Below are 72,089 nucleotides of genomic sequence, written 5' to 3'. Positions count from 1 at the left end.
CCTGCAGTATTATTGAAGAACATCTTAGCACAGGATTCAGGGTTGGCGTTTTAAGCCAAAGACCAGTACTACCTGCTATAATAAATTATCATTCCTGTTTGCTCCTTACTGTTCACATTTCTAGAAAATGTGCTCTTCATTTTTCTCTTCTGAAATCTGACACAAAACTGAAAAATAGAAAATAATTGATATCAAAATATTTTTCTCTAGATAGGCTATTTCATCAGCAAAGAGACTGAGGTGTAATTTAATCCAAATTAATATGTCAGACCATGGAAAGTTATTTCTCTTTTGTGTGTATCTTTAAAGTTAAGTAACCTTATATTTAAGTTACTTATATCCATTTACAAAGAAATGAAAATTTTCCTTACTTATTGTTATAGTAATGTTAGGAGAAGAAAATAGATAATACTGAAGAGACTGGACAGTCTATTGTTGTGTTGTAAGAAATGCTGACTTGAATGTGCTTTTGAAAAATAAATGAAACTAAGAGAAGTAACTCAGTAGTGTTTCTTTAGTAACTCTCCTTGTTCTCAATAACATGTTTCTGTTTTTTCTTTATTGATAAGGCCCTAGTTGTTCCTACTTTAAAGACAGAAGACAGTACTTCTCTATAACACTGTGACCACAGACCCCACTAACTCTGACTAATGGTTACTTTGAAGTGCTGGTGGCTAGCTGGGAGTTTATAATTTGTTACCAAATTACTATTATCTTTATTTTCATCCTGTGTTTTGCCTGTCAAGCAGTCATATTCTCCAAAATTGAAGAGCCAGAACCTTCAACTAAAGAGTTTGTTTAACGAGAGGCAGGAAGGGCCTGTTTTCCCTTGAAACACATGGGACATTCATTCATTTTCATTTGTTTTAAACTTAAAAATCTGGAAGTTATTAAGGGTTGCTTACAGGGTTTTTATTTGTTTGTTTGCATGATTGGTTGGTTGGTTAGAGATTTTGGTTATGGGTTATCTAATGACCCTCCCTGGTTTTAAAGTCTAACTGGTGCTTTTTCTTTGGTTCATGTATAATGTTCCTTTGGAGTAAGGATTTGTTTCTCCCTAAGATTTTAAGATCTCCCAATAATTTTGGACCATAGCTCGCATAGCCATGAATTTTTCTTGTAATGTTGCCTTAATTTACATATTATTGCTGTTTATTCTAGAAAATAACAATTTTCTAGAGAAGAAGGAAGTTTTTTATGTTTTAATATTTTATTGAGGCATAATTGATATACAACATATTAGTTTCAGGTGTACAACATAACGATTCTATATTTGTATATATGGTGAAACAATTACCACAATAAGTTTGGTTAACATCTGTTCCCATAACACAGTTAAAACAATTTTTTTTATTATAGAGAGAAACTTTTAAGACTATTGTCTTAGCTGCTTTCAAATATGCAATGTAATACTATTAACTGTAGTCACTATGGTGTACCTTATATCCCCATGACTTATTTTATAACCAAAAATGTGTATTTTTTGAGCCCTCTAGTACATTTCACCCACCCCACACACTACCTCCTGCTGCTGGCAGCTACAGCTACCCATCTTTTATCAGTATCTGTGAGCTTGATTTTTTCTTACTGTTTTAAATTCCTCTTATAAGTGAAATCATACAGTATTTGTCTTTCTCTAACTTACTTCACTTAGCATAATGCCCTCAAATCCATCCATGTTGTTGCAAATAGCATTTCATTATTTTATGTTTTATTTTATATTTGAGAGAGAGAGAGCCCCAGCAGGGTAGAGGCAGAGAGATGGAGACAGAATCTGAAGCAGGCTCCAGGCTCCAAGCTGTCAGCACAGAGTCTAATGCTGGGCTCAAAGTCAACAAGCAGTGAGATGACATGAGCCAAAGTTGGACGCATAACCAATGCTTAGCCACCCAGGCAACCCACATTTCATTCCTTTTTATGGCTGAAAAATATTCTATTTATATATCACATTGTGTGTGTGTGTGTGTGTGTGTGTGTGTGTGTGTGAGACATTTTCTTTATTCATTCTTCCATTGATGGATAGAACTTAGGTTGTTTCCATATCTTGGTTATTATAAATAATAGTGCAGTGAACATGCAGTGCATGTATCTTTTTTAGTTAGTGTTTTTGTTTTCTTTGGATAAATACCCAGAAATAATATTACTGAACCATATGGTAATTCCATATTTTAATTTTTTTGAGGAACACTTACACTGTTTTCCATAGTGGTTGCACCAATTTACATTCCTACCAACAATGCACAGGGGTTACCTTTCTCCACATCCTTGCTAACACTTGTTATTTCTTGACTTTTTGATAATAGCCATTCTAACATGAGTGAGGTGATAGCTCATTGTGGGTTTTTTTTTGTTTTTTTTTTTTAATTTTTAAATTTATTTTGAAAGAGAGAGGGAGCAAGTAGGGGAGAGGAAGAGAGAGAATCCCAAGCAGGTTCCTCACTGTCAGGATAGAGCCTGATGTGGAGCTTGACCCCATGAACTGTGAGATCTGGACCTGATCCGAAATCAAGAATTGGATGCCTAACCTAGTAAAGCACCCAGATGCCCCCATTGTGGTTTTCATTTTCATTTACCTGATGATTGATGATGTTGAGCATCTTTTCATGTACTTGTTGGATATCTGTATGTCTTATTTGGAAAAATGCCTGTTCAGATCATCTGCCACCTTTTTAATCTGATTGTATTTTTGCTATTGAGTTTTATGAGTTCTTTATATATTTTGGATGTCAATCCTTTATTAGATATATGATTTACAGATGTTTTCTCTTATGCAGTAGGTTGCCTTTTCATTTTGTTCGTGGTTTCCTTTGCTTTGCAGAAGCTTTTTAGTTTGAGCTAGTCCCACTTGTTAATTTTTGTTTTCGTTACCTTTGTTTCTGGAGTCAGATCCAAAATATTAATCTGTAAGAGCAATGTCATATTTTCTTCCAGGAGTTTTATGGCTTCAGGTCTTCCATTCAAGTTTTTAATCCATTTTGAAGGTTTGTTTTGTATAGTATAAAATATTTAGAGTTATTTTTTAATCCATTTTGAGGTTTTGGGTTTTTTTTTTTTTTTTGTCGTTGTTACAGTATAAAATATTCTTTTGCATGTGGCTGTTTTCCCAACACCATTTATGGAAGAGACTATCCTTTCCCCATTGTATATTCTTGTCTCCTTTGTTATAAATTAATTGACCACATATGCATTGGTTCTGTTCTGGGCTCTCTGTCCTTTTCCATTGATCCATATGTCTGTTTTTATTCCAGTACTATACTGTTCTGATTACTGTAGCTTTGTAATATAGTTTGAAATCAGGAGCATGTCTTCAGCTTTGTTCTTCTTTCTCAAGATTGCTCTATTTGAGGTCTTTTTTGATTTCAGACAAGTTTTAGGATTGTTTGTTCTATTTCTGTGAAAAATGCCATTGAAATTTTGATAGGGATTGCATTGAATTAGTAGATCGTTTTGGGTGGTATGGTTGTTTAAACAATATTCTTCCAATTCATGAACATAGAATATCTTTCCATCTATTTGTGTCTTTCATTTTTTTAAATCAGTGTCTTATAGTTTTCAGTATACAGATATTCTACCTCCTTGGTTAAATTTATTCTTAGGTATTTTATTCCTTTTGACACAGTTATAAATGGGATTGTTTTCTTAATTTCTATTATTGATAGTTCATTATAGGAGGGATCTTATTGATATTGTTATTATCTATATATATGTCTTATCTATAAGGACCTTTGAAAAGGAGCTTTATAAATTTTAAAGTTCTGTACAGTTTTTTATTGAATGAGAAAGTTGTTTTAGGTAGTTATAAAATATAAAAATTGATAATTTTCAGAATTTAAGTTGCTTATAAAGTTGTTTGCTGGCAGTTGCCTATGTCAGCCCATTTAAAAGGTAGGAAAATATTTTCTTCTTCCCCTTTTTCTTTATGCTATCTGATTTGTATTTGTCCTAGTACATAAATGTTCATTCGTATGTTTTTACTTACATTAACAAGATAGGATAGATAATGAAAATGTTATCTGAAATTCATTCATTAGTTGAGACATTTCCTTTCTCTTTTCATTTCTAGTGATTTGTAAAATTAACTTGATTCTTTATTTCTCTGCTGTGTACAAACCAGGCAAGTTTTCTTTTTTTTCCTGAAAGGTTTGGCTTTACAGTTTTAGTATTTTCAACTGAAACTTTTCCCCTGTAGATAAATAATATTAAATGAGGACATTCTTACTTGTTTCTCTCTGGTTTTTCATATGGGAATGAAATTCCATATAAGGTTAGGTAAGTAAAATATATTTACAGAAAAGCTTTTTTCTGATTGTTTTTGTCTTTATTATATCAGAATTGTTCGTTATTAGTAAGTGTATTTATTCTAAGGTACACAAAGAAGAATTAGAAAACAATGCTTTCTATTGCTGAACAAATCTGGGTCCAATCAAGAGAGAGCGGAATGATATGGTCATTTGAACAGAGAAGTTTAATAAAGAAGACTATAAATATGGCAGGGAATATGAAGTGAGAGATTGATAAGAGGTAAAGAGAACTCTGTGGAATATAGGAATAGCAGATATAACATGATCTTAACAGCCACTACCCTAAAACTGAGATTGAGTATCCAGAGAAAAGGCTGCATGAGACAGAGATTTCTGCATTTGCTGCAGAGGCCCTGGCTGGGCTGTGGCTCCCTGCAGAGAAGTCATTGTGGTGCCTTGTTGATAGAACTTACCCAGAATCTACCCCCTGGAACTTGCTGAGGATGCATCTTACCACAGGCACTCCACTATAAAATCACAGAAAACCTTTGCTGGGAAAGCTGCTGGTTCTGCTGACCTCTCTACACTTGCAGGATCTGGGCACTGAGGGAGCTACCAGAGAACAAAACCCTTTCCTCTTGCCCTCTCTAGTGTGTCTCTCCAGTGCCCTCTCTTGACAAAATTCCACATGGTGCAGTTGTCCAAGAAAACCCAGATCCATTTTCAGGGTGGGCCAAAGGGATGAATTTAGAGATGAGGAACAATAATTTAATAACCCAACACAACCTGCAAGATCATGACAAAAAATATTTTCCCTTTCCCATGTCTGTGAGATAGCCTGATTTCATTTCTACCAAAATGTAAGAGGCATGTGAATTGTTAGGCATATCAGTTTAACTTCTAATGAAAGGTACTAATACTCTGTAATTAGTGCATATCTGCTTTCTTGAGGATGGATCCTTAAGAATTTGTCACTATAAAAGCTAATTTTTTATTTTTAAAACATTGCTTCATTTCATCATGATTCTGACCCATATCCATTAGACTATAAACATCCATATAAATGTTAAGGGATTGGCAGCCACCTGGGAAGAATTTATTCTTGATTAAAAGTATTTTTGAAATAGCTCTAGCAGCTTGTTATTTGCTTAATAAATCCATTTTTTAATTTTAAAATTCTTGACATTATATAACTAGATTGAAATTTTACAACATTCTGCTTTATTATTTTTTTTAAATTTTTTATAGTTTATTTTTGAAACAGAGAGAGACAGAACATGAGCTGGGGAGGGGGCATAGAGAGAGGGAGACAGAATCTGAAACAGGGTCCAGGTTCCGAGCTGCCAGCACAGAACCCGATGTGGGGCTCAAACCCACGAACCGTGAGATCATGACCTGAGCCGAAGTCGGACGCTTAACCGACTGAGCCACCCAGGTGCCCCTGCTTTATTATTTCTTATTGACAAACAAAATTCGCGAGCTAAGAAAACAAAACAAAACAAAAACTAGATCAAAAACAAAAAAAGAGAGCACCTGGCTGGCTCATTTGAAGGAGCATGTGATTATCAGGGTTGGGAATTCGAGCCCCACGTGGGGTGTAGAAATTACTAAAAAAAAAATTTAAAAAAGACTTAAAAAGAATAAGAAAAATTTATAAAACCAAATGTGGATCCCAGCATCAGTAGCAAAACACAGAACATGATTTTAATTTCTTAGGGGATATTAGGGATGTATGGAAACTAAGCACTTAAAATTATTTGAAACTTGAAATCACTGACCAGGAATTATGTAGGTCCCATGGGAGAACTCGCAGAAAGTATCTATAGGTAAACCTGTGTTGCCCTGCCCATGCCACTTTCAGAGGAGAAGTGATATTGAATGGATACGGGCTAAATCAAGGATATTGATCTACCTATCAGAAGAGCCTTTCACTGCATTTGGAAAATTCAATCTGGCCCCAGACCTGATGACTAATGGTGGCCCTTTTGTTGTCAGTTACATAGAAGAATAACTAGTTCATGTGTGACTTAAGTAGGTGTGTCCAAATTTGCTCAATAAGCCTTCTCAAGAGTTGAATTCAACTCTGGTGAACGTGAGACTGTCTACATTGCGGGAGAGACCATTGTCTTCTACCTGGCTTGGTTTGGCCATAGGGTTAGTGTGCTGTCCTTGAAACATTTGTAGGAGAGGGTTTGGGGGTAGACTGCACAAAGGGGACTGGAAGGCTGGACTGTGGTGGTCCATTGGTAAATGTCTCCAGTATGAGCCACATGTCTGTCTGTTTATCAAAATTGATTACAGATTACAGTGTACCACATTATTCTTTTAAAATAATCTTAATATAATTTAATATATATTTACACAATTAAACATAATAAGATTACATAATTAAAATAATCTTAATAATAGCAAAAACATGCCGTATGGACATTATCTTATTTTAAAAAGGTAATTATCTCACTTTCAGTGAATAATAATTATGAGTGAGTTTAGGAATACTAAACTGATATTTTCAAAGAAAATATGGCTGTTAAAAATAAGACTTTTTGGTGTATAATAAACTGATACAGAAGAAATTTTTAAAAGAATTACAAATACCGCTTGAGAAGTCGCAAATTATAACTTTCCCAAATGCCTACCCTAATGGGTACAGCACCTGTCAGCACATGAAGTATGAAATACTATATTAAAGAAAAATGTGGTCTAATTACTTTGTACTCATAACTCTTAGTAATAGCTTTGGTGCCCCAAAATCCAAACTTTTTATGTCCTCGAGTAGACTAAATAATGTAAATGTTCTTCATTCATAGGCTTATGTAGAAGACTGTATGTGAGTGTGTATTTCTAATTTGAGTTTATAAGATATTTTGAATGTAAAAACATTCCTGAATGTAGGAAAAGATCATTTTGCAGAAAGGCAGTCAGTTATTGTTCTTTTAAAGGAATGTTTGGATGAAGTAAAAATCTACTGATTATTTTAATACCACATTTTTAACTTTGATGTTTTAGAGAATTCTCTTATAAGAGGGAATTTAATTTTCTAAATATCCATTGTTTGATAATGTTTTTAAAATTGTATCTCTGAAAGTGCTTCAGGGCTGTAAGCTTAAAATTTTCAGCTTTATGGCATTTGTCTAAGACATAATGGGAAGAAAATGAACATAAGAATCTCATTTGTCACCTTACATGGTAAGACTGGGTATTCCCTTAAATGACAAAAGAAATAAGTATTTTAAGCCTTTATCCTGGATTATCTGGGAGGGCCTTAATGCAGTAATATTGAGAGAGAGCAGAGGGAGTTTTTGAGACTGAAGATGATGAAGCAGTGGAACCATGGAGGCAGAGATGGGAGTGATGTGTTCACAAGCCAAGGAATGCCTGGAGCCACCAGAGGCTTGAAGAAGCAAAGAAAGGATTCTGTACTAGAACCAGTGATGTATGCATGGCCCTACTGGTACTTTGATTTTGGTGCAAAATCAAAACTGAGTTTTGGACTTCTGGCCCCCAGAACTATGAGAGAACAGTTTTTGTTCTTTTATATCAAGCAGTTTGTGGTAATATATTATAGCAGTTCCAGGAAACTAATTCACTTTTGAATTGCATGGACTGAATCTTTGTTTCTCCCTAAAATTCATATGTTGAGTTAATTACTAACTCCAGTGTGATGATGATTTCTGGAGGTGGAACCTTTGGGAGATAATTAGATTGGGATGAAGTCAGGAGCCTATGTGATAGGATTTGTTTACTCATAAGAGATCAGGTGGCTATCTACAAACCAGGAAGTGGGTCTTCATTAGACACCAGATCTGCTGTCAACTTGATCTTGGACCTCCCAGACTCCAGAACTGGGAGAAATAAATGTTTTTTAAACTATCTAATCTGTGCTATTTTCTTATAACAGCCCAAACTGACTAAGACACTTAGTAATGAAGCAAATATAAAAATAAAATACAAATATAAGATAAATCAGCCATATGAGAAAATATTTTAGAGATTGATAGCTATTTTTTAAAACAGTATACTGTATTTAGTGATGGTCACTAGATAAGACAGACACTCATACACTGCTGTGAAAGTGATGGAAATTTGGCAATGTGGAGCAAAATTATGGTGCCATTGGAAACTATTTTCAAAGAATATTTAAGGTAAAAATATGATTACCATATAATGCTGAGTAAAAATAGGATTTAAAATTTTAAATTATGAACTAAATTTTAAGTATCTATCTATTTACAGGAAAAGAAAAGTGAAATTAAAAAATACAGCCTGCAGAGCAAATTTAAATTTCTTTAATCCCTGCTTTTCCACTTCTTAACTGTGTGACCTTGGGCAAATCACTGAAGCTTTTTGGGCCTCTGTTCACGTTAATAAATACAATAATAAAATGAGGATACTAAAACAAACTATGTACCTTATAGAGGACTAAATGTGTATTATTTTTAATCAAAAGAACACCTAGCATATTTTTAAAGTGTGCAATGTATATTATTTACTTTTTTTGTCTTTTTAAAACATACTGCAATAAAAATTTTAAAATCAAAGTTGTTCACCTGATTACTTCAAAAGCTATTTCATTCTTCCTTCACTTAAGGTATAGACACTGAAGAGAGGCTCCATTTCCAGAAGCTCTGTGATCTGCTCCACAGCAAAACAAGCATAACTAGTGGAAACTATTTTAAAAAATTAAAGTCACTGGATATTGTTCTATAGGTTTGCACCAACTGAAGAAATATTTATCCAGGAAAATCTGCTAGTACTTGATAGGGGCAGCCAGTAAGGCAATTAGGTAATGACGAGTTCCTACCATATGCCCCTTCCAACAGCTCAGTGTTAAAGTAGCTGGACTTTCAACAGGTATGGCTAAGAAGATAGGTATTCTCTCTTTCATCTCCCAGTGAAAGGATACCATGCCTTCTGAGGAAGGCAGGTTACCAGCATTTCTCAGCCCCTCCAACTTGAAGTTATAAAGGCTAAATTCCTGGTGAGTGCAGCCAAAGTGTCATAGGTTTCCTTCCTCCACCCAGTCCCTACTGATAGAATGGAGACTTAGTCCAGATGTAGCAGACCGAGAATACTGGGGCACAATTGCCCTCACTCTACCTTGCTTGAAAAACAAGTTTCACCCTGAGAGAGGCAAGCCCAAGAAGACCAGAGGCTACTGCCCCCACTCAGCCCCTGGACTAGTGACTCCATCATTTTGCCTAGGGGAAGAGGTAGTCCATATGAACAGAGAGTAGTACCTAAGGTCTCCCAAAAGGAACTAATTTTACTTGAAATAGAGTATGGGGAAACTCAAGCCTAATCATGCTCCAAAAACAACGGAGATCTCTTAAGCAAATAAGACCAGCTAACCCGTAGGCCATCTAGTTCACAACAGAGAACCAGGCAAAGAGCAAAGAGGTCAGAACAAACCTCAAAGACTAGCCAGAAAAACTACCAATGCCCACATTTAACTGGATCAGACTGTGAAACAACTTATGCCCCAAAGCATTGTTTAAAACAATAGAACAATTATCCAGCAATTAGTTGAGCCAGAGATCTGGGCAGATATCTTACCAGAGAAAAGAAAAAGAAACAGAGTTTTGCTAACATGACACTGGCATTCCCTGATGACTTTATGAACATAATGTCTTCCAGGATGATCCACATTGTAGCATGACACAATTTTTTTTTCTTTTTTATGGCAGTATAATAGTTGCATGTATATACTACATTTTCTTTATACATTCATCCATTCCTAGACATTTTAAGTTTCCAAGTATTGTCTGTTGTGCCTAATGCTGCAATGGACATGGAAGTACAGATGTCTTTTTGGGATCCTGAGTTTAGTTATTTTGGGTAAATACTAAAAAAATGGGATTGCTGGATCATATGGTAGTTCTATTTTTCATTTTTGGAGGAAACTCCATACTGTTTTAATTACGATAGTATACCCACCAACAGTGCACAAGGGCTCGTGTTTCTCCAAACTCACTAGCACTTATTTTCTGTTGTTTGTTTTATGCAATGGCCATCCTAACAGACGTGAGGTGATACCTCATTATAGTTTTGATATTTGTTTCCCTGTTGACCAGTGATGTTGAGCATTATTCATATATCAGTTGGCCATTTATATATCATCTTTAGAAAAACATCTATTTAAGTCTTTTGTCCATTTATTTAAATTGGGTTATTTGTTTTTGTTTTTTTCTTTGCTTTTTTTGGCCTTTTTGTTTTTTTGTTTTTTTCTGAGTTCTGAAGGTTTCTTATATGCTTTGGATATTAATCCTTTGTATGAGGTTTGCAAATATTTTCTCCTATTCTGTAGGCTGTTTTTCACCCTCTTGACATTTTCCTTTATTATGCAGAAGATTTTTAGTTTAATGTGCTCATGTGTGTCTGTTTGCTTTTGTTGCCTGTAATTTTGATGTCCTATCCAAGAATATATTGCCAAGCCTAATGTCAGACTTTGTCCTTAAGTTATCTTCTAGAAGTTTTAACAGTTTTAGGTCTTAAATTTGAGTCTTTAATAGTTTGACTTTGTTCTTTTCTTTTATTTTACTTTTTTAATGTTTATTCTTGAGAGACAGAATGTGAGCAGGGGAGGGGCAGAGAGAGATCAGAGGAAGACACAGAATCTGAAAGCAGGCTCCAGGCTCTGACCTGCCAGCACAGAGCCCAACACAGGGCTCAAACTCACGAATCCTGAGACCATGATCTGAGCTGAAGTTGGACGCTTAACTGACTGAGCCACCCAGGTGCCTCTGTTCTTCTTTCTTAAGATTCTTTTTGCTCTCTGTGGTCATTTGTGGTTCCACGTGAATTTTAGGATTGTTTCCTCTGTTTTTATAAAAACTGTCAGGATGTTGATAGAGAATGCATTGAATTTGTGGATCGCTTTTGATAGTTTAGACATTTTAACGATACTAAGCTTGACAGTACATGAATATGAGCTCTCTTTTCATTAGTTTGTATATTCTTTAATTTCTTTCATCAGTGTTTTGTTGTTCTCAATATACAAGTCTTTCACTTCCTTGTTTAGCTTATTCCTAAGTATTTTATTCATTTTAATGCTACTGTAAATGAATTTATTTTCTTAATTTCTTTTTCAAACAGTTTATTAGTATGTAGAGATACAACTGATTTTTGTGTTGCAGTTTTATGTCCTGAAATTTTATGAATTCATTTGTTCTAACAATACATATGTGTATATGTGTGGATTCTTTAGGATTTTCAACATAGAAGATCATATCATCTGCAAACATAATTTTCCTTCTCTTCCCAATTTGGATTTCTTTCTTTTTTTTTTTTTTTTTGCTTTTCAACATGAGTGTAATGTGATGGATTTGATGGTTTAAAGACCGGTCTTTGGGTGCCTGGGTGTCTCAGTCAGTTAAGCATCTGACTCTTGATTTCGCTCAGGTCATGATTTTAGAGTTATGAGTTCAAGCCCCTCATCAGGCTCTGCTGACAGCATGAAACCTGCTTGGGATTCCCTCTCTCTCTCTCTCTCTCTCTCCCTCTCCCCTTTCCTTCCACCCCCAACTCTGTCTCAAAATAAGTTAATAAATAAATAAATAATAAATAAACTTAAAAAAAAGATACTATGATTTCAATTTAAAATTTGCTAACATTTTTGTGACTTCACATGATGTATCCTGGAGAATGTTTCATATGCACTTGAGTAGAATACATTTTGTACTGCTGTTGGGTAGAATGTTCTGGATTTGTCTTTTAGATCCATTTGGTGAATAGTGTTGTTCAAATTTTGTTTTTTGTTTTTTTTTAATCTGCTCTGGATGAGCCATCCATTGTTGGGAGTGGTTTTTGAAGTCACATATTATTATATTGCTATTTCTCCCTTCGTTTCTGTCAATGTTTGCTTCATATATTTGGATGCCATGATTTGCGTATAATTATTATGTCTTCTTAGTGAATGGACCTATTATTATATACTGACCTTGACTCTAAAAATATTGGCAAATGATTGGACATTTATTTGATTAAAGTCAAATGTGTTTTTATGATTCACTGTCTAATCCACTTTGACAGTTCGTCAGCCAATTGCTGTTCTAGCTGTAGTGGATAAGAGACTTCTGCTGGGTGCTTCTGGTCTTGGAGCTAAGAATTTCTTGGAGATTAGATTAGAAAGTCATTAAGTCATTAATAAAAATTAAACATTGAGCATCTGTTGTGTATTATTGCCTATCAACATGTAGCTAGTAATTGATACCATGAGAATGACTTTGCTCACTTGGGGAAAAGGTGTAAATAAGTAGCATAGAGGACAGAGCCAGGAAACCAGTAGTTAATGTTAACATGAAAAAGAATAGCTCACAATGATGACTACTAGAGAATGGCCAGATGAATGGGGAAAGCCATGGAGAGTGGGATGTAAGAAATCAGGTCAGCAGTGTTCGCAAAGGAATGGCCTGTAGTGCCAGTGCTATAGAACATCAAAAAAGGTATAAACAGAGTATAAAGATATGGCCCTCCAAATACGAGATTCTTGATGAACTTGTTGGAAGTATTTCATTGGTAAAGGGAGGACATATTACAGTGGAGTTTGTTAGGTGAATGGAGATGAATTATAAGAATTTGAAACTATGTGTACATTTTTTTATGTCTTAAAAATATGTTCCACTCAGAATTTTATTCTTTTTTCCCATATTCTTTGGAATTATAGTTGATTTTATTTTCCTAGAGCCATTGTCCATTTACTGGAATATTCTATAATGAACATTATTTTTACCTTTGTAGTTGGAAAAGAAAGTTGTATCTAAAAGATGTAATGATGTGCAATAGCCTTATTTGCTAATATGTTGAAACACAAAGTTTTCTAAACAAGTATTTTACAAACTGCTAAGGACTTTTACTGGCCTACTAAGTATCCTTTGCTTTGGGATTTCCTTTGGTGCTACTTTAACAATAAGAAAGATTGTGTTTTAGAAGGCCCTAAATCATAATCTAATCACAGGGTTCTGTGCTGAACTGTCTCTTGGCTCCTTTAATCTACGTACATGAAATAACCTGCTTTAACCCTTAAATTTTACTTCTACCCGTGGCTTACAGTAAATGGATAGAATTGGGCCCTGCCTTACCTAATGGAATTGAAACAAAAGAGACTGAAACTTTGGCTTGTCTTCTTCTTCTTGTATTGTATGAGAGATGGGATGAGTGGGCAAGAGTTTTAATGATCACATATTTTGTGCAAGACACTAAGATAAATTAAGGGTCTCTTTAATTGTAAATATATATGTTGAACCCTGAAGGAGCCATGGCTAATTTACTTTCTCCTTAAAGCCAGATTTGGTACACAAAACTTAATTTTGACATGCAAAACTAATTTTAAAAGGAGTATAAATCTTTACTGGAGTTTTTAGCTGAAAAATGTCCAGGAATGGTTAGATTTATAATAGAGTAGACAGTAAAAATTCTTGAAACTGAAATTTCATCCAGTTTCCTCCATTATCTCTCACTGGCATGGTACCTGTTCACAAATCTCTCTTCTCTCAAGAAACTGCCTTTCCTATTCCCCTTCAACCACCTCTCTCTCACTGCTTGACTCAACTGTTACATTGATCATTTTAGCCTCTCAGGCTGTGTTCAGTTTTCCTGTTCTCCATTACCTATATGTCAACATTAAGGGTAAAGATCGGTGGAGGGGTTCGCTCCTCAGTTTGGGTGGGGAGATAATATTGCAAATGCACGTATTGTTTGTTTTTGTTTTTTATATCCTTATAACAAATACACTAAGTGATAAGTGCTTCACAAACCCTGCTTTTCATCTCTCTGGGGAAGGGTGACCTCTGGTGGCTAAAACAAAAAGCCCCAAATTCAAGAGACAGCTTTAATTATCTCATCTCTGCTCTGTGTGCATATATGTTCAAGTTTTGCCACTTTTTGTAATGTTCCATGTACTCATTCTAAGTAAATCAGTATCTTTTGCCACCATGTTTAAATCATGCATCTTTTGTTACTCATGAGCTGTGCTCTCTGGATTCATAATTGGCCTTAATTCAGGATCTAAAATATTTCTTAATAAAATATGTTCATTTAATTATTAATGTAACTCTAAAAATTATACATTTATATAATATGAGTAATAAAGTATTAATAATTTCTTAATTATGTTACATAGCATAATATGTTAGTTACAATAGCTTATTAACAATTAAAATTAATTAATATATTAATGTAAATAATTATATTTTCTTAACAAGACTGTCTCCTTGGTACTAAAACTTAAAACTTTTCTATTAGTTTAAGTTATTATTATCATTTTTAGTGATTATTGTAATTAGAAAAACAGTTTTACCAACTGGTTAAAGAACCTGTCAATCTTAAACTATACTGTCTGATTCATACTCCAGGCTAGTGTTTATCTTTTAACCAACCCTCTAGCCAGTATTTAACTGGGTTGCTTCCTCAGAGATATTTGTTCTTCACTTGTTGAGTTTCTCACTAAATGGCAGCTGAATTGTCAATTTTGTTTTCATATCAGACTTTTCTGATTTGGTTATTTGTGTCTCACTTTGTTTAAAAAGGATTTAGGGCAACTTACAAAGATGCATACTATAAAAATGGTAAAAGTTAATTTTAAAATAAAAATGAAGCAAAGAAAATATCTTGGTCACAGTTTATACTATAGAATGTCTAAATTTTCTCAAAATAGATTAAAATTTTTTCATGTTTATTTACTTTTTGAGAAACACAGAAAGACAGAATGTGAGTAAGGGAGGAGCAGAGAGAGAGGGAGACACAGAATCTGAAGCAGGCTGCAGGCTCTGAGCTGTCAGCACAGAGCCGTACACAGGGCTCAAACTCATGAACTGTGAGATCATGACCTGTGCTGAAGTCAGACACTCAACGGACTGAGCCACCCAGGTTCACCCATCAAAATTGATTTTAATCCATTGGCTTTCTAACATGTAACTGATAAATGCTATCGTGATTAATATGATTAGACTTAATAATAAAATAATTCTTAGTAATTTTTTTCCATGACCAAAAGAATGCTTTATTGAGGAGAAAAGAAGAAAATTGTTTCTGTGATAGTTTAAGTCTACATTCTCATGCTTTATAATCCTGAGTAGGGAGAATATAAGAAAAAGAAATTAATCTATTCCACAAAATTCTGTTGTTTTCAAAGAACTTTCTGTGCAGTTGAATAGGATGACTTTTTAAAAACACGTATCTGGATAAAATGGATTCTGTTCTTTTGTAATCCAGTATTGAGTTTGTGTCTATCATACACAGAATTGTTCTTACAGGCTATGATGCTCTGAAGGGCTATTACTAATGCCACAGGCATTTTTGCTGAGGTGTTTGGTATGAAACAAAAATTCCCATGTTATCTAAAGGTAGTAGAAAAGTACTACTGGTCTGTACAGTATGCGTGAAAAAACATGCTTTTTGCATGTCACAAAATATATCCGAACTATAACATAAAGAAAACAATACTATCAAAGACCAGACTACACTTAATTATTCTTGTACCACTAACCACTATTCTGTTGATAACCTGAGACATCTTAATTTCACAAACATGATTTTGGTATATTTCCTGTCGGAACCTAGTATTTCAGTGTCCTGTAGTAATAAAACAATACAGATATTCTATAATTGGCTATAGGAAGAACATACTAATACTCAAAAATCACAAATATGTTTTTGCAAAATATCAGTACCATAGAAATGATCATGTAAAATACAAATATTCTCTATAATAATAAGGGCTTTGAACTATTGCCAATGAAAATGGCAGTCAGTTGACTGAGATATTTTAAAATAGAGGACTGGAAAACGAGTGTCTGCTTCTGAAAGTGGCTTGTTAAGTGGAGTCTGAGTGATCAGAGCAGGGTTGGAGAGCTTGAGAGAAGAGGGTTTCATAGAGATTTAAATATCAACTATACATGTAAAGCCACAGCTATTCCCATCATTATTGAAAATACTTCTTATTCAGGGAAATTCAGGAAGTCTGAAAAGATTCTTCAGTGGTTTGATTTGACCTGTATGTTTTCCATATAAATGGATTCCAAATAAATTTACCAAAATATCTTGTTTCTCATTGTCACGTGCTATTGTAATGAAATGTTCATTTCTGTGTGTTTAGTTCAAACGTATGTGCTGATATCAGCAGCATGCAGCATAGGAAGGAAACTTCCCATATCCTAGCAGAGCTAGTGACAAACATATGGTTTGGGGAAGTTTGGAAATTTTATGGCTGGAAATCTTCTGGATTTAGGAATTTTTCCATTGAGTGTGTTTCCCCTTGAGAATATCCTTCCTCTTAAGATAGTCACCCAGCTCATCTATTTTTGTGATGATTGACTCATTTATTTTCACATATAAAACTTTAAAATGTGGTGCACGTGGGTGGCTCAGTCGATTAAGTGTCCGACTTCGGCTCAGTTCATGATCTCATAGTTTGTGAGTTTGAGCCCTGCATCAGGTTCTGTGCCAACAGCTCAGAGCCTGGGCCCTTCAGATTCTGTGTCTCCCTTTCTCTCTGCCGCTCCCTTGCTCTCTCTTCTCTCTCTCTGTCTCTCTCTCTCTCTCAAAAATAAATGAACAAAAAGCTTTTAAATGTCTTTTTGGAAAATTTGTGGAAATATGTATATTGTTGCTTAATTTTTCCTAAAAAGGAGTAGGAGAAATTTCAGTCATTAAATATAAAAACCGTTCTACTATGTCTATATGCTGTTAGATTTTCAGCAGGTTTCTAAAATCATCTAAGTGAGGAACTTTGGAATATTCATTCAAAACAAACTTCTAACACTGTTTGGTGTAGAAAAGTAAACCCCAAAGTCAAGTTCTAGGACTCATGGGAAACTTTCATGGCTTACTCGAAGGGGATTTTTAGAAGGGAGGACAATAACAAAAAAGGATTTGGAAATCACTACACTTGTGTGCAGCAAAGAAGTTTGAAGAAGATATTTCCTGGCAATTTTTGTATCTTATTTACCTGTTCTTTATAGCCTAAGATATTTTTTAACCTGTAAAACCTCCAAATCTATTAAAAGTCAAAGGCGTTAGATAGACTTCATTAACATGTGAATTGCCCAGTTTTCTTTACCTCTCTTTAGTTATTTAAAGCAGGATTAGTAATGGGAATATCAACTGAGAAATTCTGTTGATATTTGAAATGCCTGCGGTGCCAACATAATTAAACAGCATATGTGCACACTTTGGCCCTGTTCCAAAACCAGTGATTATGTGTCTGACATTAATCTCATGTGTCTACAGAAGCTGTTAGGGTAAACATCTGGGGTCTTTTACTACCTAAAGTATTACATAATCAGTTAAAGGAGCTTCCTACCCACAGATATACTACAGAGAGCAATTTATGGGTGTGAATTTATTTTAAACCACACATGTGTTAGGAACTAAATACATATATCACATACTTCAGCCATCCTTGAATTGTGACTTTTCCTCTCAGGCAAAAAGTAAGGACAGTGTTGTGCTCACTTTGGCAGCACATACACTGCAAAAAAAGTAAGGACAATGTAAATGTTGCTAATGAGTTCAGTTTGACCCCAGATACTCTATAATGAGACTTAGGATCAATTGGAGATCAAATTCTTACCAACATTATGTGGTTCAGCTTTCAAGCCATTATAGAATTTGTTGGAGCTCCTTTGATCAAAAGAATTTGATATCTGCTCATACAAGTATTGAAACTCTAAGTAAAACTTGTGATCTTTTAAGTCACAACAGATACCAAATTGTTTGTAGCATTTTTATTTTTACAGTAGAAAATTACTATTGCATATCTTTTTATACTTTTCTACTATATTCCTCCTTCATGCATAGTAAGGTTATTATCTCACTCTTTTCATCCTAAAGCACATTAAAATTTTCAAGAGCATAAATGATTTATCTATAAAAATGACATTAATATAATTAGGTTTTTATTTTAGAGAGAAAATTAATATGAAGGGCTATTGATTTTTTTTATGATAGATATAAGATTAAATTGAATAAAATCTTCATAGAAAGAAACCTATGGTCATGTGTTTTTTTTTTAAACATGTTTCTTTGTGGATGGAAAATTGTTTCTTTGCATTGAATATGCAAACTTCCCTGGTCCCCTCGGGCTTTCCCACCTTCTGGGTAAAGATTAAAAGCAAGGACTAGAGTTGGACTCAGTTCAAATCCCTGCCTCATGTTATACTAGTTTTATTTAGTTAATTAACCTTTCAAAGCCTCTACATCCTCATTTGTAAAATGGGGATGATATTAACATTTTGCAGTATATTGAGTTAGTATATGTGCCTGGCATAGAGGAAGCTCTTCGCATCTGCTGATGTGTCTTTTCCACCACAATCTCATCAAACTAAGACCAGTGGATACCTGGGGACAGCTGTGAATATAGGGACTACCTTTCGTTATACCGTAGAGCTTAATTATACAAGAGTAAAACTAGATAGATAGTAATGCTCACAGAAGAGGGGTCAGTGCCTTAGTACAGCCTAGAGAAGGAGTTTTGGATTTTTTTAATGTTTTATTTATTTTTGAGAGAGAGAGACAGCGTGAGCAGGGGAGGGTCAGAGAGAGAGGGAGATACAGAATCCAAAGACAGGCTCCAGGCTCTGAGCTAGCTGTCAGCAGAGAGCCTGACATGGGGTTCAAACCGTGAGATCATGACCTGAGCCAAAGTCGGATGCTTAACCGACTGAGCCACCCAGGTTCCCCGAGAAGAAGTTTATTAACCTTGCCACTAGAAGTTAGTAATTTTTATCAGTGGTATTGGACAATCAGGAAAATGCCCATTAAAGTTTATAGGGAAATACTAGAGTAATCTTCATAAGTCTCGATAATAAGATATATTTCATAGCAGCGAATGCACAAAGAAATTAGGGGCACCTGGGTGGCTTAGTTTGTTAAAGGTCCAACTTCAGCTCCAGTCATGATCTCATGGTTCATGGGTTGGAGCCTTGTGTCAAGCTCTGTGCTGACAGCTCAGAGCCTGGAGCCTGCTTCAGATTCTGTGTGTCCCTCACTCTCTGCCATTCCCCCACTCTTACACTGTCTCTCTCTCAAAAATAAATACACATTAAAAAAAATTAAAACCAAGTGTTGCAATAAAAAGAAAATATCCATAAGGTAAAAAGCAGTCTGCAACAGACCAGTTGGAAGAACTCTACAGCTTATAAGTCTGCTATGTGGTATTTTTTTAGTTAGATGGGCTTTAGAAACAATTAAGAATTAATATAGATTTTAGTAGGTAGATTATTTTAGAAAAGATAATAAATAATTTTGCTGTATTTGGACCTTATCCCACCGTTATTTGATTTCCTCCTCCTTCACCCCTGCATTTTGTAAGGAAGTAGGAAGCAGGAAGTTCTACAATGTTCCCTAATTTGAAATATGGATAGTAAATACTGGAGGAGGACTAAGGGTTACTTAGCCTGCCAGGAAAAAAAAAAAAAGAATGAATTTTTTTCTAAGAATGTTATTTGTTTGATCACTTCCACTTAAAAAAGTTTTAATTTCAGAAATCCTTAAGAGTGATAGAATCCTAGATAGGGCATGGGAGTGTTTCACCCTGCCCCTGTGGACTGAGGGATTTTGACATATCTTCACTTATCCCCACACCCCAGCCATTGCTATGACTCTTCTAGTTGACTACTGTGTTCATGAAAGATATGTGTCCTGTTTCTCTGGTGTTAGGGCTGGAGACCAAATGAAGAGTCCCTGATCTAGATGATCTATAGATCCTTTCAACGGCTTTGGATCTGTATCCTTTCAGATGCATCAAACTTCTACTAAAGAAATACTACAGGAAAATAGATGGGAGACTATCCTAAAACGAAAAGTAGAGAAACAGTCGAGCCTAGTGATAAAGCATCTAGATTTCAATGAGTTATGAATATAGCTTTGAAGTACAGCAGACTAAACAGACTAGTTAAGAGATACAGAATTCATTTGAGTTTTAGCCTAGCACTGTTCTCCCCAGTTTGCTAAATTTCCTCCTTTTAATAGGCAGCAAAATAAGAAGGAAACAAAGACAAGAAACCATTTCAATGTCTCAAATTAAGTAATATCAGTGATAAAATACTTTTCCTCAGTGGATCACTGCCAGTGCCCACTCCTTATCCTCTTTTGTATATCCTTATAAAAGTGAACTGTTTACAAATAAATTTAAAATTGCATATGTTATTTTATATAGTTTTTGTATTTTATATACTTTTTGGAGGTAGTTTAAGAAATAGTGTAGGGATTAACATTTTTTACTCCCAGTATCCCATTTTATTCTTCCTTTTGTCAAAATCTTCATCTCATTTTTTAAAATTTTGTGATCAGATTGTATTTTATTAATAATTTCTTGCTTGTTTTTATTACACTTTTAAGACTGAAGAAGTTTTATTAGACTTTTAGCACTTGTAGCTTATTCAGATTAGCACTAAATTTAAGTAACTGTTTTCAAAAGCAAATATATTTCATAGCATGGACAGCCTTTTTATGGCTGGTGGACCACCACAACTACTTTAGTAGACCCTTCTACATTGGAGAGGGGAGGTATGTGCACACCCATGTTTATACACATACAGAGATACGTGAATGGGATGCAGGGGAAAGAGCTTCAGGGGAGTGGCAGGGTCCTGAAACCAAGAGTTGGTCCCTAAAGGTCACCACAACATGCTTATTGCCCAATAGTCAGAGTCTAAAGGAAAATAATCTTCCAGCCGTCCTGAGTGTGAAGCAATTATGTTTTTGTTTTGTTTTGTTTTTTAAGAGAGAGAAGCAGATATGTGTTAAACCAAGCGCAGCTCTTTTCCGGGACTGAGCTTGAATGCCTGTGATGTATATATGCTTAGGATCTTACCTCCTCCTTAGTGTATTGTCTTTCTACCTTGTACATACTTCCATCATCAGTTTTCATATCGGATTCTGATTGTAAACTTCTGGATTTGGCACACAGGTTATGTGTAGTATATATGCTTTGGATGAACTAATCCCACTGTAATAAAATATTTTGTTCTCTTTGTAATGTTTTCTCTGCTGTTTTATACCTATTTTTAAAGTGAAAGTTTGTTTCAAGATCAGCCTCACAAAGGAGAACATCTCAGCTGCTTTGGAAATAGAACTGACTAGAAGTAAAAAAAAAAAAAAAAAAAAATACAGTAAAGACCACAAAGATAAATAAGCTGAAATAATGTGGCTTTGATAGTTTCCTAAAGGAAAATAATCTTCCATAAGTTTCCTAAAAAGTATTATACTTTCTCAGTCAATTACGAGCACCACAGATCCTGCTCATTTACCTGTTTGTTTTTATACTCCGTGTTTAGAACCTCAGCTTTTGAGGCATGTTGGAAAGCACAGAAATATAGAACTAGATATTTGGCTTTTGAGTGTTATCTTCAGTGTACAGCTTCATCATTGTTAGCCAGGGCACATTAGGAAAAAAATCACTTCTAGGGCCTCCTCTTTAACTCCCAAGATTAATTTGGGAAAATAATTCAAAATGCTTTATTCTTTAAAATTCTTGTTAAAAAAAAAAAAAAAAACTAAAAGAGAGCATGTTTAATTTGCTTCATTTTCAGCCTCATATAATTAGTGCTTAGTGAAGCCTCAGCTCCCAGTGCACAAAACTAGGACATTGCTTTGTCTCTTGTTGGTTTTATTTAATTTGACTTTAGTGTCTTCACAATGAATTTATTGGCCTGATAAATCACTCTTTTGTTTTCAAAGACAAATCCTTCCTGTCACTCAGGTCTGTGTCAGTTCTTTCTACTTAGAGCTTTGTGGAACCGTCACCAGATGTATATTTTTCCTACATAATGGTAGGCTTTTTTCTTTTTTTCCTAGAAAATGTTTGTATTTTTCAAGTTTATTTTTGGGTTGCCTTTTTAAATATAGAAATATATATGTGTATATATATACATAATTTCTATGTATATAGAAATTAGAATATATTATATATATTCTACTGGCACTTATAATGTGAAGCATTAGAATCATAACTGGAAGGGATATCATGGGTGTTCCTCATGATTGGGCAGGGAACTGATCCAAAGCTGTGGGTTTCTATGAGGCTCCTCCTCTCATTTAACATACTGCTCGCGATCAGGCTCAGAAGGTGAATTCTTATGATGACTTTCATGGCATCTCCAAAGAAATCACCAGAAGAATTAGTTTTGTTAAGTAGATAAAACAATCTCCATTCCTTGGTTTTGCTTAGGCAGGTGGAAGGTGGCATCTTTGTTTATCTGCTGCTTATAATTCACTTGTAATAAATCTGGGAGGCTGTTAGGGCTTTGAGTGGGTAGAGTCCTAATTTCAGTCTAGACTCTATTGAGACTGAGTGTGAGAGGACTGAAGATTAGAGACCTGAGTTCTTTACCTAACTCTTTTACCTTAACTCTTGAACTCGTCTATTAGCCTCAACTGGTTGGTGTTTTGTTTTGGGTTTGGTAGTGGGAGGGGTAATATTCTAACATGATAGTATTATAGATTATAAATTATAGAGATATAATTAGAGAATATAGATTATATGGATTATAAGATGATCACTCCTTGCCTAACTTCAAAAATTATCTAGCACTTGTCAACACATCATGTATTTAAAATTAAATCATTATTTCATTTTCTTGACTTGGATCATCCACTCCATAATTTTGAGCATTTGATTCATTTGAAGAGTGGCTTTTGGCTTTGATTTTGGCAGTAATATCAATGTTTTTGCTTTTTTAGTTGTTTTTTAATCAAAACTTTAAATATATTAGTGGTCTTGATTTTTAAAAAAGGAAATTAGGACACTGTTTATCTCCTTAACATAGCATTTCTGGTTCAGTAGCTAGGCACAAATAATTGGTTCCTTGGATTTGAATTTTAAAAATGAAAGATTTCATTCTCTTAGTCATTCTAACACTTCTAGGTAAAAATTGAGCAATGGAAAACCTTTCCAAAAGCTCAAGTTATACTTCTATTAATGTTTCAGTTAACTAGCTCTAGATGGATACCTCTTGACTAAAAACTTCTGTCCCATGCTACTGTGTGGAAACCTCCCTAATGCCCTTCTGCCTTCCCTTTCTTTGCCCCTCCCCCCACCTCCGCAGGCTTTACACATTAAATCTACTAGCTTTTAAATGGTAAATATGTTAGGCCTTGAATCCTTGATTCCCATTTTATTAGTAAGGTAACTGCTGTCTCTTTATTAGACTGAGACTTTTTATTTTCTGAGCACAGAATATATTCATATAGAAGTAACATGAATTTAATATATTAAGATTTTTTATATGTAGGTTTTAGTCTCTGATTTTTTTCATAGTCTAAAATTTAATAATTTATTTAATCTATCTTTTCCCCTGAATATGTTGCTAACTATCACATTAAAACACAAGTTATGAGTTTTTTTGACATTTCTTACATTTGTTTTCATATGTATAGCTTTTAGAGTATTTCATTGTTTAGTTTGTTCCTCAGAAGTCTGTACTCTTTTACTTCTCTGGGAACTCAGCTTGGATTAGTATCATTATGGATTTGTGGAAATTTAGGCAATCAGCAATGCATCGATCTCCTGGCTTTGACATTGTGTAACTTAAACACTTGTTATTAATATAATGAGCCTGCACATTCTTCACAACATTAGCTGTTATAAAGGAAAGGAATTCTGATTTCTGGTTTAGAATATAGTCAAGGAGGGCCACCTAGATGGCTCAGTAGGTTAAGCAGCTGACTCTTGATTTCAGCTCAGGTTATTATCTCATGGTTCGTGAGTTCGAGCCCCACATTGGGCTCTGCTCTGACAAAGTGGAGTCTGCTTCAGATCCTCTGTCTCCCTCTCTCTGCCCCTCCCTACTTGTGATTGTGCACGCTTGCTCTCTCTCTCTCAAAAATAAATGTTAAAAAATTAAATATATATATAGATAGATAATAGATAAGGAATTAGGATGTATGTATAAATATGTACGTATACACACATATATACACATATACATACATTAAAATATTAATTTGCAAATCTAGATTAGTCTTAAAATGGAAGCACAGGACAACCTCATATAAATTTGTACAATAATGCTAAGGAGATACTGTTTAAGGGCATACAGTCTACTTGAGTGTGTTTTACAGCTTTATGTCACCTCTCTGATACTGTGATGTTGTTGGATCTGTCTTCTCAGATCCAGATACAGATTTCTAGTTTTGCTTAACAACTCTACAGAAATAATTGCTCTTACAAATTCAAAATATCCAAAACTGAATAACTTTTTGTTATGGCAAAATACTGAGAATTTGAATTGCTAGTTATGGCAAAATGCTGAGAACTTGAATTTGAATTGAAACGTTTTGGAACTTTTAGAGTCTAGTTTTAAAAATAAAATGAGATACATGTTTATTTCATTTCATTTCTGAAATAATATAATTACAAAAAGGTTAGTTTATCTTTTCCCCACCTAAATAAGCTTAAACATAGCAATTTAAGAACTTGTTTACAGAGAAAACATGTCTTTGGAAGAACAGTTTGGAAAAGACCCTATGTTGTGTTCGCTCTGTGTATTTCCAAGCTTTGAAATGGAAAAGAATATTAGACATGGGTCTATCTATGGGTCTATTTGTCTTCATAATTGTAGATAAGTTATTTAGATAGGTAATTTATAAACCGGAATCTGAAAATGGCTTGAGAAGTCTGTACTGTTTACTTTATCAATTCCTTTGTTTTGATTTCATTAAATTCCTTACATTCTTCTTATTAAAACCCTCTGAGTAGGTAGGGTGGAGCATGTCTTTCTTTTTAAGTGGAGACATTTGGCCTGTTTTGATTAATTTGTTTTTAGGGAGGGAAAAGCTTTGCTTAAAGCGATAAGGTGTTAAGAAAGAGCCCTGTCAGCAGAATTTTATACTACACTGATATTTTTTCCATTTCTAAACATTAGGCATTATTTTTGCAGTTACTTTTCTATCTACTCTTTTACTTGCACACTTCTTTTACTGAGCACTTAAAAATTAATAGCCATAAAATTATTTCAGTTAAATATTTAAGATCACTTGGAAGCCACAAATTGTAGATTAAAACAAGAACATTCCTTTTGTAGGTATTATCTTGAGATATATAATATTTAGGAATTTTACAATGTAGTGTAATATTCATAGCAGCATCATTAATGGTAAGATTTACCATTTATTCCAAGAGTTTGAGTCAGGGCTTTACTCAGCCCTGAGTAAATGATGATTTTGTCACCTCTGGATTCACACTGACACTTTCTCATTAGAACTGTGCTTTAGTTTCTCCAGTTCAATGTAAACTGTCAGTTTCTGTCCTGTACAATTAGCACCTGTGTTATTCAGCAAACACATATGGTGCACCCACTACGTATCACCCACTGTGCTGAAGGGTTCAAGAGGTAGTACAGGAATCAGAAGAGTTAAGCAGATAAGCACTCTTTGAGAGTTGCCAGGATGAAACAAAAACCTAATGCTTGTTAGAAGCACAGAGAGTGGCCACCTTCAGATCAGAAGAGGAGCCAGGAGACTTGGGGAAAGATGTCTGGAAGGAAGCTAACGTCAAAAGCGTTTTCCAAGGAGGAAGAAGAGCATATGCCGCGCAAAGATGCTTGAGAGGATGATCATTCAAAGAACCAAAAATGTCTCAGCATATGGTGGAGTAGAGGACAACGGGGGAGTTGTGAGAGGATCAAGAAGTAGTACATCTGTGACCTGGGAGGAGTTTGGATTTTACGGATTTTTAGGTTTTTTGGATTTGAACACAGTCAAGGGCTTTTGGAAGTTTCTGAGCAGAATGTGGAGTCAAATTTCTATTTAAGAAGGATTTTTCTCCAGCAGTAATGTATAAAATGGATGTGCAAGGGAAGAAGTAAGATGGGAAGGCAGAGGAATCAGCTGCCAGGTTGTCACAGAATACAGCAGCTCCGTTCCAAGCTGGAAGTGTTCAGAGCAGCATTATTTGTAATAGCCAAAAACTGAGAACAAGCCCAATGTCTCTCAACCCCTAGACAGATGACTAAACTGATTTATTTCTACAATGGAAATCTCTACTGCAGTGAGAAAGAATGAACCAGTGCTATGCACAGCAGCACAGATGGAGCTCAGTAAACACACTGGTACACCGAAGAAACCAGACACCACTCCCCAGGATGTAGTCATTTATACAAAATTCAAACTCAGGTGAAACTAGTCAGCAATGATAGAGGTCAGAATAATTTTTGCCTTTCAGGGAGGGGACAAGGCTGGGAGAGGGGTTCTTCTTGGTCTTAGAAAGTGATTAGACAGTTGTGTTTGCTTTGTGAAATTCATCTAACTTAAAATTTCTGAATTTTTCTGTAGTATGTTACATTTCAGTTAAACTGTTTCTTTAAAAATCCAATTTTTTTAACTGCTAAGCCTGTACACCGTTCCGGTCCCATTTCCTGGGAAGCCCCTTTCAACCTAAATAGTGACGGATCACCGTACTGCTGCTCTGCTCCCACCTTGTGACTCGTTGAGGCAGGGGTGGGTTTTAGTGATCACTGCAGTAATGCTTGGCTATATTTTTTGGCCCATTGCATTCCATTGTGTGATAGCTCTACAAGTGACTTTGTCAAGGTAACTGCTGGATCAGCAGTGCTTGAGCTTTTCTTTTTACTCTGAAAATATAGGAGTTGATGAAATGTAAACACGTTGTAGAAACCAGATGTACTAATGAAATGTAAGTAAATTTATTTAAACATAACAAAAACCAAGTTTCCCCACACACCCCTATTGTCAAGTAGAATACCACATTAGTCAACATCACTGATCATATTTACAATAAACACTTGACTTTTGCCCCAAAATGTCATAGCACACATCTTAAACTTAGCATCTGTCTTCTCCGATAATACTGAAGGCCCCTCAAACAATGCAATACTTCATAGATTATTTGAAGTCCCAAACTTGCCCAACTAAATGCAGAGTAGCATATAATATCTCTTTAAAGAGAATGGAAACTAAAGATAATGTAAGGAATAAACTATGGCACTTTGGAACAATAGCAGTATGTGTACACTGAATAATTAACCTCTGTATTAAAATTTTTCTAGGAAAGAAAATACCTATTACTTAATAAATGCAATTTACTTACTAAAATATCACCAAAAGGTGCACCTATTTTTGCATATCATCTAGGGATTTAATTATTTAATTGACTTAGTTTTTCTTCAGGAAGTAAATAGAATAAGCAAAATTCTTGGTTCTTTTTTTTCTTATCTTTTTTTTTTTTTTTTTTTTAAACAGAGAATATGTGCACATGTACATGCATGAGTCAGAGAGGAGCAGAGTGAGAAGGAGAGAGAGGATCCAAGCAGGCTCTGATAGTGCAGAGCCTGCCACGGGGCTGGATCTCATGAATTGTGAGTTAGATCATGACCTCAGCTGAAATCAAGAGTCAGGTGTTCAATCAACTGAGCCACCCAAGTGCTCCTCTTCTTTACTCTTAAAGATTGTGGGAAAGCTGTCTTTTCCTATTGTTTATACTTTTTTATATATAAAGATTATTTATTTTAAGAAAGAGAGCACGGGAGGAGTAAAGGGAGGGAAAGAGAGAGAGAGAGAGAGAGAGATGTGGAGCTCAAACCCACGAACCATGAGATCTTGACCTGAGCTGAAGTCAAGAGTCAGAGGCTTAACCAACTGAACCATTCAGGCTCCCCTGTTCATACTTTTAAATTTTTCCTTGAATTGAAATAGTCCAGTTTAACAAAGATTCTTAGGGATCATGCATGTTTAGTTTTGCCAAATATAATTTCTAGCTTAGAAGATAGTCCTAAAGCATTTAGTACTTTACCAACTGAGTAAGTATAGTAATGAAGTTTTAGAAAACATTTGAACTGTTCCACATTATATACTGTGTTAATTAAATCTTAAAATTGAAGTTAATATAAATTTTATAGTCTGGCAACTACTTTGACGCAGGAGTCAGGCAATCAAATTTTCTTTAATTTCATATATTTATTTCATTAGTATTTGCTCCCAAAATCTTTTATTTTGAGTTTCAAATGTTTACATTCTAATTTAGCTTAGAAATACTAATTTCCTATACCTTCAGAGGAACATGTTTTGACCTATAAAATTTGGCTTACTTGAAGTACCATTGTAACTGTAAGTCAAAACAATGTTCTGTTGAAAAGTTTATACCTATTTCATTGTAACTATAAGAATGGACTTACTTGTCAGAATTGATGGGCTCAATATTTATGAAAATATGAATGAGAAGTCTGTAGTGATCTTGACTTCATGAATAAAAAAAAATATTTTTATCCCCTATTAAGTAAAATAGTGGGTTTTATCACAGAATGTCATAAATACTAAATTCAGGAAATAGATTCATTATACCTGCATGATGACCATAAGGTCACAGCATAATTTGCAGTCACTCTAATGGATGAAAATCACTAATGAAGTAGCCAGTATCTATTTAGATGTGGAGAAGAAAAATGATTTTGCCTTGCATACAGTTTGTTGTTGTAGTGGAAAGGATCTAGACTTTGGAGGTCTAATAACATTTGGATTTAGACCCAAGCTCTATCCCTGCTTCACTGAGACAAGGGAGGTGTGTGAAGAGCAGTTTCTGGCAGAAATCTCAGAGGTCATGTATTCCTTACTAAGTCTGATTATTATTGAACATTAGTTCCTTGCTTCTTCTCAACTCTAGGGCAATGATTAGGCTAAATGTATCACTCAGCTTAGTCATATTGGAATTTATTTGTCCCATGGTCACATCTACTTTATTACTTTCTCTCCTGAGCCAGGACTGTGATTACAGAGTCCTGGAAAACTTTACTAATAACTTTATTTCATAAATATAAGTAACTTTTTAGTAGTTACAAGCATTATCAGATTGGATCTGCCACTTACTGGCTGAGTAACTCTGGGCAAGTTCCTAATCTCTCTATTTCTCCATTTCCTCATTTCTATCATAATAATTCATGTGATATAGAGATATAGATGGGTATTAAAAGATTAAATATAACAGTTAACTTTTCATCTATCACAAAGTTAGAACTCAGATAGCTATTTATTATTATTCTTGTGTTATAACAAAGACATGTTTTTATACGAAGGGCTGGTTTACAGTGAAGGTGCCAAAGTACATTTGCTCAAGGAGAAATATCACAAATCTGTTTGTACTTATATCTACATTTAAAATGTCACCAAGTTCTCAGTAATTTTTTTATTTGTCTGGGAAACTCTTTTTATCTCTTCTTCTATCCTAAAATGACAGCCTTGCTAGATGGAGTATTCTTGGCTGCATATACTTCCCATTCGGCACAATTGAATTCAGCACATGCCACTCCCTTTTGGCTTGCCAAGTTTCTGTGGACAGATCTGCTGCTAACTTTGTCTTCCCTTGTAAGTTAGGGATTTCTTGCTGCTTTTAGGATTTTTTTTTTCCTTACCTGTATTTTGCAAATTTTACTAAGGTATGTCTTAGTGTTGGCCTGCCTTTGTTGATTTTCTTAGGAATTCTCTGTGCCTCCTGGATTTGGATGTGTTTCCTTCCTCAGATTAGGGAAGTTTTCAGCTATAAAATTCGCTTAAATGAACCTCTGCCCCTTTTCCCCCCTCTCTTCTTCTGGGTCTCCTATGATATGAATGTTTATGGAGTCACACTGAGTTCTCTAAGTCTGCATTTGGCATCCAATATATTTCTTTCCTTCTTTTTTTTCAGCATTATTATTTTCCCTGATGTTATCTTTTATATCGCTTATTCATTCCTCTGCTTCTTCCAGCCTTGTGGTCATTACATCCAGTTGGTTTCACATCTCAGTTATAGCATTTTTTAAATTTTGGCCTGACTAGTTTTTAGGTCTTTTATCTCTGTGGTAAGGGACTCTCTGGTGTCTTCTGTGTTTTTCTCAAGACTACTTAGTATCCTTATGATCATTGTTTTAAATCTGGATCAAGCATATTATTATATGTGTTTCAATTAGACCCCTTTCTTGTTATTTTTGGGGGGGATAAATTCCTCCGTCTTGGCATTTTATCTAAGTCTCTGTCTTCTTCTTCTGTGTCTTAGGAAAGCCTGTTATGTTTCCTGCTCCTGAGAGTAATGGCTGTATAAAAAAGAGGTCACATACTTTCCAAGGCCTGGTACTGTAGGGAGTGTCTCTAGTGTATGCTGTGTGTACTCTGCTGCTGTGTTTTGGCTGCTGTTTCCCACAGGTCAGTCCTCTGCAGACTTTCTCCTTACCTGCAGTGGGGAGTGTTTCAGTGTTGTCCAGAGTGTGGCGGGTTTTAACTAGGCGTACTCTGGTCTGCTTGTTAAAAGAGACCTGATGCTATTTTATACTAGAGTTGAAGCTTTGTAGAACTCTATGGTCAGTAAACTTGGTGTGTGCAGGGGGCTGGAGGGGGAGGGCTGTGCTAGTCTTCTTTGGGAGAAGCCTGCTGCACTGGTTCTCAGACACACTTGCCTGAGCAAAGCAGCACCTGCAGAGTGTGGGGGTTGGGGAGGGCCTGGTGTTGGTAGTTTACACTGCCACTGTTGGCACTGTGCTGATGACTGGTTAGTTTATGCTGAGGGCTGGGGGAGAGAAATGGTACCACCAGCTCCTTTGTGCCCCTAGAGGCAATGCCACCTCTCTCAGATGTGCTCCTAGAAGGGGGAACTGTCTCTACCAGTGCATCCCAGAAGATCCTCAGATTGCACAGCCATCTGCCCCTGGACTATCTGCCCTCCTTCTCTACAGGAGCACTGCAGCATCCACTGGGCTCCACACTTGCCACATCATGGACCTCTGAAACTCCGGTCTTTGGTTTTAAAAATTCATGAAAATCAGCCCCTATCATTTTCCCAGTCAGTGACTTTAGGGAAACATTCTCCTTGTGCAATCCCCTGTGCACTCCTCTTTCTCTCTGACCTTTCTCCGTGACCAGGGATCCCTCCCTTCTGCAGCAGCCACAGTCCGCTTCTCTCCCAAATCACATCTCTGCACCTCCTGCCTTCCACAAGTCCCCTCTTCTCTGTCTCTCTAAACGTGCAGTTCTGTCAGTCCTCAGATCAATTTCTTGGGTATTTAGAATGATTTGACATTTATCTAGCTGAGTTCGAGGGACCAAGCAAGCTTAGGGTCCTCCTGCTACTTCTTAACTCCTCCTGTCCTTCAGTAATTTTTTTAGAAATACATTATAACTTTGCTCACTACAACATTTTCTAATGATTATGAATGAGAGCCATGAAATAGCACATAGTAAATGCCACAATTTAATTGTGAGTATTCAGAGCTTTTCACATTAAAACTTTGAGAGTGTGATCCCTCATCCCAGGCTGAGAGCTCTAACACAAATTAAGCTGTCACTGATCTTGGCACTGCACACATACCTCCAACTACCCCTGAAGGGCCTCTAAGTAGACTGGGACCCTAACAGAAGATGTCATTGCAAAACAGATGGCTTTTTATGTTCCTTTTTTATATTACTGCAACAAGAAATGGAACCCAATGGTATATTATTTTTTATATTTCTTACTTAGGAGATTTTGTCCCAGTAAAACCAAGTTGTAAGGCCCTCTACTGTTCCACCGTCCATAAACATTTAACAAAACTAGCAAGAACAGACTACACATTTTTTTCATGCCTCTGATCTTATATCAGTGGGTCAGTGGGAACCTATTTTTTGTAATTTTTTTAAGTGTATATATTTCTTTTGAGAGTGAGAGATAGAGCATGACCAGGGGAGAGGTAGAGAGAGGGAGAGAAAGGATCCCAAGCAGCCTCCCAAAACCAAGAGTCAGACGCTTAACTGACTGAGCCACACAGGTGCCCTTGGTCTGACTATTTTGACTAGAGTTTTTTTGTGTGTTTGTTTGTTTGTTTGTTTACTGAATGATCTCATTTATGTAGAGAATCTAAAAACAAAACAGATTTAGAGAACAGATTGGTGGATTTGTGGTTGCCAGAGGTGGGTGGTGGTGGGCAGGCACACTGGTGAAGGGGATCACAAAGTACAAATTTCCAAATTGTTCATGGGAATATAATATACAACGGGGTGACTGTAGTTAATAATACTGGATTTCATATTTGAAAGTTGTTGAGAGAGTAATTCTCAAAAGTTCTCATCCCAAGACAAAGTATAACTGTGTACTGTGACAGATGTTAAAAAGACTTATTGTGGAGATCATTTCACAATATATACAAATATCAAGTCATTACCTTGTATACCTGAAATGAGTACATTGTTATTTGTCAATTATATTTCCATTATTAAAAAGCTAGAAAGAGGCTCTAGTGATGGCACTATATTGACATTCACAAATGGAAATTGACTAGAGTTTTTTATAGGAGAAAGTCCTTCAACATCTTCTATACTAGGCACTTAATTTATTTCAATATATGTAAATATATTTAATTTCAGTTGTCAGACAACCTAATATTATTCCAAATATTGGCTAACATCTCTCCATGTGATCTTGATCAAATGATATAATTTGGCCAGGCCTCAGCTTTCTATGTTCAGATAAATGATTATACTAGTTAATGGCCAATGAGTTGCTAGATCTTAAAGACAAGATATCTTATCCATTTGGTTTCAGTGAACTGTATGAAATGAGAGAAAATACTATCATGTGCCCATCCCTCTCTGATTTCTCTAGTGCGTGGAATCCACAGCTTCTTTGTTACAGGTTTTACCAAGTAGAGCCAAATGTATTTTGGGATATTGTTGGCTGTCTTGTGACTTTTGAAGAAGAATAAAGCAAAAGTAGAATGGCAGAAAAGAAGGAAAAAGAAGGTGCATGTGATCAGATTTTAATGGCACTTGTGTGGAATGGTGACATTCCAGTTAAAGTTCACTCAGGGTTGTTACCACTAGAGAGATTGTGACAACCAGGAATTGGCTTACAGTGACAGTATAGAGCCCATTGAAGGACTTGACCTGGATTGAATCAAATGTTTCCGTGTGTTTATCTAAGCTCATCTCCATCACTTTTATGATATTCCTACATACCTACCAAGTGGCCATTGTCTCATACCACCACCATAGCTCTCTGGCCTCTTCTCTTGTGATCGTTTTCAGGGTGTGATGTTACAAGTTAAATTCCCAAGCAAAACACTTGATTTAGTAGTGTTCTGTCAACCAGACATCAAAGAAGAATTCAGTCTAATAAACATGACCTTGGGTTTCATGGGATATTAGAATGATTTTACAAATGGTAACCATTTTGAGGGGAATAGGCAAGCAATGACTTTCTTGTAGTGTCAGTATATTAGACTGGTAGAAGGAATTATTCTGAATCAGAGCTTGCTTTTGTGACTAACCTTAGTTACTAGAAACACATCTCTATTTTCTAAAATGGGCAATTATAAAGATTTTTCTTCCTTTCAAAATTATAATTCTTACATAGAAATCCTGTGTTCCTGCTTAGAGCTTTAATTAACAGATCAAAGTTTACCCAAATTATTAGTTCAGAAATTAATTTGGTTAAGTATTGTACTCCCAAAAGTTTCTTGATACTGCTTTATGAACATTTGGTTAATATCTCTGAGTATGGGAGATACCAGAGTCATAAATTATCAGTTTAACATTATATATGATTCAGAAAAATATAATTGCCAATAAGCTTTCTGAGTTGGGTTTGGAATATGAAACTCAACTGAAGGTAATGGCTTTTATGCCAGTATGTTTGATGCTAAATAAACTAAAGTTACTAGCTATATATTCTCTTAAGAAAATAAAAGGTAATTCTTGATAGCAGAATCAATATTCTTTTCCAGTAACTTCAACTTGATTTGTATCATGCTTATACCAGGTGCAATTGAAATTTCCTAATATGGATGCTAATCCCAATTATCATTTCTAATATCCATTTAAAAACTGAGAATATTGGCTGCTCTTAGGTATATGGTATAATAACCTAAAATGTCTTTAGTTTTAGATGCTGTTATTAAAATAATAGCATTTCCGAAACTTTGCTTTTATATTTATAAAATATAAAATTATATTATAAAATTATAGTAAAAAAGTTTCTAACTTCTGAAAGTTATAGTTATTGCCATGCACAGGACTAACTTTTGTTGAATTCATACTTTGTGCCAAGCCCTCCACTAAGTCCATTTTAAAAAGACATGTCATTTCTCACAAATGCCTCCTGAAAAGTTACGCTCTTGACTTAAGTCACACAGTAAGTAGTTGATTCAGTATTGGAACCTTAGTGCATGCTGTTTCCACTAATCAGTGTTATGTTGGGGGAAAAATGGCTTTTTTTTTTAATGGTGTGAACTAAAAAAAAATGCCAAAAATCTCGGAAACTTTGTATTTAAGGCAAAAGTTAAAAATTATCACAAATGTGCAGATATATTTATTTTGGACTCTGTAAAAGTAAATCTGGATGTAATTTTCAAAAACTGAAGGAATAACTTGTGAGTGCTGAAAATGAACCTGATCATGAGACACTCGTTTTGCTGAGTTGTATATTTATCTATAATAGGTTCTCTGAATTAAAACTGTACTTTCTTAACATGATTTAGTTGGTTTACTCTACTTTCTCCTAGAATGTGCATGTTGTCTGATCCTTGCTTATTGATAAAAATAAATTTCTAGGTGATGATAGTTCAGATTTCTTAGTGTAACTTAGGACATTTTAAAAACATTTATTTGAATACATTGAATCCTTTTAGAGAAGCCTGCCTTATTCATACTTTAGTTTCTTTATTCATCCCAATTTTGAATATATGTCCCTAAATTCCTAGATTTGTGACCTTGGGAGAGTTACTTAAACTGAGATTCACTTTTCTCAACTTTAAAATGAGACTGATCATACCTAACTCACTGACTTGTATCGTGAGGAATAAATGAGAAACAATACACTACGCTGAGCAGATGGTAGGTACTCAGGCCATTCCTTGCCATGGTTGCAGAGCGGTCACTTGAACATGGTAAATCTGGGAAATATTAAATCACTGCATCTGTTTAAATGGTGTGACCTGAAGATAATGAATAGTAGAAGGAAAAGCATGGGTTTGCTGGATATAATAATTAATATGCAAATATTGCTTATCACTGTGAATTTTTTAAAACATAGTATCGAAGAAAAATTCCTATGACTTAATCTTATAAAAAGAAAAATATAAAACCTGTCTTTGGAAGAGATGCCTTAATCATGGCAATTAAGACTTTTCATATAAAAGATGGGGCGCCTGGGTGGCTTAGTCGGTTAAGCGTCCGACTTTCGCTTAGGTCATGATCTCGCAGTTCATGGGTTCGAGCCCCGCATCGGGCTCTGTGCTGACTGCCAGCTCAGAGCCTGGAGCCTGTTTCAGTCTGTGACTCTCTCTCTCTCTGACCCTCCCCTGCTCACGCTGTCTCTCTCTCTCTCTCTCTCTCTCTCTCTCTCTCCTAGAAATAAATAAAACATTAAAAAAAAAAAAGACTTGTCATATAAAAGAAAGAGAAAAGCTATTTAATATTCTTATTTGTTCTATATTGTCCCTACAAGTACAACTCTAAATAGTGTATCCATCACTTTGAGTTTCAAAATACATTAAAAGGCTAGCAGAAATCTCATTTTATATATAGCATATATTCAAAAGTTGGTAATTTTGTATCCTGTAGTTCAGTGGGATACTTTATAGGCATTTGTGTCTTTTCCACTCTCACCCTCCATGCTAAGTTTAACCAGTTTCTCTACTGTAGGGTATCTTGCTGTACATTGTCCCCCAGAGGCAATGTGTTTTGAAATGCTTCCCAAAATTGTTGGACGGGGGAACCTTATTTCCCCATGGTGCATGTCACCCGACTATTGTTCCTAATATTTCACCTGGGGAGGATCTTACTGATATCACTAAGGTCATCTTCCTTCGTGCCCACTTGTAACATTTTGTACCTTTTATGACAGCCTACTCTCTGTGACACCATTTCCAGAACTATTACAGCAAAATAATAGGTTTTCTAAAAGCAACTGAACATTTAACTGGGTTTCCAGAATGCAGAACCAGAGTGTTTTAAACATGCATCACCTGAGCACTACAGTTCAGGGGCAAGTAACCTATGACTGGCATCTGACACAGTTTTCCAGAACCTATTACCTGGACCTACCAAAATCTGTTTTCTTACCCACCTTCTTCCTTCCTAATCTGTTCTCACTCTCTCTCTTCTCCTTTTCCTCCTCCCACATTGTGCTTCATCTGGTCCTGTCCTCCACGTTGTTTTTCTTTTTTTTAAACTTCCATTACTTTCCCATCACCCACAGGCAACATGGACCTATTTTTTTTCCTTACCTCAATAATTATTTGGGCATTAAAAAGTTAATCCTTTTTTATTTTTATTTATTTATTTTTTTTAATTTCTAGGAGAGAGAGAGAGACAGACAGCGTGAGCAGGGGAGGGTCAGAGAGAGAGGGAGTCACAGACCGAAACAGGCTCCAGGCTCTGAGCTGGCAGTCAGCACAGAGCCCGACGCGGGGCTCGAACCCACGAACTGCGAGATCATGACCTAAGCGAAAGTCGGACACTTAACCGACTAAGCCACCCAGGTGCCCCAGTTAATCCTTTTTTTAGATTGTACCAGTTGTTCTACATAACTTCATAATTCCCACATCAAATTGGTTTTAGAATAAGGTAATCTAAAGTCCCTTTAGTTTTTATTTTTTCACTGGTTTTCTATACAAAAGAGAATTTGGATATCTTACTATTGACTCTAATAAGTACTATTCAGAATATACCATGTTCGTTGTGCCGAATTTCTTTTTGTATGATGCTGAAAGAACTAGTGGCTAGCATCAGTATTTTCTTTAATTCAAGTAGCTAATTTGATTGTAAAGATTTTATTATAACTCATTTTATCTCTATGCTGTTTCTGTAAAGAATGCTTTTATATGCAGTAACCATAGATCTTGAACAAAACTGGACATGAAAGAAATGTTAAAATTGTCAATAAGCCACCTGTATGCTTGTGTCTAATGTCCAGGGGGTAATGAAATTTGCTCAGTAGCTTAATAGTAGCCATCACAAGTAAGTTATACCATTTTAAAATACGCAGTCGACTCTTATTTGTGAGAGCCTTTGGTCCCGACAGTTTTCTCAGCTGATCAAGACCTCGCCTTGTTTAGTGTGTTTTACTCTTGAAAGACCCCTTATTTGATATTGTTTGTTGATTCATTAACATTGAGCTCACAACCAATAGCACTATAACTCACACCCGAACAAAACCTAGCTAATAACACAGATTTTCTCTGTGAGTCGCTTCATAGCCTTCTTGCATTTAGGAACACTAAATAGTGTCCTCACTGCATTTGGGAGCCATTTTCAACAGTGAAATCTCCAACAAAGACCATAAAAATGCCAAAAACATGGCACTAAATACACTGAAAGAAGATAACTTATTGACATTATGAAAGCTGAAATAATAAGGCAGAGTAGGGCCTCTCTGCAACCTCAGCTGGAAATGTGTAAGTCAGGCAACTCAAATTTTCCACTGCTGTATACATGTCTGTGAATGACTGTGAACACATAAATATTGATTTTGGGGTTACAAATAAATTTTAGTAAGTGGGTGATGTCACAAATAAGGAACCCATGAATAATGAGGATTGACTGAAATTGCTTTATTAAAGCACTGGTCTTGGAGGAATATGTCTCCACAAATGTAAATGCTTAATTCCAACAGACTTTCAAAACAGTAAATTGTTTTTAATTTGTTCCCAGTAGCTTCTTACTGAATAAACCTAGTTCTTCATTATAACAATGAAAATAATGGTTCAAATATATAGAAACCTTATGGTGGAAACCTTAACTGAACTATAATATAAGAATACCTTTGCATTAGAACCTTACTTCTACCTACATCATTGTTTCCATGGAAAAGTGTATTCCAAATTCCAACTGAGAAGCCAAAGCCCTTTAGCTTCTCAAGTCCTCCGTTGCAATGATGACCAGTCTACCACACGCACCTACAGTGTAGGACTTTCATTTTCCTTCTCGTCTAGTTCTGGGATTGGGAGCAGAGCCATAGGAATTGGACTCTGGAGGATAGAACAGGATTGCAGCTCCTGGAAGGGAGTACCTAGGGGCTTAGAAAGGGACATATTCTTCAAATGACTTCCATGAATAACACCATGATTTTTAGGGAAGCTAGGATGATTGTTAGTACAGCCCCAAACTTGACAGAAGCCATATTCTAAAAACAGTGGCCCTGTTAGAAATAAAATTTTAGACCAGGCGATCTATTAAGACATCCTTTTTTAACCCTCCTTAAGGATTTAAGTTTGAAAAAGAATATTAGTGATCTTAAAAACGCAGATGCTGGTCTTCTCTGTGATGAGCTGTGGTAGGAAGCCTCTGATCAAGAGGATAAATACCCTGCAAGTTTATATCAACTGTTTATGCTCTGTGTTTCCCCACAATGTTACTATACTCTGTAATATTTAATAGATGTATATGTGTTCTTTGTTCATTTGTATTCTCTTAATGATTAAAAGTTTGAGGTAAACAGTGATAATTCAAGATAGGAAAATATGTGCTCGTGTACTAAAACCTTTATAGAAATAAAAAATGAACCTCATAAGTTTCTTTTAATGGTTTAAAAGCTTTCTTTTGGGGGAGGAGGGCTTTAATGAGATAGGCTATCTTTCTTGCAAGGTTTCCCAAGCTTAAGGTCTTTTAATGAAAAATAATGGACTAGGTATTAAATAGATTTTAATTCAGTTTAGTTTTTTTTTAAATTGATCTGAGTTTTTTATTTAATAAAGTAATTTAAATATATTAATTTAATACAATATATTAATGTTGGGTCAATTTTTTAATCTTAATTATATTTCAAGAAAGAATACATATTCTATTTTTAGTAAGCAGAGCGTCTGGCAGAGAAGGAAAAATATCTTCTTTTAAAGTCAGAATTCTTTTTCCTTTCATTAAGTGGTCTTTAAATGGATTGGGGACAGTAGCATATTTGGAATTCTCATTTGAAATTTCGAGTATACACCAACCTATTAAATGCCTAGAGTAGTCTAACTGTAAAGGAACTTGTTTAGCTTTATTTGTAGGACTTCTTACATTTCTCTGGGTTTGGAACCCTTCCCCCCGCCCCCCCAGAAACTAGCATTTCATTATGACAATTAGCTTGTCAGAGGCAGATAGCCCTTTTTCTGGGTGTATAGGAAGTTGATGAAACCACATTACCTTGGTACTGCAGTGTAGGCAGAGGGAGCTGAAGTAACACGCTGGGAACTGTCAGCCTTTCCCTTGTTTTCAGGATGACAAAAAGTATTTTTGCACCTTCCCTGGAGAAAGTAAATAGGTTTATTCGCCTTCGCTCACAAATGTCTGACTCATCTACCCAGGTGGCCTAGAACTATCTTAGGTTCTTTAAGAAAATGCACAAGGACTGTGTTACTGTTTGTAGCAAATGCTGTTTTACTAGAAAAGTTTTTAGTGTTTTTTAAATAAGCTTTTGAATAAGTCATTAATGCTGAAACACCAGTTTCATTATCAGCCTTTAGATAAATTTAAATGTTGTTTTTAATTAATTAAATTAATGTTTATCACATCTCATAAACTGTTAGCATTATTTTCAAAGAAACCAACAACAACAAAAACAAAAAAAACCCCAGGAAGATCATAGGACAATGGACAATGGACAAATCATAGGTTAAAGGTTTAACACAGGAAGAGCTGAGATTTTTAAAACCTACAGGAAAAAGAATTGTGTGCAATTGATTTTTAGCAAGCTAATAGCATTCTAATCAATACGAGAAATCAAGGCATTTGGTTTGATTGTAGGAGAGTGTGAAAATTTCTGCATGGCATATAAATAATGCAGCTAAACAAAAAAAAAAAACAATGGGGAAACACAGCAAGTACAACAAATTTGAGATTTATACTATTGGAATAAGTCTTGTAATTTAAGAATATTATCAAAAATAAATGAGAAAAGGCCAAGCAGTTCATACATGGGGAAGTTGCCAGCCTTAAGTAAAGGAATTAATTTCCATCAACTAATTATTTTATGCACACCTCTGTGTTATACTATGGTTGGTGTTCTAGTTTCTGTGGTGAAAACAACACTCGGTCCTTTTCGGAAGCGAGGAAGGCAAGGGTCACATGAAACAAAGGAATGCAATGGAGTTCTGAAGATACACTTAAAAATGCTGGCAAGGCTGTGGAAACTGGTTCAGTTATTATTCACAAAATGACAAACATCTTTTTTAACCTCAGAAATGATCCTAATGAGGTATTTTTTAAAAATAGCTTATATGTTTTTAAGAAATATCTTCTATGTTGAGCAATAGGGCTTGGTCAAGTAAGTAGCATTTCTTTACCCACTAAAGAGTTACTTTGTAATTAAAATTATAATTACATGGGGCATGTGGGTGGCTCAATCCGTTAAGCATCCAACTCTTGATCTTGGCTCAGGTCATGATCTCACAGTTCATGGGATTGAGCTCCATGTCATGCTCTGCACTGACAGCATGGAACATTCTTGAGATTCTCTCTGCCCCTCCCCTGCTTGTGCGCTCGCTTGCTCTCTCAAAAATAAATGAATGAATGAATGAATGAATGAATTAATTAATTAATTAATTAATAAAATTATATGAAATAATGTCATGAATAAGTGGCTATAGTTGTATTCATACTGCTGAATTCATTTCTGTGAAATAAATAAGTACTTGGTCATTAATGGTAGTAAGATTATGAGATACTAAAATTTCTTTTGAATAATACTTAAAAGAAGAAATTTTAAGACTCATTTTTTTAAAAAATGTTTTTTCTTCTTTTTAGTTGACTACACAAGACTCTGCCTTCCTCACATTTCCATAGCCAGCGACATGACCTGACACCTTGATGACCAGTCTCAGGGCCCTTGGGTGACTGGCTGGTGCACCATGGAACTTAAAGTATGGGTGGATGGAGTTCAGAGGATTGTTTGTGGGGTCACCGAAGTTACAACTTGCCAGGAGGTTGTAATAGCCTTAGCTCAAGCAATAGGTAAGTGAACTCTCTGGGAGTCTCAGACAAAATGGTTTATCCTTCCTATTGTTTGGAGTTTTTTGTATTAAATATAGATTTCTAGTTTTTTGTTTATTTGGTTCCATAATACACCTCGAGAGCGCACTTATTTACAGTTCCCCATGCTTAAGTAAATCTGTAAAGACACTTGTTTTCTGGCTCCCCTCAGATTTAACTGATCTCAAGTCTAGAGTCTGCACTGTCTTCTACTATCTTGTTGTTTATCCTAAACAATGATTTCTAGAACTAAAGATGTTTTCTTGAGCCAAAACATAGATATCCTAGTTCCCAGATCCCTCATTAGGAAAAAACCCTATTTACTGTTTATTCTGACTATTTTTTTGAAAAGAAAAATGCTGGGGTACCTGGGGGGCTCAGTCAGTTAAGCATCCAACTCTTGATTTTGGCTTAGGTCATGATCCCAGGGTCATGGGATAGAGCTGAGCATGGAGCCTGCTTAAGATATCCTCTCTCTCTTTCTTTCTCTCCCTCTTTTCCACTTGCATACTCTCTCTTGAGGAGCCTGAGGTGGCCCAGTCAGTTAAGTATTCAGCTCTTCATTTCTGCTCAGGTCGTGATCTCACAACTCATGAGATTGAGTCCCGCATCTGGCTTCACACTAACAGTGTTAAAATGTTAAAAATAAACATTTTTTAAAAATAAAAATAAGGGGCACCTTGGTGGCTCAGTTGGTTAAGCATCCGACTTTGGCTCAGGTCATGATCTCACAGTTTGTGGGTTCAAGCTCCACATCAGCCTCTATGCTGACAGTGCTGAGCCTGCTTGGTATTCTTTCTCTCCCTCTCTCTCTGCCGCTCCCTCACTTGTGAGCGCTCTCTTTCCCTCTCTCTCTTTCTCTCTCTCTCAAAATAAATAAACATTAAAAAAAGATACTGCTCTTTAAAAAATGAAAATAAAAGTAAAAATGCACAAATACCATGGTTCTTCAATAGCAAGATAATGTGTGCTTTTTAAAATCTTACTATACAGTGAAGATGTTGTCAAGTACATCATAGTCACCTGCATAGTTGTAACTTTTCTTCTTATTAGTCTCAGTTTATCCTTATCATATCCTGTATTGTTTTTTAGTTGCTTTAACCTTTTTGGAACATGATGAGGGCATAAGCACCTGCATCAGAAAAGCTAGTAATGTGAGTTACACCTTATATTTGCATCTTAAGTCAGTCATTTAGCAAACATGATTAAAAAGAAGTTGTATCCAGCACCATGCCAGGTGCTCAGTGCCTCTTTGTCTTTGAGCAACTGATCATAAGTTTACTTTGTGTCATGCTAATTTATATTGGAAACATGTCAGGTTCATTTAGGATTGAGAAAAATCACCCTGTACCATGATACCTTAGCATTTTATAGAGGCAATTGTGGCAGATACACTGTTAGAAGTTGCCAATGCCCTGTGCAAAGATAGAGACTTTTTGTTTTTTATGTTTGTTTATTTTTGAAAGAGAATGGGAATAGGGAAGAGGCAGAGAGATGGGAACAGAAGATCTGAGGCCGGCTCTGCACTGACAGCAGCAAGCCCAATATGGGGCTCAAACTCATGAACCGTGAGATCATGACCTGAGCTGAAGTTGGACACTCAGCTGACAAAGCCACCCAGATACCCCAAGACTTTCTTTTAATACTGATATCTTGATTTTTCCTTAAATACTGTGTAGCACATACATATGTTAAAATAATGCTAAAAATCCTAGGCTTTCCCACTCAATGAAGTTCTTGCATTTGGGCCTATTTATATTTGTGGACTTAAGTTTAACTATTAAAGAAGGGAAAATTAAGGCATTTAATTTTTTTTCATATTCTTTGCAACCAACTTATTTAGTAGTTGTCCCTTTTAAAAACCTGATAAAGTATTCTAAGTAATGATTATAAAGATTCTCACAGATTTGAATAAACAGTGGATGAACTCAATGAGAACTTCAACAAAGTTATAGGAAACATTAAAGAATAACCAACTAGAGTTGAAGAATTGAAATGAAAAATACATTTCATTTTCAAGGGAATCAGGAGCAGATTAGAGGATATAGAAGAATGGACCAGCAATTTGGAAGACAGGGTAATGGAAGGCAACCAACCTGAACAGCAAAAAGAAAAAAGAATAGTAAAAATAAGAAGAGGTTAGGGGTGCCTGGGTGGCTCAGTCAGTTGGGTGTCTGACTTCAGCTCAGGTCATGATCTCACAGATCGTGGGTTCAGGCCCCGCATCGGGCTCTGTGCTGACAGCTAGCTCAGAGCCTGGAGCCTGTCTTCGGATTCTGTGTCTCCTCCTCCCTCTCTCTCCGACCCTCCCCTGCTCATGCTGTCTCTCTCTCTCTCTCAAAAAGTAAATAAATAAAATATTTTAAAAAAAATAAGAAGAGGTTAAGGGAATTCAAAAATATCATCAAGCATAATAACATTCACATTATAGGAATCCCAAAAGAATAAGATACAGAAGGAGACAGAAAACTTATTTGAGGAAATAATAGCTGAAAACTTTCTTAATCTGAGGGAGGAAACAGACGTCCAGGTCCAGGAACAGAGAGCCCCAAACAAAATGAACCCAAGGAAGTCCACACCAAAATACATAATAATTAAAATGGCAAAAACTAAAGATAAAAAGAGAATATTAAAAGCAGCAAGAGAAAAACAAACACATATAAAGGAAGCTCCATAAGGCTGTCAGCTGATTTTTCAGCAGAAACTTTGTGGGCCAAAAGGGAGTGGCATGACATTTTCAAAGTACTAAAAGGAGAAAACCTACAACCCAACAAGGTTATCATTCAAGCCGAAAGGGATATAGAGTTTCCCAAACAAAAGTTAAAGGAGCTTATCATCATTGAACTGGTCTTACAAGAAATGTTAAAAGGAATTCTTTAACTGGAAAGAAAAGACCATGACTAGAAATTAGAAAATTACAAAAGAAAGGGAAAATATTTTACTGGTAAAAATAGATCAACCACATATGAAGCCAATTTGGAAGTTCAAACACAAAAAATAGTAAAAATCAACTATATCTACAAAAATTAGTCAGTGGGCACACAATATAAAAAGTAAACTATCACATACATAAAATGTAGATAGGGGAGTAAAAAGTTAGTGTTTTAGAATGTGTTCAAATTTAAGTTATTATCAACTTCATATAGACTGCTGTACACATAGGATGTTATATATGAACCCCATGGCAACCACAAATCAAAAATCCATAGTAAATACACAAAAAATAAAGAAAAAGGAATCCACACAAAACACTAAAGAAAGAAAGGCAACAAGAGAAGAAAGGAACAGAGAAAATCTACAAAAACAACCAGTAAAAAATTAACAAAAGGCAATGAGTATATACTCATCAATAATTATTTTAAATATAAATGGACTAAATGCTCCAATCAGAAAACAGTGTGACAAAATGGAGTTTTAAAAAAGGCCCATCTATAATGCTGCCTATAAGAGAAAAATTCATGTCAAAAGACGCAGACTAAAAGTAAAGGGATGGGAAAAGGTATTCCATACAAATGGAGGCAGAAAAAAAGGTGCAGTAGCAGTACTTATATCAGACAAAATTTACTTTAAAATAAAGACTGTAATAGGAGGTTTTTAAATAGGCATTATGTAATGATAAAAGGGTTCAATCCAAAAGCAAGTATTAACAGACATAAAGGGAAAAATTTATAGTAACACAGTAATAGTAGGGGACGTTAACACCTCATTTATATCAATGAATAGAGCACCCAGACAGAAAATCGGTAGGAAACTGTGACTTTGAACCACACATTAGACCAGATGGATTTAATGATTAATAGAATACTCTACCCAGAAACAGCAGAATACACATTCTTTTCAAATGCACACAGGATATTCTCCAGGATAGATCATGTTAGGCCACAAAATAAATCTCAGTAAATTTAAGAAGACTAAAGTCGTATCAAGCATTTTTTCTTTTCTTTTTTAATATAATTTATTGTCAAATTGGCTAACATACAGTGTGTAAAATGTGCTCTTGGTTTTTGGGGTACATTCCCTTGGTTCATTGCTTACACACAACACTGAGTGCTCATCCCAACAAGTGCCCTCTGAAGTGCCCATTACCCATTTTTCCCTCTCCTTACTCCTCAGTTTGTTCTCTGTATTTAAGGGTCTCTTGTGGTTTGCCCTCTTTCCTCTCTGTTTGTGACTATTTTTTCCTCTTCTCTTCCCTTGTGGTCTCCTGTTAAGTTTCTCAAGATCCACATATGAGTGAAAATATATAATATCTGTCTTTCTCTGACTGACTTATTTTACTCAGCATAATACTTTCCAGTTCCATCCACATTGCTGCAACTGGCATGACTTCATTCTTTCTAATTGCCAAGTAGTATTCCATTGTATATATAAACCACATCTTCTTTATCCATTCATCAGTTGATGGGCTTTTGGGCTCTTTCCATAATTTGGCTCTTGTTAAAAGTGCTGCTATTAACATTGGGGTACATGGGCCCCTTTAAATCAGCACCCCTGTATCCTTTGGATAAATTCCTTGTAGTACTGTTGCTGGGTTGTAGGGTAGTTCTATTTTTAATTTTTTGAAGAACCTCCACACTGTTTTCCAGAGCAGCTGTACCAGTTTGCATTTCCACCAACAGTGCAAGAAGGTTCCCATTTCTCCACATCCTTGCCAGCACCTGTAATTTCCTGAGTTGTTCATTTTAGGCACTCTGACAGGTGTGAGGTTGTAGCTCAATGTGGTTTTGATTTGTATTTCCCTGATGATGAGTGACATTGAGCATCGTTACATGTGTCTGTTGGCCATCTGGATGTTGTCTTTGGAAAAGTGTCTATTCATGTCTTCTGCCCATTTCTTCAGGGCATTACCTGTTTTTTGGATGTTGAGTTTGGTTACTTCTTTATAGATTTTGGATACTAACCCTTTATCCGATATATCATCTGCAAATATCTTTTCCTATTCTGTCAGTTGCCTTTTAGTTCTTTTGATTGTTTCCTTTACAGTGCAGAAGCTTTTTATCTTGATGAGGTCCCATGAGTTCATTTTTGCTCTTGATTCCCTTGCCTTTGGCAGTGTGTCAAGCGAGAAATTACTGCGGCTGAGTTCAAAGAAGTTGTTTCCTGCTTTCTCCTCTAGGGTTTTGATGGTTTCCTGTCTCACGTTTAGGTCTTTCATCCATTTTGAGTTCATTTTTTGTGTATGGTGTAAGAAAGTGGTTTAGTTTCATTCTTCTGCACGTTATTGTCCAGTTCTCCCAGCACCATTTGCTAAAGAGATTGTCTTTTTTCCACTGAATTCTCTTTCCTGCCTTGTTAAAGATTAGTTAGCCATACATTTGTGGGTCCAATTCTGGGTTCTCTATTCTATTTCATTGGTCTCTGTGTCCCTTTTTGTGCCAATACCGTAGTGTCTTGATAATTACAGCTTTGTAGTAGAGACTAAAGTCTGGAATTGTGATGCCTCCCACTTTGGGGTTTTTTTTTTTCAATATTACTTGGGCTATTCACAGTCTTTTGTGATTCCATACAAATTTTAGGATTCTTTGTTCTAGCTTTGAGAAGAATGCCAGTGCAATTTTGATTGGGGTTGCATTGAGTGTGTAGATTGCTTTGGGTAGTATTGACATTGTAACAATATTTATTATTCCAATCCATGAACATGGAATGTTTTTCCATTTCTTTGTGTCTTCTTCAATTTCCTTCATAAGTTTTCTATAGTTTTCCACATACAGATCTTTTATATATAAAACATATATAAATATAGATTTATTCCTAGGTATTTTATGGTTCTTGGTACAATTGTAAAGGGGATCAATTTCTTGATTTCTTCTACCATCTTTCTAAATACAGCAACATGAAACTAGAAATTAATTGCAAGGAAAAAAAAAACTAGAAAAACCCAAACACATGGGGGCTGCACAGTCTCCATGTAGAATCAAAGGTCAGTGAAGAATCAAAGAGGAAATTTAAAAAATACATGAAGACAAATGAAAGTGGAAACACAACAGTTCAGAATCTTTGGGATACAGCAAAAGCATTTCTAAGGGCTATTTATACCAATACAGGCCTACCTCAAGAAACAAGAAAAATCTCAAACAATCTAACCTTACAACTAAAAGAGCTAGAAGAAAAAAAAAAGGGACAAAGCCCAAAGTTAGAAAAAACAAGGAAACAATAATGGTTAGTGTGGAAACAAATGAAATAGCAACTTTAAAAAAATCAATGAAACTAAGTTCTTTGAAAAGATAAAGTTGCCAGACCATTACCGACCTTCAGGTAGAAAAAAAGAGAAAACTCAAATAAATAAAAATCTGAAATGAAAGAGGAGAAATAACGACACAGCAGAAACACAAAGGATTGTGAGAATACAGAGAAAAACTATATGCCAACAAGTTGGATAACCTAGAAGAAATTGTTACATTTCTAGAAACATAAAATCTTTCAAAACTGAATCAAAAGAATAGAAAACCTGTATGTAGTTATGATGTCATCTGCAAATAGTGCAAACAGATTACTGGTAACGAAATTGAATTGGTAATAAATTACCAATAAACATAAGTCCAGGACCAGATAGCTTCACAGGTGAATTCTACCAAACATTTAAAATTTAAATAATAGCTAATACGTGTTCTTCTAAAACTTTCAAATTCACTCTATAAGACCAGCTTCTGTTACCCTAATAGCAAAACCAGACAAAGATACTACAAAAAAAGAAAACTACAGGCCAGTATCCCTGATGAATGTAGATGCAAAAATCCTTAACAAAATCTTAGCAATCTGAATTCAGCAATACATAAAAGGATCATTCAACACCACCAAGTGGGATTTATTTCAGGGATGCAAGGATGGTTCGTTATTCACAAATCAGCTAATATTCACAAATCAACTAATGTGTACCTCATATTAACAAGAGGGAGGATTTCTAAAAAGCTATGGTTATGTCAACAGATGCAGAAAACACATTTGACAAAATGCATCTCTTTGTGATAAAAACTCTCAACAAATGTGGATTTAAAGGGAACATACCTCAGCATAATAAAGGCTATATATGAAAAACCCACAGCAAACATCATACTCAATGGGGAAAAACTAAAAGCTTTGCCTCTAATATTAAGGTATAAGACAAGGATGTTTACTCTTATCGCTTTTATTTAATATAGTACAGGAAGCCCTAGCCACAGCAATCAGAAAAGAAAAAAATAAAAGGCATCCAAATTGTTAAGGAAGAAAGAACTCACTATTTGCGGATGACATCATAACTATATATAGAAAACCCTAACGACTACACTAAAAAACTACTAGAACTAACAAATGAGTTCAGTATAGTTGCAGGATATAAAATTAATATACAGGAATCTGCTGGGTTTCTATACACTAATAATAAAGTAGCAGTAAGATAAATTAAGAAAACAGTCCCCTTTACAGTAGCACCCAAAAGAATAAAATACTTAGGAATAAATTAAGCCAAGGAGGTGAAAAACCTACACTGTAAAAACTCTAAGACTTTGATGAAAAAAGTTGAAAGAAACACAAATAGATATATCATACTCATGGATTTGAAGAATTAATATTGCTAAAGTGTCTATACTATCCAAAGCCATTTATAGATTCAATGCAGTCCCTATCAAAATACAAATATTACTTTTCTCAGAACTAGAACAAATAATTCTAAAATACATACAGAAGCACAAGAGACCTCGAATAGCTAAAGGAATCTGGAGAAGGAACAACAAAGCTGGAGGTTTGACAATCCCGTATTTCAAGATATACTACGAAGCTTATAATAAAACAGTATGTTACCATTAGACATATAGATCATTGGATCTATACTCTAATCACTGTCAGTCTCTGACAAGGAAGGCAAGAATATACAATGGAGAAGAGATGGTCTCCTCAATAAATGGTGTTGGGAAAACTGGATAGCTACATGCAACGAAATGAAACCAGCACTTTCTTAGACCACACACAAAAATAAGCTGAAGGTGGATTTTCCCCCACTAATATAAGTTAAAGACCTAAATGTGAGACCTGAAACCGTAAAACTCCTAAAAGAAAACAGGCAGTAATCCTTTGGACACTGGTCTTGGCAACATATTTATGGATATGTATCCTCAGGCAAGGGAGACAAAAGCAAAAAAAAAAAGTATTGGGACTACACCAAGATAAAAAGCTTTTCCATTGCAAAAAAAGCCATCAACAAAATAAATAGACAGCCTACTGAATGTGAGAAGATATTTGCAAGTGATAGATCTGATTAGGGGTTAATATATAAAATTTCTTAAGAAATACAACTGAACACCATAAAACCAAAGAACTGCTTAAAAATGGGCAGAGGATCTGAATAGACATTTTTCCAAAGAAGACATACAGACAGCCAACAGACATATACACCTAAAAAGTTGTTCAACATCACTAATCATCAGGGAAATGCAAATCAGAATTACAATAAGATATTACCTCACACCTATCAGAATGGTTAGTATCAAAAAGACAAGAAATAACAAGTGTTGGTGAAAATGTGGCAAAAAAGGGAACCTTTGTGCACTGCTTGGGAGAATGTAAATTGGTGCAGCAACTATGAAAAAGAACATGGAGTTTCCTCAAAAAATTAAAAATAGAAATATCATATGATTCAGTAATTCCACTTCTGGGTATTTGCCCAAAGAAAACAAAAACACTAGTTTGAAAAAATAAATGCGCCCCTATGTTTGTTGCAGAATTATTTACAATAGCCAAGATATGGGAGCAATCTAAATCTCCATCAATACATGAGTGGGTAAAGAAGATATAGCATATATATGTAACATAATATTCTCAGCCATAGAAAAGAATGAGATCTTGCCATTTGCAACAGTTTGGATAGACCTAGAAGCTATTATTGAAATCAAACAGAGAAAGACAGATACCAAATGATTTCACTTAAATGTGGAATCTGAAAAACAAAACAAATTAAAAAAGACTCATAAATAATAGAGAACGCGCTAGTGGTTACGAGAGAGGAAGGGTGTGGAGATTGGCAAAATAGATGAAGGAGCTTAAGGGGTACAAACTTTCAAGTAAAAATAAATAAGTCACAGTGATGAAAAATAGAGCATAGGGAACGTAGTCAGTAATAGTATATGAACATTGTATGGTGGCAGATGGTAACTAATTGTGATGAGCATTGCATAAAATAGAGAATTGTCAAATCACTATGTATATTCCTGAAACTGATAAAACATTGTATATCAGCTATACTTCATAATAAAAATAAATGAAAAATTGAAAGACAAGAAAATAAAACATAGAAACTGACAGGTATTTTGTCTCAAGACCCAATTACATATATACTAACCAAAATAAAGTCATTTAGGCATATTAATATTTAAAAAATAGTTTTAAGACCAAGGATACTACAAGCAAAAAAGAGACTTACATTAGTATATATAAGATTTAACTCAAAAGAAAATAAAAGATTGTAAATTTATTTATAATTTATAATTAATTTATAAATTACATTGCCTCACATATATAAAGAAAAACCAATGGCACTGGAAAGAGAAACTGATACTCCACTATCATAATGGGAGATTTTAAATATACTCCAATGACTAATTAGAAGAAATAACAAATCAGAAAAATTCACATAATTTATTTGAATAAAAATATTCAGCTTTTTTTTCTGCTTAGCGAAAACTAAAATTGCAATTGTCAAATCCAACTTTCTCTGTTATATTTGAGGATCAAGCCATGGGTTGGGGGGCACCTATGTGGCTCAGTCAGTTAAGTATCTGACCTTGGCTCAGGTCATGATCTCACAGTTCATGAGTTCAAGCCTTGCATCGGGCTTTGTGCTCACAGCTCGGAGCCTGGAGCCTGCTTCAGATTCTGTGTCTCCCTCTCTCTCTGCCCCTCCCCCATTCGTACTCTGTTTCTCTGTCTCTCAAAAATAAATAAATGGTTAAAAATTTCAAAACAGGGGCACCTGGGTGGTTCAGTCAGTTAGGTGTCCGACTCCAGCTCAGGTCATGATCTCGCGGTTTATGGGTTCGGGCCCCATGTCGGGCTCTGTGCTGACAGCTCAGAGCCTGGAGGCTGCTTCAGATTCTGTGTTTCCCTCTCTTTCTGCTCCTCCTCTGCTCATGCTCTCTCTCTCCCCAAAAATAAACGAACATTAAAAAAAATTTTTTTTTTTAAATTTCAAAACAAAAGAATCAAGCCAGGGGCAGTAGTTTAAAAGAAAATGAGTGTATTCTACAGGGTGGCTAAGGAGTGCAGTAAGCTGCATATGTGCGTATCATATGGTAGCCAAATTTTCTACACAGAATTTCAAACAGAAAATGCCCAGATGTGCCAGGTGTGTGTTCATCCATTTGAACTAAACAGTGTACTGTGCTTGTTTGTGAACAAGCTAAAAAGAAGTTTAACTAAAATCTACCCCCATTTTTGCTTTCTCAATAACTCAGTCCAGACTGTTTTGAAAAGTTGACAACTTGAATGTAGAGGTTTTATATTTCTCGAAATTTGGCCAAACAACTCTTTTTCTGTATCATAAATACTTCATTAAATTCAGAATTCATCTGAGAGATGACTCAACTGGCAACCAGCCGAGGACTGTTGATCCTTGTTTCTCTTCTGCTGTAAGATTTTCTCAGCTTCAAATGCTGTACGCTTTGGTACATACTTAAATATTTATCCATATTGTAATGTGGGTTATTGGTATTCAGAGTTTAAACACTAAATGAAAGTTTTATAGTATTATTTTGACCTAATTTCCACTGTAAGAAACAATAAGGGGTTTATTAATTAGGGAATATTAGTGCTGTGACACAGCCCCAGAATTTCTGTGGTTTAACACAGTAGAAGTTTAGGTATCCTCTTAGCAGTGTGTGCACTGACAGAGCAAACTGCAGATGCTTCTAAAAACTTTATACTGAAACAACTTGTAGAATACCTTCCTGGGTTCAAACCCACATATTTCCCTCATGGGGTGGAAACACTATAGATACATTCTTGATTAGGATTTATTGAATTTTTCTGGATAGCTAGAATTACTTTCAGGAAATCATCAGGACATAAAAATATTTACATAACTTGCTAATCTGCAAATATATATGGCAGCAAACATTTTCTGACTCAGTGCTGCTAATCAATTGAATCAGATTAGAAAATAGCTAAAAATAGAACATAAATTGGTAAAAGATGTTGAATGCATCTAATAGTATAGAAAGAAAGCCTTTCTACTCTGATCTGTGACTACATTGGCAGATTATAATCTAGGTGGTCGAATAATGAGACAGAATAACAAAAACAACTGAAACACTTAAGTGGCATGAAGTGGATAAACTGGCCTGCAGCATGCTATGTGTTTGGTCACTGTATACATCTTGGGCTTTTTGAAACATTCCCAATTTCAGATATATTATCTTGTTTCTCCCATAAACTGTCCCAGAAATGCCCTTATTTCACAATTCAAACTGCTTCTCAAATCTGTATGTGAAACAAAAAGCTGTTGACTGTTCATCTGTTTCAAGTTATAGTCCAGAAAATGCATTTGCTTTTACACTATTCCCGAAATATGAAAAGAATGTATTTCTGCCCTCAAGTAGCTTAGAACTTAAGTAAAGTATGGCTAACAAAAGATTAGAGAGGAAAAGAGGAGGAAGAAATCAAGGAGACTGAGGGAAAAGTTTTCTGATTCACACTCCTTTGTTTCCTTGTACCATTTGAAGTACCAAAGGTTTATAATTTTTCTCTGTTCCCACTTCTTGTGATCTTGTTACCAGATCTCCTTCAACTGGGACCAGAGTTAGTATTTAATATAAACAAATTGATTGGGGCTGGGGTCCAAGGTGCAGTGAACTGTTCCTAGGAAGCCTTGTTTTGTATAATTTGCCCCATGAAGATCAGTTTTCAAACAAGCACATTTTATACTGAATTCTAGCTTAACTATTTAATGCTTCTTTTCTCTGGAAGTCCCCCTATAGTAGGGATCCTGCTTGTTTATTCTTCTTACACCATTGCTTTGCCTAAAGTAAGTATTCAGTAAAACATAGTTTCTAAAACAGTGCTGTCCAGTAGAACTTTCTGCAAGGATAATAATGGTGTCTGTCCTCTGTTGTATAGTAACCACTAGCCACATGCAGCTACTGAGTACTTGAGATGTGACTAGTATAACTGAGAAAATGAATTTTTAATTAAAATGTATATGTGGCTAGTGGTTCATGGATATTGTAGTAAACAGTTCTCGAAGATGACTAATTGGTATGTCAGACTTAAAATATCAGAACCCAAGTTCTGTATCTCAACTACTGCCCACCCACATTTCTTCTTTGTTCTTACCTCAACAAATTGAAAAAACTCTTTTAATTGATTAGACCTACAACTTTAATGCAATCTTTCTCTTTTTGTTCTATCTTACAACCAATCCATCAACAAATCCTATCTGTACTACCTTCAGTACCTATGCAGAATCTTGTTTCTCTTCACAGTCACTGTTAACACCTTGATATAAGCAGCCATCATTTCTCACATAGGTTTTTGCTGTAGCCTTCCAACTCCTCTCCCCTGCATCATCTTGGTCCCCTCCAGCTTATTCTTAACAGATTTATTTTATTTAATGTTTATTTATTTATTTTTGAGAGAGAGAGAAAACAGAAGTGGGGGAAAGTCAGAGAGAGAAGGAAACAAAGAACCCCAAGCAGGCTCCACACTGTCAGTACAGAGCCCAGCACAGGGCTTGATCCCACAAACTGTGAGATCATGACCTGAGCCGACATCAGGAGTTGAATGCTTAACTGACTGAACCACCTAGGTGTTCCGTGTTTCTTTTAAAATAATACTTTCTTTAAGTTTCTATTTAAATTCCAGTTAACGTACAGTATAATATTAGTTTCACACATAGACTTTAGTGATTCAGCACTTATGTACAACACCTGGTGCTCATCATAACAAATGCCCTCCTTAATCTTCGTCACCTATTTCACCCATCCCTTCACCCACCTCCCCTCTGATAACCATCACTTTGGTCTCTATATTTAAGAGAGTTTTTCTTGGTTTGTCCCTCCCGCTTCCCCCCCAATCCGTGCTCCTTTGTTTTGTTTCTTAAATTCCACATATGAGTGAAATCATATGGCATCTGTCTTTCATTGACTGACTTTTTTCCCTTAGTATAATACTTTATAGCTTCATCCATGCTGTTGCATATGGCAAGATTTCATTCTTGTTTTTGACTGAGTAATGTTACATTGTGTGTGCATGTGTATGTGTGTAAGTCCATACAGCCGTCTTCAAGACCCTAATGAATCTCTACTTTACCCTCTCACCAATCTAACCTCATTTCCTACCACTTATTTTAATTGTCCCCTCTCACTTAATACCAAAGATATTTCTGCCTCGGTATTTGCATCTGTTCTTTTCTCTGCTGAGAATACTTTGCACCCAGATATCTTCAAAATTCATTTCCTTGGATCTCTGCTTAAAAATCTTCCCACAGAAGATGTCCCTGACCACGTATCCATACACACATGCACACACATTCACATACTCTTCATCTGCCATACTCTAGTTTTCTCTATAGCACTTACCCCTCCTGACATATTACAAATAGGCCACATACATAGACCATATACACATTTTAAATACAAACATTTCTGAAAGCCTGAAGCATATCATATTTCATTTGTTAGCCATACCTGGAATGTCTTGAACTCATTTGGTGGTAAAAACTATTCTGAATCGATATGAGGCTGTTTTTAATTTATAGTTATTCCATTTGATATTAATGTTGATACATTTTACTTCATAAATTTTAATATGTTTGATTATAGACCTATAGGGATAGCAGTACGTTACCTTTCTAAAATACAAAAAGTTCCAAATTTCCAGCATATCTGGCCTTAAAGCTGTTGGATAAAGGATAGTAGACCTACGTTTACTTGTGTGCTATATATTCCCTGCTACTGTTTTGTTATTGCCTATTCTGATAACTTAAAGCCATGCCTAAATAGTAGACACTCAATACGTATGTGTGAATTACTGAATGAATTTTTTAAATTTTCTATAAATTACAGACTGAATTAGGTGACCACCTAATGTCTTATCCATTTCTAAGATTATATGATCCTTTAGAAGATAAGGAAAATAATATCTTATATGGTCACATTTAACTCTTAATTTCATGCATAAGTTATCAATTTTAGAAATTTACAAATTTATCCATTTTACATCTCTTTACAAAGTAATACCATTCATTGTAGACTTTTTTGAAATTTAGAAAAAATACAAAGAAAATTTAAAAAATAACTCAGGATCCTACCTCCTATAAGTAATCACTATAATCATTCCTTTTATGTACCTCTAGATGAGTTTAAAAATAAAGATTTCATGCTCCATAATTCTTGATAGTTTTAAAGTCTTATTTTTCATTTACTGGATTGTGAATTAAATTTTCCATTTAATGCTCACAAGTCTTAGGAGGAAAGCCCTGTTATTATCTCTATAGATGTTCAAGCTAAGGCACTGAGATACCAGATAACTTGTCCAAGCTCCTAAGGCCAGTAAGAGGGTACTGGGATTCAAACCAGGAGTTGTTTTTTGTTTTTTTTAATGTTTTGTTGTTGTTGTTGTTTTTCTGAGAGAAAGAGAGACAATGTGAGCAGGGGAGGGTCAGAGAGAGAGGGAGACACAGAATCAGAAACAGGCTCCAGGATCTGAGCTGGCTGTCAGCACAGAACCCGACTTGGGGCTCAAACCCACAAACCATGAAATCATGACTAGAGCCAAATTCAGACGCTTACCCAACTGAGCCACACAGGCGCGCCCAAACCAGGAGTCTTGATTCAACAACCCTGCCCTTAACCTCTATTATACTGTTTTGGTTACACCTCCTATAATCTCAGTGGACATTTGTTAAAAAATATAGTTATTGACTGAATTGTATTGAAACAAGAAATAGAAGTTTTTAATAGTAAAATATACTGCTTTTTTGTAGCCAAGATTATCTTTTATAATTTTGATATTTATAGCTGTAGGGGAATCATTCATAATTCTAAAGGACTTTCTATATTTTCTACATCCATAAAGATTATTTTAATGAATGTGAATACAGGTAATTCATAGCATGCATCAGTCAGGGTGGGTTAGATTATGCTACATTAATAAAAAGTTCCCCAAATGTTAATGGTCTACAGTGATAAATGGTTTTGGTTTTTTCATTTTTTTTCTTAGTTTATTGTCAAGCTGGTTTCCATATAACACCGAGTACTCATCCCAACAAGTGCCCTTCTGCATGCCCATCAACCCCCTTCCCCTCTCCCCCACCCCCATCAGCCCTCAGTTTGTTCTCAGTATTCAAGAGTCTCTCATGGTTTGCCTCTCTCCCTCTGCCCAACTATTTTTTCCCCTTCTCCCCCTCCCCTGCCATGGTCCTCTGTTAAGTTCCTCCTGCTCCACTTGTAAGTGAAAACATGTGGTATCGGTCTTTTTCTGCCTGACTTATTTTGCTTAGCATAACACCCTCAAGTTCTATCCATGTTGCTACAAATGGCTACAGATTTCATTCTTCTTCATTGCCATGTAGTATTCCATTGTATAGATAAACCACATCTTCTTGATCCATTAATCGTTTGATGGACATTTAGGCTCTTTCCATGACTTGGCTATTGTTGAGAGTGCTGCTATGAACATTGGGGTACATGTGCCCCTATGCATCAGCATTCCTGTATCGCTTGGGTAAATTCCTAGCAGTGCTATTGCTAGGTCATAGGGGAGTTCTACTGTTAATTTTTTGAGGGACCTCCACACTGTTTTCCAGAGGGGCTGTACCAGTTTACATTCCCACCAACAGTGTAGGAGGGTGCCCGTTTCTTCACATCTTCGCCAGCATCTGTAGTCTCCTGATTTGCTCATTTTAGCCACTCTGACAGGCATGAGATGGTATCTCAGTGTGCTTTGATTTGTATTTCCCTGATGAGGAGGGACACTGAGCATCGTTTCATGTGTCTCTTGGCCATCTGGATGTCCTTTTTGGAGAAGTGTCTGTTCACGTCTTCTGCCCATTTCTTCATTGGATTATTTGTTTTTCGGGTGTGGAGTTTGGTGAGTTCCTTATAGATTTTGGATACTAGCCCTTTATCTGATATGTCATTTGCAACTATCCTTTCCCATTCTGTCAGTCGCCTATTAGTTCTTTTGATTGTTTCCTTTACAGTGAAGAAGCTTTGTAGAAGCTTTGTATCTTGATGAGGTCCCAAGAGTTCATTTTTGCTCTTGATTCCCTTGCCTTTGGGGATGTATCAAGTAAGAAATTGCTGTGGCTGAGGTCAAGGAGATTGTTTCCTGCTTTCTTCTCTAGGGTTTTGATGGTTTTCTGTCTCACATTCAGGTCCTTGATCCATTTTGAGTTTATTTTTGAGTATGGTATGAGAAAGTGGTCTAGTTTCATTCTTCTGCATGCTGCTGCCCAGTTCTCCCAACATCATCAGTTAAAGAGGCTGTCTTTTGTCCATTGGATTCTCTTTCCCGCTTTGTCAAAGATTAGTTGGCCATAGATTTGTGGGTCCAACTCTGAGTTCTCTATTCTATTCCATTGGTCTATGTGTCTGCTTTTGTGCCATTACCATAGTGTCTTGATGATGACAGCTTTGGAGTAGAGGCTAAAGTCTGGGATGGTGATGCCTCTCATTTTGGCTTTCTTCTTCAATATTACTTTGGCTGTTCGGGGTCTTTTGTGGTTCCATACAAATTTTAGGATAGTTTGTTCTAGCTTTGAGAAGAATGCTGGAGCAATTTTGATTGAGGTTGCATTGAATGTGTAGATTGCTTTGGGTAGTAGTGACATTTTAACAATATTTATTCTTCTGATCCATGAGCATGGAATGTTTTTCCATTTCTTTGTGTCTTCTTCAGTTTCCTTCATAAGTTTTCTGTAGTTTTCATCATACAGATCTTTTATATCTTTAGTTAGGTTTATTCCTAGGTATTTTATGGTTATTTGTGCAGTTTCAAATGGGATCAGTTTCTTGATTTCTCTTTCTGTTGTTTCATTATTAGTGTATAAAAATGCAACTGATTTCTGTACGTTGATTTTGTACCCTGCAACTTTGCCGACTTCATGGATCAGTTCTAGTAGGCTTCTGGTGGAGTCTGTCAGGTTTTCTATGTAGAGTATCATGTCATCTGCAAAAAGTGAAAGTTTGACTTCTTCTTTGCCAATTCTGATGCCTTTTATTTCCTTTTCTTGTCTGATTACTGATGCTAGAACTTCTAGCACTATGTTAAACAACAGTGGTGAGAGTGGATATCCCTGTTGTGTTCCTGATCTCAGGCAGAAAGCTCTCAGTTTTTCCCCATTGAGGATGATATTAGTTGAGGGCTTCTCATAGATGGCTTTTATGATGTTTAAGTAAGTTCCTTCTATCCCAACTTTCTCAAGGGTCTTTATTAAGAAGGGGTGCTGTATTTTGTCAAATGCTTTTTCTGCATCTATTGACAGGATCATATGGTTTTTATCTTTTCTTTTAATAATGTGGTGTATCACATTGATTGATATGTGAGTATTGAACCAGCCCTGTGACCCAGGAATGAATCCCACTTGATCATGGTGGATAATTCTTTTTATTTGCTTTTGAATTCGATTTGCTATTATCTTGTTGAGGATTTTTGCATCCTTATTCATCATGGTTATTTGCCTGTAGTTCTCTTTTTTTGCTGGGTCTCTGTCTGGTTTGGGAATCAAAGTGATGCTGGCTTCATAGAATGAGTCCGGGAGTTTTCCTTCGATTTCTATTTTTTGGAATAGCTTGAGAAGAATGGTTACTAACTCTGATTTAAATGTCTGGTAGAATTCCCCAGGGATGGCCCAGGGCTCTTTATTGTTGGGAGATTTTTGATCACTGATTCAATTTCTTCACTGGTTATGGGTCTGTTCAGATTTTCTATTTCTTCCTGTGTGAATTTTGGTAGTGTGTGTGTGTTTAGGAATTTGTCCATTTCTTCTAAGTTGTCCAGTTTGTTGGCATATAATTTTTCATAATATTCCCTGATAATTGCTTATATTTCTGAGGTATTGGTTTAGTAAATCCATTTTCATTCATGATTTTGTCTGTTCGGGTGCTCTCTCTCTTCTTTTTGAGAAGCCTAACTAGAGGTTTATCAACTTTATTTTTTCAAAAAACCAACTCTTGGTTTCATTGATCTGTTCAACTGTTTTTTGTTTTTATTCTAAAAACAGCTCTTCCTGATGGATAAACTGTGTAATTATTATATAATGCCCTTCTTCATCCCTTGTTACTGCCTTTATTTTAAAGTCCAGTTTGTCTGATATAAGTATGGCTACTCTGGCTTTCTTTTGACTTCCAGTAGCATGATAGATATTTCTCCATCCCCTTACTTTCAATCTGAAGGTTTTTTCTTGTCTAAAATGTTTTTCTTTTAGATAGCAAATAGATGGATTTTGTTTTTTTATCCATTCTGCTACCCTATGTCTTTTGATTGGAGCATTCAGCCCATTTACATTCAGTGTTATTATTGAAAAATATGGGTTTAGAGTCATTGTGTTCTTTGTAGGATTCATGCTTGTAAAAATAAGGGATGCTTCATGATTTTGCATGTCACCCTTGTGCAGGGGCCATGCTAATTTTCTCTGTATTGTTCCAATTTTGGTATATGTGCTGCCAAAGGGAGCACTACAGTGATAAACGTTATGTTATTTGGTTAATAGTATTTATGCAAAGTAAGCAACATAGTGCCTAGCAAATATAGGCATAATAAATATTAATCATTGTGAAATCAGTAAATTTTATGTTTTATTTTTAATAGTAGTAAGCTTATCATATAATCCTAAATAGTTTCTAAATTAATGTGCAGTGGTTCTATGATATTATATAATAAATAGATTACATGATGTTCTCATAAACACTCTGGGAAAATATACTGTGCATGACTTAACTATGGGTTGTCTATAGCTGACCAGCAGATTATGCTCAGAGATATTTACATTGTATCACTATAGTTATAAATTAAATATTCTATGGTTAAAATTATCTTAATAGCCACACTTAGGACTTATAGAAAACCCATTGATAAATTTCTAGAGTATTTGTATGTGATTGATAAATTGCTTTAAATTCTTTAAGCTTTGATTTCTTCACTGGAAAGTTGAGGATCATAATATCGATACTATTTATCTCACAAAACGAATTAAGCCTGTATATAAGATATATTTTTATATATTTTATATATCTTTGATTTATATAAATATATGTGTGTGTATATATATATATATATATGTCAGCGTCAAAAGCATTTAACAGACTATAAAATGATACAATGCAATTTCTTTTACAGAGACATTCCTTGTAAGATTCTAAGTCATTAGAAGAATGATTGGTTATGTTAACTACAGTCTATATAAGAATCCAAAATGTTTATATAGCTTAAGGAGCAAAAAGTATCTGTTATTGGAAAAATTCAGGGGGGTAGGATTCATGATAAACAATAAGTTTACTGATATTACTTCTAATATATCCAAACAGGAAGATTTGTTAACATTAATTTCATAAGCAATAAATGCCAACTCTCCGTTATGTTTTTTTGAATAGTGTATAGTATTCATCTTTGGGGTTAGAATGATGTGAAACTGAAGGAAAAACTAAATGTCACTTATAACTAAAACTTAGACAGAGGGTTGATGATCAAGGTGTTCAAGAGAATTTATATCCCTAGGGCCTGACGCAATTTCTGACAGATATTTGATATTCTATATATATTTGTTTACTAAATAACAAGATGGGACTTTTAAATCATGATTTTGTTATTTGGCTCTATTTAGGAAATTTCTGGAGAAATTTTCTAAAATTGTGTAAAATGATTGCACCATGAAAAGAGTGGTTGAAATAAGGGCATGATGTTTCTGAGTGACTCATATTTGAATATTTGAGTTTTGGTGTATATTTTCAAAACCTTAATTTTACATACTATTCTGCTTTAACTTAGGTAAGAATAATCTGTTACCATATTTCCTTTTAATTTATGCCAATCATCTAGTGAGATTCCACTAACACATTAAAGTCTCTTCATGTGATTTTCCTTATTATATGAAATTAATGATCCTTAGGAATACACTCAATTGCTTCATCTATTCAAAAGTACAATCATTATTTTATTTGCTGTTCATTATTGTGGCACATATTTCTATATAGCCAAAACAGCCTAATCTATAAATGCTACAGGTAGGTAGGTAGGAGTGTAGCTATTCCTTTGTGTTAGTTTTAGGAGTATATCAAGATGGCATGCAAGGTACAACTCAGTGTATCCATTTAATAAAATACATTGAAAGGAGTTTTGCAAGAGGAATTTGGATCTATCCAAATGAAATAGGATTTTTAGGGCCTTGCCAAGTATAGTATTAAAAATAATGATTATGGGATTCAACTGTTACACAGCCTATCTAAAGCCTAATTTTTATAATAAAATAAAGTGATTCATTTACCTTTTATAAAAGCTTTTTTATATTGCTGGATAGAATTTTTTTCTTTTTGCCTAACTGCAATAAATATGCATCATTTGACAAAAAGGGAAAACTGGCATTAAAAGCAATTCTAAATAATCTTCTACCAAGACATTCTCATAGGGCAGCATTACCATTAACCATTGGAAAAATTAGCTTCATATTTAATTATGAGTAAATTAGGGTCTTTAAAATTGTTAATATAACTTGTATAATGTAATGATTCTGTTTTCTTTGTAAAGATGCTTCATTGGCCTGGTAGAATTAGAGAGGGCTCTGCTGATCTAGTCTAACCCCTCACATTACTGATGAGGACACAGAGCTCCAGATAAGAGAGAGATTCTAAAAGTAGTTGACAGGCAGCAAAGCCAAGAACACTGAGTGCTGTGATCTTTGAAGCAGTGTGTACATGTGGAACAGTTTTAACCTTGCAGATTTGTCATGTGGTTTTTTCTTGGAGTAATTACAGTAATTTTTAACCTGAAAATCACTAGAAACATTTTTACTCCAAGAAGCCAATCCACTGTACTAAGGCTTTCTTCTTCATTCCCCTTATTTGCCCTGGCATTTTGATAATAGTAACAACTAACATTTGTAGAGAACTTTTCAATTTTAGAAAACATTTTTATATTTTGCATCTCATTTGACTCACAACAGTGTCAGTAAGAAAATACTATTCTCACCCTTTAGATGAGGAAACTGAAGCCGAAGGAAATTTAATGCATTATGCAAATCATTTAAGTAGATGACAGAACCAAACCTGAACACAGGCCTTCTGACTCCAGAGTCTTTTTGCTCTTTCCAGCTCTATATAGTTGAGAGTTGTTGAAAGTTGCTAAAGGATTTTAAGTCAGATTATTGTCATGTCACATAATTTTTAAGAGGTCTCTGGTCAGCTCTTTTGTTATGTGAATAACAGTATTTTAAATTAATAATGGCTACCATGTTTTGAATGCCTGCCATGGGCCAAGCAATGTGGTAGGTGCTTATTATGTCTGATTCTGACTCTCAGAACCTGTGAGGTATTGCTGTTGTCTCCATTTTAGAAGTGAGGTTATGCTATTTATGCAGTACCTAATTAAAGTGTAGATTGGGGTGCCTGAGTGGCTCAGACTCTTGATTTTGGCCTGTGTCATGATCTTATGGTGGTGAGATGGAGCCCCATGTTGGATGCCATGCTGGGCATGAAGCCTGCTTAAGATTCTCTCTCTCCTTCTCCCTCTTCCTCTCCCTCTTCTTCTCCTCCTTCTCTTTCTCTCTCTCTCTGTCCCTGTCTCTGTCTCTCTCAAGAAAAAAAAAACCAACCCAGGATTAAAACTCCAGTCTGTTTGCCTCCCAAGCTACAACTTTGCAGCTGTACTCAAAATTCAGTTTCCTTAAAGGAGAATATGTGTATGTGATGATAAATCAATAGCTGTATGGACCAGTATTATAATTGCTAGATGACAGGATCAGGGTTTTTCTTCCTTGTAATAATGTTAATTAGTAATGGATACTTTTTTATTAAGATTTAATTGACATGTAACATTTATATTAGTTTCAGGTATGTAGTGGACACTTTTAACAAAATATAATCCATCTGACCCACCCACCTTAAATGAAAATGTTTAGGAAGTATGTTCAAGTTATAATATTTACTGTCTTCTGAAATTTTATCTTCTGTAATTACTAGTTAGGTTCAGTATTTCTATTTAAATGTGACTTCACTGTTTTTATGTTTTAATATTTTTCCCTTTAAAATGTTTTTAACCAGCTTCGAAGCTACAGCTATCAAAACTGTAGACTTCTCTTCCGGCCCCTATTTTTATACAAAATTATTTTGAAAGGTTGTTTTCACTGAAGTGATTTTTATTTGCCACAGGTGTGCAGAATGATACCAGCAGTGTGAGCTATGGGATGGCCAAGCCCTTATGCAGAAACAGAGGAAAGGCCTGTATAGCATGTTGTCTACTGGCTCAGTATCTCCTTTCAGGAGAGAAATGGGGCCTTCAACCTTCCCAAGTTCTAATGTGCAGAGAGAAAGCATAGGAATTCACAAAGAGGAAATGTATTCCAGTCTCGAAGTTCTACCTAGTTCCTGCAGCCAGGCCCCGATGGCTTCCAGTGGGGCATTCCACTGTCATCCTTTGTTTTTTTCTAGAAGTCTTGTCCCACACAGGAAAGTCTAGGCAATCAGGCATTTGATAAGAGTATAAAAGTCTCCCTGATGTTTAAAGTGTGAAGTTGAATTTCTAAACAAATCTGAAGGGTATATGTAACTCACATCCCATAATTCTATGCCATTAACATACCTTCAAGGGAAGTTTTAAAAGCAGCATGTACTAGACTTTGATGCTAATCAAGAAGACACATTTAATAAATAGTGTCCTCTGTAGCATTATTTTAGCTATTGCATATGCCACTTTGACAGTGTTCTTATCTTTTTTTTATCTAGGTCGAACTGGAAGGTACACTCTTATAGAAAAATGGAGAGATACTGAAAGACACTTAGCGCCTCATGAAAATCCTATCATATCCTTAAACAAATGGGGGCAGTATGCTAGTGATGTACAACTAATTTTACGGCGAACTGGGCCATCCCTTAGTGAGCGACCCACTTCAGACAGTGTGGCTCGAATTCCCGAAAGAACTTTATACAGGCAGAGTTTGCCCCCCTTAGCCAAACTGAGGCCGCAGATTGACAAGTCCATCAAAAGGCGGGAACCTAAAAGGAAATCATTAACATTTACAGGAGGTGCCAAAGGGTTAATGGACATTTTTGGAAAGGGTAAAGAAACTGAATTTAAGCAAAAGGTGCTGAATAACTGCAAAACAACAGCAGATGAGTTAAAGAAACTGATTCGGTTGCAGACAGAGAAGCTTCAATCCATTGAGAAAGAGCTAGAATCAAATGAAATCGAAATACAATTTTGGGAGCAAAAATATAATTCTAACCTTGAAGAGGAAATTGTCCGCCTGGAGCAAAAGATCAAAAGAAATGATGTAGAAATTGAAGAGGAAGAATTTTGGGAAAATGAATTACAGATTGAACAGGAAAATGAAAAACAGCTGAAGGATCAACTTCAAGAAATAAGACAGAAAATAACAGAATGTGAGAGCAAATTAAAGGACTATTTGGCTCAGATCCAGACTATGGAAAGCGGTCTTGAAGCAGAAAAATTACAGCGGGAAGTTCAGGAGGCACAAGTCAATGAAGAAGAGGTTAAAGGAAAGATTGGGAAGGTCAAAGGAGAAATTGACATTCAAGGTCAACAGAGTCTGAGGCTGGAAAATGGCATTAAGGCTGTAGAAAGATCTCTTGGACAAGCCACCAAACGATTACAGGTAAGAACATTTTTATAAAAAGGAAGTTTCGTCTGTTTAAAAGAATTAATATATTCTTGGCATTTTCCTTAATGATTGTCCATTTTCTCTTATATTTAAAATTAGCCACCTACGTCGGTTTATCAGTTTCTTAGAATGTCTGACTTATGACAAAGCTAAGATGTCAGACCAAAACAGATGAGAGCTAAGGCCACACGGATCCTTGCTCTATGGAAAGAGGTTTCTTACTGTGTGGCAGTTTTAACATTAGGTAATTGGATACAGAGAATAGAACCTCAGACTGGATGGACACTAATGATGAGATAGTGAATCTGACCTTCACTCCTTTAGAGATAAGGAAACCAGTGCCAAAAGAGATTACTGCAGATTGGTTTACCAAGGATTGTATGGCTACTTAACTGCTTATCTATTATTTATCCGTTGTTGCTAACCCCGTCTTTCTGAGATGTAAATAGTTCCCTTCCTCTCTCCACTTACTTATTCTCCTTTGCTTTCCTGAGAAGAGGGACACAGAGATTCCTCTCTGATTCTCTGCTCTCTGGTTCACATACAAGAATATTTATGTTTTGTCATTAGATGCTGATTACTCAACTTAAATTTCTTAGACACCCATTCTTGAAAAGAAAATGTGGTGATGTTAGGAGAATTACAGAGAGGTATTAAATATAAATAATAGTTAAAATATTAAATAAATTTAATTTCTGAGTTTTGTTATATTTGGCCACGTTTCAAGTGCTCTGTGGCACATGTCTAGATGTTGCTGTATTGATCAGTGCTGGTTTAGAAGCTTGCTGTTTAGAGTGATCCATGAAGTTCAGGACACACTTGTTAAAAATTCAGAATCTGTATTTGTAATACGATCTCCAAATAGTGCCTGTGCACATGGAAGCTTGAGAAGACCCACCCTAGAATATGAACAGTTTCACCCGCAGAGAAAGCTGAGCTTTCAGGAAGAACTTTCATGATTTCCTTTCTCTGCCACTAACCATAGTGAGAAATAAAACTACCACCAAAATTTTGAAAATTGAGAATTTCTCATGCAGTGGAAAGTTGTTAACCTCTGACTTGTCGGTATTCTGGTATTTGGATTCACTTTGACCCTTAAAAAGCGTACAATTGGAAGTTGTGTTGCCTTTGCTATTATTTACAGGAAACGCTAATTTATGGCAGTTAGTGCTAGTAAATCTAACTACCCATTGAAAAGTATCTCTTAATCAAACTAACATATCTCCAAGTGCCCGCTATGCTCAAGGTAAGTGGAGGAAACAACCACTCATTTCTGGTATCTCCCCGACCCCTGCCAGATTCATCCAACACACTCCACCAAGGCGAGTCCTCGCCACTTTTCCCTGTAGGGCAGTAAAGGAGAGAAAGAGAGAGAGAACTTCATCCATTTAAATAATAGAATTCCTCTACTTGCTTTTTGAGCTTTCTGGCTATCCAAACTTGATCTCCTTTCTTTAAGGATCTTCGGTTCTCAGATCTGTCTTTGCCAAGGATTTAAGAACCCCACATTGAAAATCTTGTGGGAACTTTGCTTTCCTCATGCTCTAATACAAATCTCAATAATGGAGCCCATGAACATTTAAACAGTCCACCAGACAAGAACTTTTCTGACTCTCACGGACCAAATGACTATGAATTTTACAGTCAGTTTTGAAGTAAATAACAGGGAAATTTCATTGTGAACAACTTACAGCAAGATTGCTATAAACACTGGGATGGATGGAAACCGGTATTTATTGATGAAAGTCTATAGACATATTTATTTTGTCAGGTACCCACTGAATTCCTAACAGAGGAAAGCATCACGTTTAAAAGGACAGACTAAATAACTTCTTGTCCTTTATTTGCTTATTTTTTGACCTGTGCCATAGAACAAAAATCACCTCTTTTTAGCCTATTTTATCAGTATTAACCAGATTTGTGGACCACGTTCTTGTGCTAGCGAGTATCGCACACACAGCCCCTGTAAGCAGATGGACTATCACCAGGATGTCTTTAGCTGGCCAGTAGTGACTCCTCCAATAAAAAGAAAAATTTTCACTTGCATCTAGGACAAAGAACAAGAACTGGAGCAGCTGACCAAAGAGCTGCGGCAAGTCAATCTCCAGCAGTTTATCCAACAGACAGGGACAAAAGTTACCGTTTTGCCAGCGGAGCCCATCGAAGTAGAGGCCTCACATGCAGACATAGAAAGGGGTAAGGTGTTGAGAACTCTGCTTTTTTCCTTTATTCTCACCAGTTGACTGAATAAACTACTTGTGTTCAGTTAAAATGTTATCCTGCCACTCTAAGCTTGGGCCACTTAAAAAAGAAATTGATGTACTTCCTGTTTCTGGGGGAAATCAATAATATTTAGGTTATTTATTTACTTAGATAAGCATGTAATCCCCAAATCTTCTATCATTTGTTTTAAACTGCTTCTTTAAGAAACTTTTTCCTGATGTCTGAGTCATAAACTGTTGAGTTTTAGCTTCTGTTCCTGACGCCCCTTCTTCCCCTCCTAAAAGTCTTTATTATTAATAATTTGTGCTGCTATTTAAAAGATACATATCATCCGAACAACCAAGAAAGAGAAGCAACGTGCTCACCTTTTTACAAAGATCATTAACTGTTGAAACCACTGAAAACTGTTTTCATCAACTGAGAGGGTCAAGAAGAGTTAGCACTCTCCTCTTACCCCAGACCCCACAGGGGACTGCAGTTGTACAGCGTAATGTTAGTTGGCTCTTGAGGCAGGAAAAGATCTAATTTTTCGTATTGCTAAGTCCTTCAAGCTGCTGAGTCCACAAAATGGCTTTCTTTGTTTTCTGTGTAGAGACAGCATTCCAGTCCGGGTCCCTGAAGCGGCCTGGTTCCTCTCGGCAGCTCCCCAGTAATCTCCGTATTCTACAGAATCCTATCTCATCTGGTTTTAATCCTGAAGGCATATATGTATAACATTATCTGCCTTTAGGGGAGAGACCCATAAAGGTACCAAGGACAGTAAAAATTCCTTCTTTGATTTGTGCCAATGATGAACAGAGGATATATTTCACAAGCCACCGTATCTTTTTCCTGTCCTAAGTTGCATACCACTTGGAGCCATACCCTGTGCACTGATGCTAAAGAACAAAGAAACTGTGTTTTCACACATCAACAGTGTTGACGTTTTTGTCCACAGCTGTAATGCAAAGCCTTCATTTCATTTTTATTGTAGCATTTTGAGAGCATTAGGAAAGTATTATACTGTGTGTATACATTAAATAAAACCATGACAAGAATGAAGAGAAATATGTGACTGGCTTAGTTTAATTTATTCCATATAATCAATTAATGGGTGAATGTTGATGTTTTAATATTTTTTATTGATACTTATCCTGTGATTGAATTACATTATATATTGTGTGATTATGACTGTGTGCATGTTGCCAGACTCCATCCATCCATTGCTGATTTACAGATACACAAGTGTCATAGGGTGCTCCACCATCAAAACTAACTCCAGAAGAACCCACTTGTATTTATTTTGTGTACCTGTCCTAACCACTGCATAATTAGATCAAATCATTCAGGTTTTATTTTAATCTGGACTTTCGTCTTTTCTTTACAGTATTTCCAGTACATGAATGACCACATAGCAGAATAGAAATATTTTCGTGAGGTAAATTGTATGTTTAAAAGATTTCCAGTACTTCAGACACTTTAAACAAAAATGTAACTGTTGACTATCTATCCAAACAGGCATGGGGTTCCCTGATACATTAGTGTTTTGTTTCTGCCCTGCCTTAATCATTTGAATCTCATGGGTCCTCAAGAGTTGCCATAATATGTGACTTAGAGATGTCTGGTGGGTTTGCTTCACAAAGGCTACTTTAAGTGATGTGTTTTTAAAATGACCCACTTCATATGTATGATCTGTTGGTGTAAGCACCCATGGGCAAGTTCTTGCTTGCACATCATTTACTCTGTACTTTACGAATGATTGCTAGCTCTCCAGTCGCTTAGAGAAAGAGTACGTTGGAGTTAGGTACTTTTTACAAAGGAAAGTTAATTTTTTTTCATTTTTGAGCTTGACTTTTACATGTAGGACATGAGTCTCCATTTGTACATATATTCTCTTATTTATAAAGCCAAAAATGAGTCAACACCTCTCCCATGAGTAGTGACTTAACTAAGATTCACAAGTAATATCTGGATGGATGTGGTCAGATACCATTTAGCCATTGTGACATTCCCTCTGATCAAAATTTGGTACAGTATAATTAAGACTTTAACCTGAAATTTAAAGTAGTTTTTAATAATGAGGAAAATATATTCTCTGTATTACCTACATGCAACAAAGTAAAAGTGGATTAGTATATTAATGCCATGGTAATAATAAAAAGATGTAAGTTATATCTTATGCATGAGGGCAACTTTGGATGTTTTAACACATTTGACTTATTTTGGTTTAATGAATGCCGAGAATGCTGCATTTAGGTTTCCAATGAAAACTTTTAAGAATAGCTGTGAAAAAATGTAGAAGCTTCTAGAGAACTGAAAGTAATAATGCAGAGTTGCCTTTTCTAATCCAGCTAAATGGCAGACCTCAACTAAAGATATTATTTTCTTTGGGTTCTTGGAGTTATCGGGTTGACCTTGCCATTATACTATTTGCAAATAACTTGAGAAATAAGTTATTCTTACCTAAATAGCCACATACTATACACATTTGCTCTCAATTTATAATAGTTATTTCATATCTACATATATTTAAAAATTAGGAGAATTAAAAAATCAAAATAATTTGTAGATTTTGTGACAGTAATGATTTATGTATGCCCAATATATGCCTTATTTTTAAAGGGTTCCATCCTATACCAAGAGTCATTTTGTTATTGTTGTTCAGAGAAATTAAGATCTTATTCACAAAGAAAACATTTTTATAAATTGATCACATCCTATTTAAATCAAAACTGAAGATATATTAAACTTTGCAATTTGTAATTGCAGAGATGCCTTTGTGTGCCATCAAAACACAAAGTCAATATCCAACTTAATTGTTGTAAATTATTATCAGCATTAACCTAATAACTTCAAAGAAAGACTGGCAGCATTGTGACAACTTCTTCTGAATTTTCAAATGCCAAGTAATCTTTATGTACCTAATTACGGATAGAAATACTATTTCCTAGATGAGAAGAATATATAAATGTGAATTTGATAAATACATTGAGCAGCTATACTTTTTAATCAGTTATATTACTTCTGGAAGAACATCTCTACGAAATATTTTCTAAGTCTTTTTTTAAAATAGAAGAAAGAAAACTCATTTCCCTAGAATATCTTAAAAATATTATATTCTACTCCTGATCATTTTTATCTATTGTGCATATAGATGCGTTAGATTAAGTGCCACATCTTTTGGATACATTTCAGCCGGGGGCAGTGGGCAGTGATATACAAAATACCAAATATAAAATTTTGCATCTGTGGGAGTATTCAGGTTCTAAATACTAAACTAGCTTATAAGGTTTTTTTATTATTATATTGTAAGTCATTGTTTTATTAGGATTTACTATATTAAATACATTAGAAGATATTTTTTTCATACCAAGGAACGATTTGAAATAGCACTGGTATATCTGACCCTTTTGAATGTCTGGCATCCTCAGAGAATGATCCATAGTTGGTTGTCTCAGTCCTTTTTTTCCTGATGAGATATTTTCGTTGATTAGCATTTTTTTTTGTCCTGATGCACAGGGAATTGATATGTCAGACTTCGGTTAGTATTAATATACTATTTAATTCCCTCAGTCATCCCTGAACTAATCATCAATTCCCATAGTTCAAATTAATCATAAACTAGAGCTAAAACAATAAAGATACAGAATTTATGGTGTGAAATGTTATTCTTAACAGTGTCCAAGAACAAAGCACTCGCTTCCAGAACATAAATAAAATTTTGTACCTGCATTAAAAGAACATTTTCTTTGTGAATAAGAGAAAAATGGTCTTTAGAGTAAAGAAACTTCATTTAAAGCCATTTCTGTGAACATCTTTCCAAATTAGAACTATAATGATGGATTGAGGAAATAATACAGAAAAGGCAAAAACTCTTGATTTCAGGTGTACAAAGGATGTGGGCAGAGGGCATTTCCCTGTGTGCATTGCCTTTGAAAAATTGGGCCTTAATTTATATGTATATAATAGTGCTGTGTTCACATCCCTCTTCTACCTAAAGTTGTCTTTATTAATCCATATTGTATTAAAATTTAGCTCATAAGTATTACTTTTATATTATGCCAATTTTTTGCATGTTTATACTATTTGCTACAGTATTTTTAAGTTTTGGGTGAAGGCCATCAGCTGTGTGGAGAAGACAAAACAATCACTATTTATTCAGTATTGCTGCTTTACGTTTCCAGAATAAGCTTTCGATACCAGGACAGTGACTGCTTGAAAGCTGCAGGAGCTCTATTCCAATGCATTTTATATATTTTTAGAAACCAAATAAATGCAGATAACTATTTAGTATACTAATTATATTAAACCAGCAGAAATATAAAGGCAATAAAGTATATACATATATATATGGGGGGAGGGAAAGATTAAAAAATAGGTTTACAGCCAGACGTGGTGATAGCCCTAAATGTATTTCCAATCCATCTTTTCTTATTGACCCAAGGAGGATTTGAGTTGCTGCAGCTTTAAACAGAAAATTGCCACGTTCACTACTGTGGACACATAAATATGCTTTTAGTACTGCTTTGCTTATATACCAATAAAATATCTGTAATATGTATTATATGTAATTTTTTTGACTTTCATTTCAAAATGTATATTTTCTGATTATCATGAGCTGTAAAACAAAAGATTGATATCTGATATTCTCCCACGTAATAAATTTTCAGGATTCATTGGGGCATTACAGTTGCTGGTTTGTTTCTTATGTGTTTAATATTTTAAAATATGAGCTCATTTTCTTTAAAAGACGCCAAAGAGAAAAGGTCTGCATAATCATGACATAAAATTACATTTCTCTAAAAGTAATGTTAAAAGAATTACCGATTGCTAAATAAGGTATCTGTTTTATCCAAATGAAACTGAATTAAGAAATTAATGCCTTCCTTTTATTTCAGAAGCAAAAGGAAAAATTATATCTTAATGAACCTGTGTATTCTCATATTTCT

The 72,089-nt window shown here is 35.3% G+C and overlaps 1 protein-coding gene and 1 non-coding gene across 3 annotated transcripts; one reads left to right on the top strand and one right to left on the bottom strand.

Annotated features, from left to right (window-relative positions):
- Positions 1–30,289: 30,289 nt before the first annotated feature.
- Positions 30,290–68,212, top strand: RASSF8 (Ras association domain family member 8). 2 transcript variants are annotated; one of them, XM_039240814.1, is made up of 5 exons: positions 30,290–30,368; positions 40,917–41,123; positions 64,043–64,932; positions 66,990–67,134; positions 67,754–68,212. In XM_039240814.1, exons 2-5 carry the CDS (start codon positions 41,021–41,023, stop codon positions 67,873–67,875), a joined length of 1,260 nt encoding a protein of 419 aa, XP_039096745.1. In that variant the 5' UTR covers positions 30,290–30,368; positions 40,917–41,020; the 3' UTR covers positions 67,876–68,212. The 2 variants fall into 2 exon arrangements, with proteins under 2 accessions (XP_039096745.1, XP_039096744.1); XM_039240813.1 differs by lacking the exon at positions 30,290–30,368 and adding an exon at positions 38,032–38,096.
- On the bottom strand, positions 59,680–59,786 carry LOC120237518. The gene has a single exon (XR_005529975.1). It is a non-coding gene; the product is annotated as a U6 spliceosomal RNA (small nuclear RNA).
- Positions 68,213–72,089: the final 3,877 nt, after the last annotated feature.

The sequence above is a fragment of the Hyaena hyaena genome, unplaced genomic scaffold (genome assembly GCF_003009895.1).
Source record: "Hyaena hyaena isolate Hyena2069 unplaced genomic scaffold, ASM300989v1 scaffold_182, whole genome shotgun sequence".
Classification (NCBI taxonomy): domain Eukaryota; kingdom Metazoa; phylum Chordata; class Mammalia; order Carnivora; family Hyaenidae; genus Hyaena; species Hyaena hyaena.
Note: the sequence above shows the minus strand (reverse complement) of the source record. Positions and strands in the feature narration are given on the sequence as shown.

Coding starts and splice junctions, on each gene's coding strand:
- RASSF8 (XM_039240814.1), top strand. CDS start 41,021: ATGGAACTTAAAGTATGGGTGGATGGAGTTCAGAGGATTGTTTGTGGG. Junction 41,124..64,042: donor AGCCTTAGCTCAAGCAATAG/GTAAGTGAACTC, acceptor TTTTTTATCTAG/GTCGAACTGGAAGGTACACT. Junction 64,933..66,989: donor AAGCCACCAAACGATTACAG/GTAAGAACATTT, acceptor ACTTGCATCTAG/GACAAAGAACAAGAACTGGA.